Source organism: Amphiprion ocellaris, chromosome 8 (genome assembly GCF_022539595.1).
Source record: "Amphiprion ocellaris isolate individual 3 ecotype Okinawa chromosome 8, ASM2253959v1, whole genome shotgun sequence".
NCBI lineage: Eukaryota > Metazoa > Chordata > Actinopteri > Pomacentridae > Amphiprion > Amphiprion ocellaris.
In genome coordinates, this window is record NC_072773.1 from 13,352,059 (window position 1) to 13,423,496 (window position 71,438).

At 39.6% G+C, this 71,438-nt stretch overlaps 6 protein-coding genes across 9 annotated transcripts in view; 3 read left to right on the forward strand and 3 right to left on the reverse strand.

Annotated features, from left to right (window-relative positions):
- The window catches only part of e2f1 (E2F transcription factor 1), an 11,007-nt gene extending 8,546 nt beyond the window's left edge, over positions 1-2,461 (reverse strand). For both annotated transcript variants that reach the window (XM_023275110.3, XM_035950417.2), the window contains exon 1: positions 1,158-2,461. In XM_023275110.3, coding sequence (XP_023130878.2) covers positions 1,158-1,409 — 252 coding nt within the window. In that variant the 5' untranslated portion in view covers positions 1,410-2,461. The remainder of the gene's footprint in view (positions 1-1,157) is intronic.
- Positions 2,462-5,407: 2,946 nt separating this feature from the next.
- On the forward strand, positions 5,408-17,353 carry znf341 (zinc finger protein 341). Of its 2 annotated transcripts, none has more exons than XM_023275106.3 (16): positions 5,408-5,465; positions 6,486-6,596; positions 7,540-7,730; positions 8,037-8,186; positions 9,501-9,824; positions 9,925-10,108; positions 10,420-10,513; positions 10,604-10,694; positions 10,801-10,981; positions 12,356-12,606; positions 12,816-13,024; positions 13,548-13,644; positions 13,772-13,904; positions 14,965-15,076; positions 15,278-15,348; positions 16,463-17,353. In XM_023275106.3, exons 1-16 carry the CDS (start codon positions 5,435-5,437, stop codon positions 17,026-17,028), a joined length of 2,796 nt encoding a protein of 931 aa, XP_023130874.2. In that variant the 5' UTR covers positions 5,408-5,434; the 3' UTR covers positions 17,029-17,353. The 2 variants fall into 2 exon arrangements, with proteins under 2 accessions (XP_023130874.2, XP_023130875.2); XM_023275107.3 differs by having other exon boundaries at positions 10,423-10,513.
- A 130-nt stretch (positions 17,354-17,483) lies between these two features.
- Positions 17,484-24,494, reverse strand: LOC118470644 (uncharacterized). The gene is made up of 3 exons (XM_055013179.1): positions 19,395-24,494; positions 19,115-19,248; positions 17,484-18,786 (listed from the first exon to the last, which is right to left on the reverse strand). The coding sequence occupies exon 1, from the start codon at positions 21,224-21,226 to the stop codon at positions 19,958-19,960; it is 1,269 nt and encodes a 422-aa protein (XP_054869154.1). The 5' UTR covers positions 21,227-24,494; the 3' UTR covers positions 17,484-18,786; positions 19,115-19,248; positions 19,395-19,957.
- A 1,772-nt stretch (positions 24,495-26,266) lies between these two features.
- LOC111571771 (mitochondrial carrier homolog 1-like) lies at positions 26,267-39,297 on the forward strand. Its single transcript, XM_023275101.3, has 12 exons — positions 26,267-26,681; positions 28,227-28,311; positions 28,394-28,500; positions 29,357-29,416; positions 30,245-30,302; positions 31,398-31,449; positions 35,106-35,165; positions 35,270-35,363; positions 36,642-36,689; positions 36,766-36,833; positions 37,265-37,340; positions 37,576-39,297. The coding sequence occupies exons 1-12, from the start codon at positions 26,529-26,531 to the stop codon at positions 37,648-37,650; spliced, it is 936 nt and encodes a 311-aa protein (XP_023130869.2). The 5' UTR covers positions 26,267-26,528; the 3' UTR covers positions 37,651-39,297.
- Positions 39,298-41,418: 2,121 nt separating this feature from the next.
- On the forward strand, positions 41,419-59,242 carry phc2a (polyhomeotic homolog 2a (Drosophila)). 2 transcript variants are annotated; one of them, XM_023275103.3, is made up of 7 exons: positions 41,419-41,624; positions 45,595-45,757; positions 48,631-48,709; positions 52,679-52,790; positions 55,001-55,127; positions 55,796-56,030; positions 58,166-59,242. In XM_023275103.3, exons 2-7 carry the CDS (start codon positions 45,620-45,622, stop codon positions 58,318-58,320), a joined length of 846 nt encoding a protein of 281 aa, XP_023130871.1. In that variant the 5' UTR covers positions 41,419-41,624; positions 45,595-45,619; the 3' UTR covers positions 58,321-59,242. The 2 variants fall into 2 exon arrangements, with proteins under 2 accessions (XP_023130871.1, XP_035806318.1); XM_035950425.2 differs by having other exon boundaries at positions 55,752-56,030; positions 58,166-58,304.
- A 4,965-nt stretch (positions 59,243-64,207) lies between these two features.
- kiaa2013 (KIAA2013 ortholog) overlaps positions 64,208-71,438 on the reverse strand; it is an 8,998-nt gene continuing 1,767 nt past the window's right edge. Inside the window, exons 2-3 of the mRNA XM_023275117.3 lie at positions 69,515-70,368; positions 64,208-67,345 (exon numbers count right to left, since the gene is read on the reverse strand). Coding sequence (XP_023130885.2) covers positions 67,295-67,345; positions 69,515-70,368 — 905 coding nt within the window. The 3' untranslated portion in view covers positions 64,208-67,294. The remainder of the gene's footprint in view (positions 67,346-69,514; positions 70,369-71,438) is intronic.

A 71,438-nucleotide genomic window follows, 5' to 3' on the forward strand; every position in this document is an offset into this window, starting at 1 on the left:
AGAAAAATATGTAAATCAGAACAGCTTTACTGGGAACTCAGCTGTATTAAAATACAGCATATGTGAGCACAGAGAGCATCAGAGAAGCAAACGGACGTAAAAACTAAGTCTAGGCTGCACATGTAAACATAGTTACCCACCCAGTTCTCGTTTTTCGGTCTGAAACTTTTCTCTTAAAGTTTCCAACATCTCTGAATGTGTCTCGGCGTTACAATTTCCAACTGATCAAAGTTAACGATAACATTACCCACACTAGTGACACAATATACTAACACTACAGATTGTCCTATTGTTGTGGTGACACTGCCATCAAAAGTTAAATAATCCACTGTGTCTTCAGCTCCTCAAGATGCTGGAAGTGCATGAAGACTCTTGTGTTGAGTCTTGTGGCCATCAACAGAACATTTGGTTGGTCATTTTAAAGTTAGCAGAAGCAGCTCAAGAAAGTAATTAAACCTGGCGAACTGAGGTGTAGAGGCTCAGCGAGGGAGGACACAGGATAAAACAAATCGCTGTTAGCTTGATGACTACTGACTCTTATGCTAAAAGAGTGGAGATTTTCTTTGTGTTTTGTGTAACTTTTCGATCCACATGGACATACCAAAAACCGAAAAAAGTGTCACTGTGGCCTGAGATTAGCAGTATTCGCCCAGCTGTATGTACTGACCAGGACACCCTCAGCATTAGAACAGTAGCTGGTAAGTAATATGAGTCCCCCAGTCATGACATATGGTTTGAGACATGAAGAGAACAATTTAGTTGTGCAATTATTTATTCTGTTCACTTCTAAGGCTGTGCCAGGCATCTAAGCATTTTACCATATTTACTACAACTCATTTTATAAGAAACGTAAATAAAAACTAAATGAAAATATCTGCAAATCACATAAATCCTTTCGTTTATTTAAAATTACAAATACATGTGTGCAGTTTGAGAAATGGCAGAAGTAGGTGTCTTCATATTCTCATGGCTCATATTTTACATCTGGTGTTTTGAAGACAAACAAAACACTAAAATCCACCATATGGCACTTTTAAAGCAACAGGTAGATAGACTTAGAGATGCTCTCTTCCTGTCAAACGAGAACTCCTCAGTTAACTACTTCCCCTTTCATCACTTTCTCCACCCTTCCCTACACCTCCCCCCCTTCTCCTCACCGGAGGTCTTCCCAGTGCAGGTCGTCTCTTGTCCTGGTTCCCCACATCTGCGGGGCCCTGCGGCGTGGCAAACAGCAGGATTTCCCCTGTGCTGGTCGGGGCTGCTGCTGGGTGGAGTCCCTCATTGCTGGGGCTGGTGATGATCACTATCTGGTGGTCCTCGCCCAGGTTGATCCCCCCAGAGTTTAATAAAGTCTCAAAGTCTGCCAACAGATCCTCCGATGTCTGCCCTGTTATCAGAGCCTCTGACATTGCAATGTGTCAAAGGGAGCCCCTTCTCTGGAATCTGGGCTGCTGAAGGGTCACAAACTATAGTTTGACAGAGTATCAGCACCTACTCACATGTGCTGTACGACAATTAAATCTCCTGAAGGTCCTTTGTGTGCGTCGGAACATTTCTCAAGAATGTTCATAAACAAATCAAACTGGTGCTAACAATATAACTAAGTGAAGACAGTGGCAGGCGACATCAGATTTGGACCAAGAGTGAAACAGTAAGACAGGATGTTTTGCCAGACAGGAAATTTGGCAAATGAAGTAACGCAGCTAAATGCATAGTAACTGTGTGTCTTAAGGCCGAGCCGCTGATGTGCTGTGAGTCGAAAACTGGCTCTGGAAATAATAAACTGTGGACGACAGCGAGCTAGCAAGTGATCAAGCTAATATTGTGTTGTCATCTGTCCTGTCAGTGCAGCGCTGCCGAGGCCTGGACACCCTGCCATGGACAGCTACCAGCCTGCTAACCAGCTAGCTCACCAGCCAACAACAAACAAGTTCATAAACAACCCCGAACGGCCGGTACGGGCAATCCGCGGCCGTAAAACTAAACTATCCCTCCTTCTAGCTAAGACGAGGCTAAGTTAAGAGGCTATCAAAACTTTATAGCAGCTTACAGAAGTGAACGATCAACATAAATTCTCCAAAACAGAAAAGGCATCGCCACAACTCGAAAACATCGTTAACAATGCGTTTATAGAAGCCAGCATTAGTCCAGCAGAGAACACGGCGGTACGGTTGAATATTAAAATATGTGGCAGATTAGCATGCTAGCTAAGTTATTAGCCGCTCGGTCCCCTCGTTTTGTTGAGGCACGCAGGAAGCTCTCGGACAAAAATGGAAATATAAGCTAATAAAACCACAAAATACATGAGTATAGTTTAAAACAGCAGCTGCTGGTCCTCCGGGTGCTTACTTCTTTGGGGTAGTCCATTTAGAAAAGCGACATCCCGACCCCTTTATCAGTCCTTATTGTTGTTATTGTCCCAGCTGATCTACATCTAAACAAGCCTCTGACGGTTTTCGCGCGAAATCTTTTTTGCCGCGAAACCGGCACGTGCGTCAACCCCAGGATCACCATTGGTGGAAAAGCTACGCGTTCAGCGGGACAAGACTGACTCGCTCTGATTGGTGCCCATAGCTGTCTGTCTGCTTCTTCTTCCTCCTATTTGACGGTCGGCAAACATCAGATTGGTGCGTTACTGCCACCACCTGGTTGGAGTGTGAATCAGCCTGTCCAGTATTCACAATCCGCAATCTCCTGCCCATATTGATTCTATTTTATTGTTTTTTATTTGATCTCATTACTTCCTCACTGTATTGTATATACCTTGTCTCTTTTCCATATGTTGGAATTCTTAATATAGTTTTGTTTTATATGTACATTCGATTTTCTTATTTATTGTCGTTAATTTAGCTTGTTATCAATACACCATCCAGTGGCAGCTACTTATATTTTCGTCATGCCTCCATGTATGACGACAATAAAACTATTCTATTCTATTCTATTCTATTCTATTCTATTCTATTCTATTCTATTCTATTCTATTCTATTCTATTCTATTTAATTAGTTTAAGATGCTGACATATAATTTGATAACTCATTTCATGAGTTCTTCGTAAAAATTCTATATCATTCATTCATTCATTCAATCTTTATTCAAACTTGGAGAACATTGAGATACGCACTTCTCTATTATATAGAAGCCAATGTAGGCAAGTCATAAAATACAACACTAATAAGCTCACAAATAGGACACCTGGATAACAGTACAATATTAAAAGACAGTACACAGTACCAAAAAAAATACATAAATCAGAATATTTAAGTTTTTTTTTTAATGAAACAACTAAAACAAGAGCAGCTGGAGGCAAAATGCAATGAAATTAGAGGCCTGAATTGTCCAGAGGAGGAGTTGAACTTTAGACTGTTCTGCAGGTTCTACAATTCTACAGTTTCTTTTAGCATACGCTTTTACCCAAAGCGACGAACATCTGAGAGTAAAATACAACACAAGTAATGATCTAGTCAGGCGAACATAGCCTGGATAAGAGCCATAAAACAAGTTCAAGTGTGACAATAGGACTGTGGTGCTTACAGGTAGTGCCGGAGGTAATAGGAATTTATTTGATTTATTTATTTGTTTTTATTTTTTTATAGTCTGTCAGGTTCAAATGTGTTCAGTGAAGAGCTGGGTATTATCAGCATAGCAATGGTATGAGAAACCATGGGAGTACATTACTGCACCGAGTGAAGTTGCATATATTGAGAAGAGGAGGGGACCAAGCACTGACCGTTGAGGAACCCCAGTGGATAGGCTGTGCAGTTTGGACCCTTCTCCCTTCCAAGATACTCTGAAGTATCTTCCTGAGAGGTAGGACATGAACCAGTGGAGGGCTGATCCTGAGATGCCAAGCTCAGTGAGTGCGGCGAGGAGGATTTGGTGGTTAACTGTGTCAAAAGCAGCTGGCAGGTGTAACAGCAAAAGAGCTGAAGACTTTCCCGTAGCTCTAGCAGAACTCAGTGATTCTGCTACCGATAGGAGTACAGTCTCGGTGGAGTGACCCTGTTTAAAACCAGACTGATTCTGGTCATACAGGTTGTTTACAGAGGAAAGCAGAGACTTGGATGAAGACAGTTTGCTCAAATATTTTAGACAGGAAAGGCAGGAACAAAACTGGTCTGTAGTTTTTGACCTGGGCTGGGTCGAGTGTAGGTTTTTTGAGTATTAGAGTGACTTGAGCTTGCTTAAATGCAGCGGGGAACACACGCATAGCAGGTGGTTATTCCAGGTTGGTGTGCAAAGTTAGTCAAACTGGACTTTCCAAGCTCAGTAAAAAGAGCCAGCAACTGCAACAGTGAGAGCCGTATTATAAAACCCAGTGTCTATCACACCTTACAGAGATGGAGGCAATCCAACCTTAACGTACAGCTCAGAGAGGTGAGTATTGTATTTATCACTAGCAATAAACATTAATGCAGAATGGTAAACAGTATATAAAATATCACCATAGTCCAACAGTGACAGAAAAGTTGCCTCAACAGTGCAACGGAAACCATGGAAGACTAAATGCAACTCTTGTTTATTTAACTGGACACCTTGATACATCTGTGCAGACATAGACATTACTGTGGTTAACTGTTAGTGTATACCTGAACAATGTGAGTAATCCTTGTCTTTCACTTCTAATAGTGTGAAATTGGCCATAGTTCCAGGACATAGCCAAGATTGTGCTGCTGTTGTTTAATTGAGCTACTTTTAGTTCAGGTTTAATCTGGGACACCCTCCATCCAAAACTGTTGGTTCTCAGATATTGCAGTACTGCACTAGAGCCTGTTTCAAAATGTACCAGTACTGAACAGTTTTTAACACTCTGAAAGATGTGTCTGTGTTGATCCATACGCCACATAATTCTAGTCTAACGTCGACCACCACTTCTGTCTGGGCTTCATGTCAGAGTGCCGATTCATCGATTGCAAGGTGCATTTATGTTCCACTGAAAAAACACACTACTATCGCTTTCACTGTGTTCGTTTACTTAAAAGGAACGGATTTTTAAATATATATATATATATATATATATATATATATATATATATATATATATATATATATATATATATATATATATATATATATATATATATATATATATTCATGAGGTGCAGGTTAATTTCCCATTTTAACAACTGTGGGGGCTTGGCTCTACTAAAAGCATAAATGTGTTAGTTTACTTTTCTACTTGAGTTAATTAACAAAGACCTTATTCGTCACGCTTTGAGGCTTCACACAAACAAACAAGCTGTATTTCCATCGTGCTGTATTTCCCCCAGTCTGTTGTGAACAATAATTAGCGAGCGTTTTACTAAAAAACTAGTGGCTTAAAGTATTTTCGTCGCATTTTCTTGACTTCATAAGGATTTACAGTCTATGGGATTTACCTTCCAAGTACCAGACCAAAGTAATCTAACGCCGAGCGCTGAGCAGGAGCGATACAAGATGGCGCAGGCAATATTTGAAGTGCTTGAAGGTAGGAATATTTTTTCAGTAACTACGTATCTACAAACACAATAACACGTTAATGGATATTTTAAATAATGCGATATTGCAGGCTCATTCGGAAACGCAGATAATCCACTGCAAGTCCATGTGAAGGCGTCTGTTTTTCTGGAACAATCAAAATACCTCATACAAGTTGGACTATGTATGGATGTAAACAAACTGATTGATTACTGTCAGAATCTTATGGGATGATTATTATGAGAATGGTTTTCACTGAATTCAGACGGTAAAATTATGCGCTATTCAGAATAAATTTGACATTACTGCTACAGGCATTTTTAATGGAGACCTTCTGTGTTATGCTATAATATACCTACAAGGGCTAACAGTGTGTTTGCTGGGAAACAAACATGAATAGTTCACCATTATTATTACATCTGTAGGTTCACTGTAAATAGACTCTACAGAACAGATGAATCGTGACACTATGTAGACACAATGAGCTAAGGATTTCTGCACATGACAACAAAGGCAATTGAATCCTTTAAATCTGCTAAAATAATAAAATACCGAAGAAAAGCTTCATGTAAAAAGTTGGGAGGCACAGAACCTTGCTGTTTAACATGTAAAGGGTTTTGTTAGCTCAATGTCTCTAGAGATCTTGTGACATTTAAATGTAAAATGGCTTGAAAGAAATAGATGAAACCAAATGTGAACATTCAGGAGCTGATAAGAAGAGAGTCAGATTACAATTGCACATTAGCTGCCTTCCCAAAGGAAGATTTTGTGACACGTGGTGCAGTTCTGGAGCTGTATATATGAAAAAGCAGGGCTTCTACATTTTAGTTGCCCTTGAGGTTGACTCTGTTGTATTTCCTGTGTTGTTTACAATAAACCCGCTAGTGTCCTGAAGATGACTGACTCTGATCATTCTCCATTCAAATGTATTAGCACAGTTCAGTGAATGTGGCGGGTAGAAAATACTTCATAGCAATATTTACAGCATGTAACACTGTGTCTGCACCCTCATCTTCTTCCTCCACTTCAGGCATGGACAACCAAACTGTGTTGGCGGTTCAGTCTCTGCTGGACGGCCAAGGAGGAGTTCCTGATCCAAACAACCAAAACGTCTCTGGAACACCCACTATCCAGTCAATGGGTATGTAACAGCAAATACAGCGTGTAACAGCTGCAAGGTGGTGTTATTCTCTCGGTTTACTCCTGGAAATCATGTATGGCAAGAGGAATTTGGATGTTAGCTTCATCACAGTGGACGAGATCCTGATGTTATTTTTAGGCCAAGATTGTATACCAGAGAAATCTTGTAAAATCTTGTCTCAAGATCAGTAAATGTCAGCTTAAACAACAGGCACACTTGTTCAGAATATGGCATTTAGTCTCAGAAACAGGGCCCCTGTTGTCTTTTTTTTAACTCATACTTCAATTTCTTCAATCCCTGAAATAATCAAAAGTTGGCCACAAATGTCATGGTTATTGGTGTGTGCACGTTGATATGTGAAATGCATCATCACATTCTGCATGCCAAAATGCTTTTTGACCTAACAGGAGCGGGGGATTAGCACAGCAATAGCAAAAGAAAAATTCAATATGGAATGACAACTATGGTTTATTAATTGGCAATACAATGCAATATGTGAATCATACATCACCTGTCCATCCGTTAGCTATACACCACTTAATCCTTGTTAGGGTCAGGTGGGGCTGGAGTCTATCCCAGCTGACTGAGGGTGAAGGAAGGGGACACCCTGGACAGGTCACCAGTCTATCACAGAGCTACACATAGAGACAAACAATCACACTCACATTCACACCTACAGACAATTTAGAGTTACCAATTAACCTCAGCATGTTTTTGGACTGTGGAAGGAAGCCGGAGTACCCGGAGAAAACCCACGCATGCACAGGGAGAACATGCAAACTTAGAAAGATCCCAGGCCCAGGTCAGGAAATGAACCAGGGATCTTCTGGTTGCTAGGTGTCAGTGCTACCCACCAAGCCATTTTGCAGCCCGTCATACAGCATATCATCAACATTGTTTTTACTGTATTTGTCTCAAACCTCCATCTCTGTCCTCTCTGCAGACGATGAAGACGTGTTCCTCTGTGGGAAGTGTAAGAAACAGTTTAACTCTCTGCCAGCCTTCATGACCCACAAGAGGGAGCAGTGCCAGTCGAACACCCCCTCCCTGTCCACAGTGTCCTTGGCGTCCACCAATGCCTACACAGCCGTCCCACCAATCAGCTCCGTACCACAGACTCCTGCCAACAGACAGGTGAGGACAGAGAGGGTTATTACCTATTTCAAAACTGATTAAATGATGAATCACTTAGATCTTATTTTGTTGCTTTGTCTGTAAACACATAGAATTAGAAAGAGGAAAACACATGAGGGATGCAGTAATAGTAAACAGGATTTTAGAAGTCTTGTTTTAAAATTTTTAAATAAAGAGGACAGCAATAAGACCAGGACGATAAGAATGCATGTGAATTTCTTTCAGGAGATATGTTTAGCTGTTGCTGTTTGGAAAGATACACAGATGCACTTCACGTTTGTGTGTTTCTACTCACTTTTACATCAGGTATCCACTTACATCACAGTCCCTCCATCCCCTTTGACGCACACCCTGGTCCAAGGCAATGTGCTGGTCAGTGACGACGTTCTAATGTCGGCTATCTCAGCCTTCACTTCTATTGACCAGCCCATGGCCACCATGCAGACACCTATACAGGTAACACAACGTGGGGGTGACATTACACAGTAGGTTTCTTCTGTCACTTCTGTTAAACAGAACAGACTGCTTAACTTCTGTTAAGCCAGGGGTGTCCAAACTTTTTTCACCAAGGGCCACGTAGGGAAATATACACAAGCAGCCGGGCCACTCACTTGAGGTGAGGTACATATTACCTCACCTGGTTTATTTAAGTAAACTAAATCAGTCAGCATAAAACACTGCTTTTCATGAATGGGATTTCTATTATTTTTAGAATAAAAAAGGTTGGAGACTGCTTAACAGTTAAACAGTCTCCACCCTCAGGCCGAAGAGGAACTTTGATACCTGACTGAAAACACAAACTTCTCTACAAATGTGTAGCAAGAAAAGCCCTCAGAGAACGCAGTACTCCTCCAAGGCTGCTCAGTTGTGGTATCATTTCAAAAAATTGTGGCAGGAATCACGGCACTATAGAAAGTGGCAATTTAATATAGATGTACCGTCAAACATAATGACCTTGCATTGAGCACAGGCGTGTGTTATGCATGAGTACGTTATGTACGGATACCGAATCACATGACCTAAATATGTAGCGGGCGGCGGACTTGGGAACACCCCCACAATTGAATCAATTGTTCCTTGTATAATGTTGGACGGATAAGTCCCCAGCGGTCAATTTGTAGGACCGCATTCATGTGATCGTCAGCAGGTAGCTGACATAGCATTCACTTGTTGTCATAGTTACAGTGACGCCATGCCGCTATCTCGCAATGATATGAAAATCTTTAACAAATCCGTGGATCCAGACTATAAGCCGCATCACTGCCAAAATCTAATCAGTTGGTCCTTGTGTCATTTCTGACCTTCCCTGAAAATTTCATCGAAATCTGTTAGTCCATTTTTGAGTAATGTTGCTCACAGACAGACAACTGTACGCCGATCGTCGCATAACTCCGTGGAGGCTCCGCCTCCTTGGCGAAGTAATAAATAACCTCAACAGTGAGCAACCAGATTCTCTCACTTACAAATTAAATTCGTAGCAGATTTCGTTCATGTACCATCTTTGCTTCATTTATATCCATTTTTTGGGGGGCACGATAGTCATAAGCATTCCCTCTGAAAAGTCTGCAAATGTACAGACTGACAGATAAGGTGCATAATAGTGTTGAAAAGTCTGCATCAGAGCCTTCATGCACTTGACTTGATGGTAGGACATCTCTGGGCCTCACACAGTTATCAAGAATGTCCCTCAAAGTCTGTAAGTCTATGAGTGAGGTAACTGGGATTGAGCCTTGCTGCATTAAAAACAAACCAAACTGCTTCTTATTGCAGAGCAACTTAAGCATGCACACAGCTGGTGTATCCTACCTTCAGCACCATCACCACCACCACCACCACCACCATCATCATCATCATCAACAGCAGCAGCAGCAGCAGCAGCAGCAGCAGCAGCAACAGCAGCAGTCCTCCCACCCATTGCCTTCCAGCCAGGCACCAGCACACCCCCTACCAGCTGGACAGCAGCCACTATCTTCACAGGTCCCAGCAAACCACAGCAACTCAGTGGTGCAGGTGTACAGCACACTGCCCCATATGGCCGGGGGTGGTGGTGCTGAGATCCACACCCTGGGTCTGCAACCTTTCCATCCTGTACAAGTGAGTGAAGCTTGCTGTTTGGTTCCCACCTTAGTGTAAAGTATGTTCAACATCTTTTAATTCCAAGACAAAGCACCAAGCCCATGTCTGTCTCCTTTAGGTGCCCAGTCAGTGTGTGGAGAGTCAGTCATTCACTACCCCTCCTGTCTACAGCCCCGGCAAACAAAGCACCAAAACAAAGACCTGCAGCGTCACCACCAACATGACAGAACTGGGTGACTTTGAAAAGGTCATCATTCCCAAAAGACCAAGGAACAGCAAAAAAAACTCAGATGGAGCCACAGGTATTTGAGGAACTGATTAAAGAAGATGGGTTTTTTTTCAAAATATCACCCATGAACTTCTTATATTTGACTAATTTCATACCATACTTTGAAAATTCTCTGAAACACTAAGGATCCACCGCATGTCTTCACACATACACACATTGAATTGAATTGAATACTTCTGTTAAATCCACTGCAAGTCAAAAGTACATAAAAATACTGTTGTTTTAAAATGTACATGCTACTTCTCATTGATTAATTAAACTGCACGGCCACAGATATGAAATGTGTGATGATGGTTCCAGGATAATTGTTCCTTCACTCCTCAGCAGAGCATCTGAAGGGAAAAGGCCCCAAACTAAAGTGTAATTTCTGTGACAAAATCTTCTCGAAAAACTTTGATCTTCAGCAGCACATTAGAAGGTGAGTGACTTCCCAGCATGTAGACTATATCCATATAAAAGTGTATATCTGTCCAGAAGAAAATGAATTGTAACCATTTTCGGGTTGCAGCCACACAGGAGAGAAGCCATTTCAGTGTATCGTCTGTGGCCGCGCCTTTGCCCAGAAGTCCAATGTGAAGAAACACATGCAGACACACAAGGTATAATGGATCACACATTTCTTTGAGGTCATTTTGAACCGTTAGGAAATTTCTTCAGTTTCCCATGAGTTGTGAGTACAGTAACAACAACTGTTTTGCTTTGAAGGTGTGGCCTATGAGTGTGGCCAGCACAGTGTCAAGACTACCAATCACAGTAAAGGTGGTGCCGGTGTCATCCACTGAGGAAGAAGGGGACGGGGAGCAGCAGCAAGTTCAACAGGATGAGGAGGGACCACAGCAGCAGAGCGATCAACAAGCAGAAGCAGAAGAAGAGTCGGCACAGACAGGTAACGTCTGTTAAATAATACATCATGAAAAATTTAACAATGATATTGTGACTATGCTGAGTTCCACAACTTTGAAGATAATTTTGACCTGCTGTCACCGCTTCTGAGCTTTACAGGATGGCCACACAGCTAGCTTTTGATGGACAATGATGAATTGGAGGGGAAAACATATGACCACTTCTGCCCCCCTGAACCCAAATCAGTTTCTGTGTGTACGGACAACTCAAAAATGTGTTTGCAGACTAAAGTAAAAAAATAAACCTGAATTACTTTGATTATTTATTTTACAAAAGTTGAAAAAACCTGCAATCAACATATACACAATTTCTCCAAGTGTCCACAGGTGTTACTATTCCTGGAAGGAACAGATAGAGGATTTACATGTTGTAGATATTTGACTACTTACTTGTTTTCTTTTTTTGTCATCTCTGCCCCCCAGCTGTAACAAATATGGTTTTTGAAATCAGCAACTGATTGATACTAATGTGGATTTACGTCCTCAGATTAATCTTCTAGTTATCATCAGTAGATAAGCTAGTTCATACTGTTGTGTGCTCACATTTTCCTGACATGTAGAGCAGTCTGACATCCAAAACAGGTTGCTTTTATATCAGACATTTGTAAAAATAACAAAATCACTCAGAGAGTACAGTACTCTGCCAAGGCTGCTCATTCCCCCATATGGCATTGTCAGAAATGCAGCCTTTTTTTTTTTTTTTTTTTTTTTTTTTTAGAAATGCACCATTTGTTTATTAGTTATTGATGATCAGAAATCACGACAACATACAATGCGGTCATTTAATATAAATGTACCCACAAACCAAATGAACTTGCAGTGAGCACAGGCGTGTGTTATGCATGTGTACATCATGTACAGATACCAAATCGCGTGACCTAAATATGTAGCAGGCAGCGGGAATTGATGAGACTTGGACACACTTCCAAAATTTAATCAATTGCTCTTTGTATCATTTCCGACAGATAAGTCCTGATCAGTCCGCAGCAGTGGATTTGTAGTAGGATCACAATCATGTGATCGTCAGCAGGCAGCTGACGTAGTGTTCCCTTGTTGTCATAGTTATAGCGACGCCATGCCGCTGTCTCACAATGATACAGAAATCTATAACAAATCCATGGATCCAGATTCTAAACCGCATCACTGCTAAAATCTACTCAATTTTCCTTGTGTCATTTCCGACCTTCCCTGAAAATTTCATCCAAGTCCATTTTTGAGTAATGTTGCTAACAGACAAACCAACGCCAATTGTCCCACAACTCTGCTGCATTCCTTGGTGTCGTAATAAAGGCAACTCATCCATCATCACATTTATAAATCCAGTCCTCACAGTATTTTTGTATCTTTCTTTACTGCAGCAGCACCAGGGGATTTGGAGGAGAGTGTGACTGAGGCTCAGGCTGATCTGGAGGGAAGCCAAGACGGAGACATGCAGAATGGCCATCCTCAGGTCCAAATGCAGGTGCAGTCCAACCAGAACCAACAGTGTCAAACTCAAACCAAGCAGATCGTTGTGATAGACAGCTCCTACCAATGCCAGTTTTGCGCCAGCAAGTTCAAGACGTACTTCCAGCTCAAGTCCCACCTGACCCAGCACAAAGGGGAGCAGGTGAGTCTAGCGAAAGGTAGAAATGATGCATCAGTGGTGCATGTCTGAAGAGCATATAGAAAACAGATGGGAGGCATAAATTCAAATGCACATGCTAAGGTATGCATTAAAAAAGAGCAAAGTAAATTATAAATTATTTGAAGTAAATGGAATAAAAGACAAGACATACAGAATCAGTGACTATTTATTGCACATCTCTTTGCATGCAGGTTTATAAGTGTGTGTTAAAGTCCTGCTCTCAGACCTTCCAGAAGTTGGATCAGTTTTTGGAACACATCCGGACGCACCAAGAGCAGCTGACCTACCGCTGCCACCTCTGCAGCAAAGTGTTCCCCTCACTGTTTGAACTGGGAGTCCACCAGTACTCCCACTGTTTCTGCCCACAGCAGAGCACACGCAAGGAAACAACGATCTATAGGTCAGCTTAACTTCTTTTGGGTGTTTTACACTACATGTTAACTGTAGGGAACACTGGCATTGCAAAGTTATCAGAGCTGACTTCAGTGTTTTTGATCTATAATCTAGAGAAAGGGAGTTTGGGAAGGTGGAGAAAGGCTGTGGCTGGTTAGACCTTGACTCAGTAGAGCACCAAATGTGTATTTTTCTGCAGCTTAAAATCATCCCAGACAAATGTTTGAGAAATGTTTGCTGAAAAATACAGTGCAGTCTTTTAGGATCTCCAGTAAAAATGAGTGAGAGCGGGGCTGAGTGCCCTAAATAGAGGTGAAATATGGATAGGCAGACACATATGGAAGTTTTGTTGACAATAGAAATATATATAAGAATTCTAGCAACTTCATCCATCAACTCACCACATTTTACATTCTTGCTTTTCTGCTGTGGCTGTGGTATGCCTTTGTGCTTTGGTCCTATTTTTGTGACTGTAGATGTTTTTCATTTAACTCTTATCCCTCCACCACATTTTTGGCCTTTTGCCTCAGGTGTGTGAAATGTCAGAGCAGATATTCTACCCAGGAAGCACTGGAGCAACATCTACTGACTGCCTCACACAGCTTTCCCTGCCCCCACTGTCAAAAGGTACATTCTACATCTGACATTCAACCCTCTCCCCACACTCAATTTCTTGGCCTCAAAATGTGCAGCTTTGTTGCTCAGGTTTGACATGTGTGGAATGTTTAATTTGCTCTCTTTCTGGCGTTCCCAGGTATTCCCGTGTGAAAGATATTTCAGACGCCACCTCCCCACTCATGGCGTTGGAGGGAGGTTCAAGTGCCAGATCTGCAAGAAGGCCTTTAAGACTGAGCACTACCTCAAACTGCACACACGTATTCACTCAGGTTCGAAAGACCCTCAGCTGAAAACATTCATAGAACTGTGCAGGATTTTCTCAGAAAGTTTTTAGAAAAAAAAGAAATCTCACTGGACTATCCCAGTTAGCAACAAGAAAAGCACTCAGAGAGCGCAGTAATCTGCCAAAGCTGCTCAGTTGTGTTGTTTCCGACGGATGAAATCTTTAATAAAAATTTACCTTGCGGTGAGTAAATGGGTGTGTTATGCATGTACAGATACTGAATTGCTTGACCTAAATATGTAGCAGGTGGCGGGAATTGATGGGACTCAAACACCCCCTCAATTTAATCAATTGTTCCTTGTATCATTTTCGACGGATAACTCCAGATAAGTCTGCAGATACAAAATCTTTAACGAATCCATGGATCCAGACTATAAGCCAAAATCTAATCACTTGGTACTTGTGTCATTTCTGACCTTCCCTGAAAATTTCATCCAAATCCGTTTCTCCGTTTTTGAGTAATGTAGCTAACAGACAGACAAACAGACAGATGTAAGCCAATCGTCACATAACTCCATTGATTGCGATCTTACTACAAATCCACTTATCATGACTTATCCCGTCAGAAATGATACAAGGAACAATTGATTAAATTGAAGGGGTGTTTGAGTCCTATCAATTCCTGTCGTCCGCTACATATTTAGGTCAAGCAATTCGGTATCCGTACATAACGTACACATGCATAACACACACCTGTGCTCAGCGCAAGGTCATTTTGTTTGTGGGTACATCTATATTAAATGGCCACATTCTATGTAGCCATGACTTCTGCCATGAAATTTGTCAAGATTTCAGCCATTGATGATGCAATGACTGAGCAGCCTTGGCGGAGTACTGCACTCTCTGAGTGCTTTTCTTGTGGTAATTCTGTGGCTAAGTCATTGCTGGATGTGTTGATATTTCTGTTGGTGACTGATTAAATTGTTTAGCCCGAGCAAACACTTAAATTTAGTTGTTTGTTTGTACATCATGTAATATACATAATTATTGTTTAGGGCATTCATCAAAGTAAAGGTGTTCGTTTGATAAAAAATTTCATTTTACAGGTGAAAAGCCTTACAAATGTTCCCTCTGTGAGGCGACATTCAACAGGAAAGACAAAGTGAAACGGCACATGCTCATCCACGAACCCTTTAAGAAATACAAGTGTCCCTTCAGGTGAGGCTCACCAATGAGATTGCTGTAGTCACTGAAATAGTTCCAATTTTATTTAATTCAAACTTCCTTCATCTTTTATTGTTTAACCGTTTTCAGCTTTTCCTACAACAGTTCTTTCTTTTTCTTTCAGCTTTTCCCATTCTTATATGGACATATATTTACATATTTAATTCTATGCTAACTTTTCTGTTTTCTTATCAGGACACATGTAGGCTGCACCAAAGAATTCAACAGACCAGACAAACTCAAGGCCCACATCCTGTCACATTCTGGTGAGCTAATTACATGAATAAAAAATGTTACTAAGCCAAAGGTAACAAAATATTACTCCCCACATGATTTATTTCATAATGTTCTGAGCCCACAGACAGTATGTATGGGGTTTTTGCTCCTGTCACATATTCACTCACTGTGGGCTATATTTTCACTGTCATATAAAGTCCTGCATCTATATAGAAACAGCTCAGCCAGCTAGAAGTCGAGACAACTCAAAAGTGTCCTTTGTGCAGTATGGGAGTTATAATACCATAAATCAGAAAACAGAAATAAGCAAAAGACCCATTTCTTTGATTAGTTATTTTCCAACAACTGAAAGTTTTGGAATCAATATGTACAACATTTTTCCAAGTGCCCATAGATTTAACCAATACTGGAAAAAGTGGTGATTGTACATATTAGCAATGTTTTACTACTTCTATTTTAAACTTGTTTCATACTTGTCTACTTGCCTATTTACTATGTGCAAACTGAGTCTGCAGTTCAGTGAAAAAGCCCCTGAATTTTTGTGACATGACCAATGACTAATGGAGCACAGACTTTTTTGGTTTTCACAGAATCTGGTTAGCACAAACTATATTATTTGAACATTTTTAATGAAATAGTAACAACATACCATGCATGATTAGTTCAAGGTCTGTCAGGAAGTTGAAATTCCGGTGATTCTTGCTGTTTTTACAGTTCCTGGCTCTGATAATTGGTGTAATTTTGGTGATTTAAAAAAAAATAAAACATGCCTTTTTAAACCCAAAGGCAGATTTTGTAATCCAGAGTGAAATAGTGAGTCTGTTCGACTACAATACAGGGTGTCCCTAAAGTCTGGACACATACAAAATCTCATTAAATATAGATTTTTTTTGCCTCCACGGATTAAATATGGCCATTATATTAAATATATATTTGAGTAATTATCAAATATGTATTAAATTCAATTCATTTAAAAATTATATATTAAATAAAATGTTGTTAAAAATTAAAATTTTCTTGAAAATATGTATTTTTGCCTATGTGTCCAGATTTAGGGATACCCTTAAGATATTGGTGGTGACCCAGGTGTGGAAATATTGCTTATTATCGTCTCTCTGTTTTATAACCTGTCCTCTCCTCTAGGTATCAAACCCTACAAGTGTCTGTTTTGTCAGAAGGTGTTCAGCCGCAGGGCTCACATGCTCGAGCATCAGCAGTCCCACACAGACAACTACCGCTTCAGGTGTTCCACCTGCAACAAGGGATTTACCAGACAGAGCTATTACAGAGATCACAAATGTCCCGCAGCAGGAGATGGAACAGGAACTGAACAAAGGACAGGAGAGACAGAGGGAAACGAGGTTACAGGAGTCCTGAGGGCTGAGGAGAAGGATGGAGAAGATGACGGGAGAAGAAGCAGGTTCATGAGAAAAGCAAAAAGGGCACGGATTGGGGGAGATAATGGAGAGGGGGATGACAGCTCAAACGGCAGCCAACAGCAAGTGGAAACACATGAGGAGGAGGAGGAAGAGGAGGAGGAGGAAGGGAGGGAGACTGACGAGGGTTGTCAGGCTGCACTATCTATTACTACAATTGAAGAGCAGATGGAAAGAGAAGAGGAGGAGGATGACAGGGTGGAACATGGCAACGAGGCCCTGGAACAGATTCGGAGCAATGACCAAAACTGTTTGCGGCAGCCATGTTTGTAGCCTTAGGAAGGTTTTCTGGATATGGACCAACTAAAAAAACTCAACTCAAAAAGAATCTGCAAATTTATTTTATTACTTGTTTTAAATTAAAACGTTATTTAAATTATTCACACTGCTTTTACTTATTTAACTAAGTGAAAACGATGTGGGAGAGATGTTACCTGTTGCATCTGTACTGTCCAGACTACCAGGAGACCATTTCCATGTTCTTGTGTACAAATTTTGTGCAAGTTCAGCAACAGTGATTCATTTAAGCTGATGTCAAAAGCAGTGACAGCATTTTTTCTAATTTTAATGCAGTAAAAATTAAATTATCATAAGTTTACTTATGTTTCAGAATGTCTTTGTGTCCATTTAAATGTACTTGCATTATACGTAAGGCTCCATACTCCAATACTCTACCTCTTGAGTATAATCAGTTTGATTCAGTTTCTGGTATGCAGATTTGTTGGTATGCTCATTTTACCTCAACCTGTTCTGTTTACCTTTACTCCAGACTGGAGTAAAGGTAAATAGTGGACTAATTATTATTACAGAATCTATGATTTAGTCATAAATCATGAGGTTGTGGACAATATTTACTCAAAAACATGTACCCAAATAAAATGAAAACATCATTACTAGGTAGAAAGACTCACAAATTTATAGTTAACTAAATATGTGGTGTTAATTACTACACCAGTACTGTTTATGTTGTTTTTGTAGTTGTGCTATTTGGGTTTACAGTGTAGTTGGCAAGCTAATTTCATGAAGTTATGTCAATTTGATTTTAATTTTCAATCAATTGATGCAGAGATTTTAGCTTAAATTACACACAATATTCACCTGGTGGAATGACCAAAATTATTAGATGAATCCCTCGCATCAAAATATCATCGAAATGTTAGCTTTAAGTTTAGACAAAACTGATAGTATTAAAAACATCCCTCAGAAATAATTTCAGTTGTGAATGACTTTCATGGACTTGTGCAACAATAATGAATAACCCTGCAGAATGTTTGCAGCCATTTTTATAAAATGTCCACCCTGCTCATAACCATCAAGTAGCAAATGTGTATTTACCATAGCAACATATTAAAGTCCATGGGATTATTTAGAATCCAAAATGAAGCAGATAGAGCAGAGAGTAACAGGAGGAAACCATCAGTACTTTAAAATTATCCAATTTTTGTAGCCCTGGAACCGATTTCAGCTCAGTCCACAGAGGTCAGAAGCTGCTGCACCTGTTAAACTTCTGGACTTCACTTAAAAACAACATTCAAGAGGTGACATGTAGTTGTGGGTGATGTGTCTCTGATTTGGATGTATTTTACTTCATATTTTCTATTTGTGATTTGAGTTGCTATATTATTTTCATTTTATTATGTCATTATCTAGTGTGTTTGAAGAAGGAGTCACAGGTGTTTATGAGAAACCAGTGGTTTGAAAACAGATTTTTTTGAGACTAACATGATTTTCTAATCATAGAATAAGCTTCTTTAAAATCTAACATTACAGAAAGGGTCTATAATGTCAAACTTCTAAACAAACAGATACAGGTCTTTTTTTGTGACTTTTTATGTAAGACTCTCATTACTGTTTGATCATATCAAGCATTTAGTAGCATTATGGAGGAAAAAAACTTCCCATTGCTGGGAAGTTGAAAAAAAAACTCCATTTGGAATGAGGGTACAGAGGAGGGAGAGAACATGAACTCTTTGCAGGTCAGTGAAGCCAGTAACAGCAGATCTAAACATGTAGCTCCAGATCCAGAGAAACCTGCAGAGAGGACCAGACGCAAAGTTAGTGACATACAATGGTGGCATCTAACTGTATGGAGAGGAGATGAGGAGAGGGAAGGTGCTCAGTGCATCATGGGAAGTCCCCCAGCACCCTGGGTTGGTGTATTTACATTTGGAGAAAAAAACAACAGAGTCTAACAATGTAGTAAATGCAGTGTTGAGGCTGTCATTCACAGCATCTGCATCTATAGTAAAGACATCCACTGAAATGACTTTATCTGTAAACACATTTCATTTGAGGAGTTTACCTTTGGTAATATATTAACATAAAGTATCTAATGAGCCAGTTCACTCCATGGACTCACCTTGTATTAGTTGAGTGGTCTCATGTCTCATGCACTGGTCCTGGACATGTTTCCCATCATCTTTCCTTCGAAATGACTAATATTTCTCCTCAATGTTCCATCCTTGTTGAAATCATTTGGTGTCCAGGAAGCAGCTATTTAAAGAAACACATGTAGATTGATTTTTCCATTGATTCTGACAGAACTACATTTTCTCACTGAGTGATATGCAGTTTGCTAAATCCCTATGTAAACATGTAGCATCTGTAGGGTGATTCTTTCAAAGGTACATGTAAATTACCAGTGCATTCTGCTCCTGACAAAGTTGCCCTGTTGTCACATTGCAGGCTGGTTGTCATCTCTAGGATCATCTCTGATGGGCTTGGTTCCTTGTCTTCATCCATACATACATACATACATCCATACATACATACATCCATACATCCATCCATACATCCATTCATCCATCCATCCATTATCTGCACTCGGCTTGATCCTCTGTAGAGTCACGCTGGGGCTGGAGCCTATCCCAGTCGACTCAGGGCGAAGGCAGAGACACCCTGGATAGCTCGCCAGTCCATTACAAGGCCACAAAAATATGCAGTCAAATTGAATTGATTCAAATACAGTTGGAATAGATCGACCAGACATAATAACAACAGATTCATTCAAATAAAATTTGATGCTATCACATCCAACAAAAATCCCAGTGTACAAACGAACTATATACAATGAATAAAGACGGGCAACGCCGAAGGGGGAAAAGGAGGAGCAACATGAGGAGGAGTGGGAGGATGAGGCGAGAGGAGAGATTTTTTTTTTTAATTTTTTATTTTTATCCCTTATTAATCCCACGAGGGGAAATTATGATTTTCGCATCTCTCCCCAATTGGGAGAGTCAGAGCGACGGGTCAGCCGTGGTACAGCACCCCTGGAGCAGGAAGGGTTGAGGGCCTTGCTCAAGGGCCCAACAGTGGCCACATCGGGGCTTGAACCTCTGACCTTCTGATCAGTAGTCCAGAGACTTAACTGTTGTGCCACCACTGCCCCCAACCACCACTCCCCCAAATGGATGGGGGTTGGGTCGCGGGCAACATTGGAGAAGGGAAAGGAGGAGCAACATGAGGAGGAGCAGGATGATGGGTGGCGACCAATGATGGAGGGGGGAAAGGAGGAGCAACATGAGGACCGGGAGGAAGAGGATGAGGAGAGAGGAGAGATATGGGTTGGGTGGCGAGCAATGTTGGAGGGGGGAAAGGAGGAGCAACATGAGGAGGAGCAGGAGGATGGGTGACGAGCAACGCTGCAGGGGGGAAAGGAGGAGCAACATGAGGACCGGGAGGAAGAGGATGAGGAGAGATACGGTTTGGGTGGCGGGCAATGCTGGAAGTGGGAAAGGAGGAGCAACATGAGGAGGAGCGGGAGGTAGAGGAGAAAGGAGACATGGGGGTTGGGTTGTGGGCAATGTTGGAGGGGAAAAAGAGGAGCAACATGAGGATCGGGAGAAAGAGGATGAGGAGAGATGGGGGTTGGTTGGCGGGCAACATTACAGGGAGAAATGGAGGAGCAACATGAGGAGAAGCGGGATGATGGGTGGCGAGCAACGTTGGGGGGGGGAAGGAGGAGCAACATGAGGAGTCGGAGGAAGAGGATGAGGATGAGGAGAGGACAGATGGGGGTTGGGTTGTGGGCAATGTTGGAGGGGAAAAGGAGGAGCAACCTGAGGAGGTGCGAAAGGAGGAGGATGAGGAGAGATGGGGGTTGGTTGGCGGGCAACGTTGGAGGGGGGAAAGGAGGAGCAACCTGAGGACCGGGAGGAAGAGGATGAGGAGAGATGGAGGTTAGGTGGTGGGCAATGTTGGAGGGGGGAAAGGAGGAGCAACATGAGGAGGAGCAGGAGGATGAGGAGAGAGGAGAGATGGCAGTTGGGAGGCGGGCAACGCTGGAGGGGGGATAGGAGGAGCAACATTTGGACCGGGAGGATGAGGATGAGGATGAGGAGGGAGGAGAGATGTGGGTTGGGTGGCGGGCAACGTTGGAGGGGGGAAAGGAGGAGTAATATAAATAAATAAATAAATACAATGAAAATAGTGTAATTTTGAGGTAAAATGATGTCAACGAACAAATTACCATTCATAAAAATACAGATTTTTGATGTGGATTTTATTTACCAGTTATTTAAAGTTTTTTTTAATTTAACCATTATTGTGCCAGTGTATACACTTACATTTAGAAATGCTGAGCTTTAATGATATAATAACAGTAATTATTCAAAAAGTTACAACTGTTCAAAACGCTAATTTCTCACAGTGCCCCCGCCTCAACCACTGTAATACTAAATACACAGAACAGATTCAGATCCAGTCACATGCAGCAGTGATGCATCTACACAGAAACACGTTAATAAAATCATTTCACTGGTGTCTCCACCAGCAACCCAAATAACTACATCGTATTAAAATGAACTTTAAATGTGACATTTTAAAAAGAGGGTCTGAGCACCTTCAAATAATTATATTTTAGCAAATTTACAGTGTAATTTTACAGTTACACACTATAAAAGAACAATTTATTATTAGTAAAAATACAGATTTGTGACAGACATTATTTACACTTTTTCCCTACAGTCAAAGTCTAAACAGACACATGAATTTACTACTTATTCTTTGTAAATTACTAAAAACTGTCAAATCTGCATTTTAATAGTATACCATTTGTATCCTTAATATGCATCATTTTTTCTTTCAAATACCAACAAATGTCTACAAAGCAACAATTGTTTTTGTTCTTGAAATTTAAATATCCTGTAAAACTTATTTACTTACTTACTTACTTATTCAAAGCTTTTGCCTGAATCATTCAACATGAAAATTTATACTTTTTTAGTAATTATGTTATTTACCAAAATACAGACAATCTGTAAATTGTTCAAAAAAATGCAGCTAGAAAAAGTTCATGTCTCATAGTGCTTCTGCCTCAACCAGTAAATACTAAATACACAGAACAGATTCAGATCCAGTCACATGCAGCAGTGATGCGTCCACACAGAAACACACGTTAATAAAATCATTTCACTGGTGTCTCACCATCAAACCAAATAACCACATCGTATTTAAATGAATTTTTAATGTGACAGTTTGCAAAGAGGGTCTGAACACTTTCACTGATTTCTTCATCTTCCATGATACTGTGTGTACTGTGTTTACAAGATGCTGCCACAGCCTCCATCACCGCTAGAAAATACTCATCCAGCCAACCAGCTGCAGCGCACAACACCGCGTGCGTAATTACGCAAACTGAACCTCGGGCACCTTGACCAAGTCATGCGGAACCAGCAACAGAACGTCTCCAAAATAAGCACACAAACGTGGGCGCTTCTGTGACAGTCTCTTGTCATTGTCCAGGTTAGAAACTGGAAATCATTCAGTCACTCTCACATTTCGGTACGAAAACAGAAAAACAGCTTCACTCGGAGAGAAAACACATTTCAGAGTGATCAACTAACAACGTGAAGTTTAAGGCTCCTAAATGATGACAAATGACAGATCCAACACTACAGCTGTTTGCCCGCTGACAGTCAGACACTGACTTCAGGTCAGTTCAGACACAGGATCAGCTCTGAACTGAAAAGGACCTGATGCTCCGACAACAGTTTCAACCTGGTCAACTCAGCTGCTTTGTTTACACCTGCACGTTCTGACGTCATGACGTCCACCCCAACGCTTCTACTAATACTTCCATCATCTCCATGGTTACCAGAAATACACATTTCAGTTATTTTATTAAAAAAAAAAAAAAAAAAAAAAATTGGCCCGGCCGCCATCTTTATCTAAAATCTTTAACCCTAAAATATACAGAAATTATTTAATATGTTTTAAACCTTAAAATACACTAAAAAATGATCTAAAACAGAAACAATCCTGCATAAAAATACAAATGTTTGATGTGGACAGTATTCAGAGTTTTCTGTAAACAAAGTAATTTTACAGCTACACACTATAAAAGAACAGTTTATTATTAGTAAAAAATACAGATTTGTGACAGACATTATTTACATTTTTCCCTACTGTCGAAGTCTAAACAGATATCCTACCGGATTTTATTTTTTTTAAATTTTATTCATATTTTATTTATTCTTTGTAAATTACTAAAAACTGTAAAATCTGCACTTTAATAGTATGCATTTGTATCCTTAATATGCATCATTTTTCTTTCAAATACCAGCAAATATCTAAAAAGCAACAATTGTTTTTGTTCTTGAAATTTAAATGTCGTGCATAAAAGCTGTAATACTTTCATCATCTCCATGGTTACCAAAAATACACATTTCTGTTATTTTGTGAAAAATGGCCCAGTCGCCATCTTTATCTAAAACTTTTAACCCTAAAATATACAGAAATCATTTAACATGTCTTAAACCTTAAAATACATAAAAAATTATCTGAAACACAAACAATCCTGTATAAAAATACAGCTGTCTGATGTGGACAGTATTCAGAGTTTTTGCCAATCATATTACTGGTCTCAGCACAAACAAACCAATTAACCACATCACATGAAAATAAAATTTACATCAGAAAGTTAGGAAAGAGCTTCTGAGGACCTTCAGGGGTCAGAACAGATCATATTTTCAACATTTTATGAAAAATAGTCCAGTCGTTGCCATTTTCCCCAAAACTTTCAACGTCAAATGTGGACAAAATGTACACTACTGTTCAAAAGTTTGGGCTCACTTAGAAATGTCAGCAACACTGTGTTTTTACAGACAGGCCCTCGAAATTCTGTTACTTAACAAACATTAAATTCAACAAACTATTCTCATTTTTTGCACTGAAACCGCTTTCAAAATGTTCACAGAGATCGGAGGATTAGTGAGACGCTGGAAAAGCATGAAATGAATTTTCTTACCTGAACGCAAACTGCAGGTGTTCTGTCCAAAGGTGCTTTCTCCGGTGAGTTCTTCTTCTTCTTCTCTTGGTCTTGGCGATCCAGTGAGGTCTGTCTTCAGGAAGATTGCTTTCGAGATGCTTTCAGTTCAATTTGCAAGAGGTCTAGACAAAGTCCAGGTGCAAAAATGGCCGATCGAAGGTCTGCGGACCTTTTATATGCGTTCGGAGCGTTTCCATGGTTTTAAAGATGCACGCACGCGCCTGGGCGTGAGGAATTTTGATCTGAAGTTCACCTTGTAGCTCTCTGATGGAGCTCAGGATTCATCCAGAAAAGTTTTAATACAAATACTTCCACCCTGTAAACCTTCAGTCTGTGTGGAACAGCTGACATGGTGTGTGCAAGCCCACAGAATATTATTTATCGTCTGATCCCAATCAAGTGACCGCTGCTGCCCCACGTGCAAATGCGCGTAAAGACGCACTGACGGTTTCTGCTGCTGTGATGCTGCAGGTGTTTATTCAAGTCAGAGGAAACAATGTGACACTCGGCAGCAATATACAAACATATATATATATATATATATATATATATATATATATATATATATATATATATATATATATATATATATATATATATATATATATGGCAGAATCATGTGATGATTGGCATTGGCTTGTCTGTCTGTCGGTTAGCAACATTATTCCGAAATGGAATGAGGGATTTGGATAAAACCAACCAGCAGGCGTTATCAAATTGACGCAAATACTGCTGAAATAAGTATGTTAAATAAGTAAATATCATTTGTATTTGTCAGCCAATCCTAAACATGAGTTGTTCTTATTAGCTGTCAATCACAATATGTGATTTGATATGTCTAGCAGAAAGGGGAAAAGATTTAAACTGAAATAAAGTCAACCTTATACATTTTGAAGAAACTAAATGCTAGATATGTTAAAAATGTTTCTTAAATTTAGCAACAAATTAGATTAAGACTTTAAGACTCGACAATGTCTGTCTTATGCACTGTTTTGGGAAATCTGCATTTGTGTGATCTATGCTTATGTTCAGCCTGCCACAATGATTACATTATCAATTCATCTAGAACAGAGTCAGAGTCCAGATAATTTTATTTATTGTCTTAGATTTGTGGTTTTATTTTTGATGCTCTGTATTTGAGACATTTCTTACAATAATTCTATAATTCCAATATTTGGATATTCTTAAGAATTAAGGATCTACTTATCATCTTAAAATTAAAAGACTAACTACATCAGATAATATTTTGTCCAGAAAGGTAATTATTGCGACAGGTGCACCTCTTACTCAGATATATTTTACTAAAGCAATATTCATAGCAGCTGGACCAGAGATAGTCTGATTTACCTTTCGCTGTCTGAGCTCTGCATGCCTTTATTCCTTTCTCTGAAGTCTTCCTCCTCCATCTCATCTCTGGGATGCTCTTCCTCCTCTCTTCTTTTAGGCTGGGAAAAGCTGCTGGTGGTTCCCTTCCTCTTCATTGTTTACTGTCTCCTACAAGAATCACACTGACTGAACTATGTTTTTTCCTTTGATAATTTTCATTATTAACTGATACAATCTGATGTGTACAATTTAAACCTTTAAAGAGATACTTAACATGTAAACGTTTTTTCGGCTGTAAACTAAGTGATATGACTGTACTATGATGAAACACATCAGTGTTGGTGTTATTATGACCTTGACACCAAAATTATAAAAACCAGCATTAAACAAGCAGGATGTAGTTTTCAAACAGTGCATGAAAACCTGGTGTGACTGGGGGTTTGGTTACACTTTAATGTCATGTACAGTCTTAGTGAATGTGTGATTTCTTTTGACTTACAGTCTGTTGTCAGAACCACAGGTTGTAATTATCAAAAAAAGAGAAAAACTTCCACAGACGATCCCCCACCATCTTTCTGTGGCTGTTCTCTAACATTAGCTAGCTACAGAAGTAAAAATTAGCAAGGCCCAGGCTCACTGGAAATAGTGGCTCGTCTCGCAAGCAAAGACTTTATGTGAATTTAGACACTATTAGCATTTACTACATTGTGAACAGTTATATTAGCATGTAGTCTAACCCAGTCTAACTAGTGTCTTACTGCCACACCGAAGTCCAGCTGTCAACCACATGAGTGAGGTCTAAGATCAGCCCCCTCAGGGGGGTCGTGTCACCTCCTATCTGTAGCAGCATTGACTGTACAGGACGTGACGTCTACATGGTGCATTCGAAGGCACTCGGACATCGGACTTTCACTCGATATTCGTCTTTCTTGGACTTTCGGTCTTTACGGCTGGCCACAACCTTTCACATAGATATTTTTGAATTAGATCGTTCAGAACTGGGGTGGCAGCCGGGGTGGCAAGGCATCTTCTAGGGGTGGCAGTTGCCACCTTATGCCACCCCAGTAGATCCGCCCCTGCGCTGAGAGTATTAAACTGAAGGTTTCCAGCGGAACATGTTTAGCTAGTGGCGGGCTTGACGCTGCGTGGGATGTACCGTGTCTGTCCTCTGTGATTACAGATGGAAGTACCAGAGAACCTGTCCGGTCAGGCTACCGGTGTGGAGCAGAATGCTACACCGACCCCCGTGGACGTGGACGCCGCGATGCTGCTGCTGGGAGCCGGGGTTACAGTCAGCACACACCCGCTGCTGTACGTCAAGCTGCTAATAAAGGTAGCTCATAGCTTGGTCGGTCAGCACGCTGCTGTTGTGTTGTTTTGGAAGTCCTTGAAATGCCACTTCTTGTTTAAATGTTTTCAGTGAAATCCTGGCGAGTACATCCATGGTCGTTATTGAGACCTACAGGTTCGGTGCATTGCGTTGTTGTTTCCCCGTCCATCTGAAATGTCTTTAGACCACAACCTGAACCCAGTCCTACCGATGTACCGCCTGCTAAAAGTAAACGGTTATTTCTTCCACCACGCCTAACTTAAGCTTATATTGATTAACAAATTAAACATAAAGGCAAGTTTCCATCAGAAGTTGTATTTTATTACACGTTTAGGCTATAATTGTTCACTGACAGTTAACTCTGATACACGTTTTCTCAGTTTCCTGTGTTGTCTCTGCATCTCTGAACTACCAGTCTACTCTGTACATTTTCCAGATCTTTGGTCTAATTTATGCTGCTAAAACTCCTCTGATCCAGTGGGGCATGGACACAGGACCTCTAGGGATGTCCTGTGGTACCAGGATGGTTGCAGTGGAATAAGTGGCGGGACCTACCTAGATCAGGCTTATCCTGGCACATTTCAGACGCTCAGTAAGATTTGGATCCGGGGAGTGTGGAACCCAGGTGAACACCTTAGCTCTGTCATGTTCCCCAGGCCACTCTTGAGCATTTTCCGGGTGCATTGTCCTGCTGAGGGTGGCAGCTGTCATCAAGGACTGGTGTTGCCATGGTTGGGTGGGGGGGTTGCTTGACCTGCAGTGTTTAGGTGGTACGTGTCAAACAGGACTCAAGGTTTCCCAGCAGAACGTTCCATTATAACAAGGTGATCGATGTTATTCACTTCACCTGTCAGTGGTCATAATGTTGTGGCTGATCGGTGTAGTTGCTAACTTGCCAGCGCGACATCTGGAGATCTATCTAGACAAGAGAGCAAACAGCTAGTTTATGTGACGACCCAAACTAGACTCCATTGTTGACCACGTTTCCAGTGCACTTTGTCCATTGTTGTCCCTGTCTTACTCCATCATTTGCGACTGTCTTGACATTGTTGATTGAAGGCAGGTGGACTCTAGGCACTCCAGTCTTATGCACTTGGAGCAGCTTTTTTTAGAGACGTCTCCTCATTTGTCTACATTCATCCGTAACTCAATGCTGATCTTGTTGTCTTTGTTCCTGCTGGTGAGAAACACCCCCACTGCATGAGGATGCCACCACCACATGAGCTGGTCATCCTTTCAGCTGGTTCTGTTACCCCAACTCTAAGTGAAGTCGCTAAGAGGACATGGCCATTTTTAAATTAAGATTAAATGAACAATGCAATAAAATGTACCTGATGTGAAGGTGTCTGAATCCTGTCTGAATAATATTCAACCAGCACAGACTGACCTCTGTTACTTGCTTGTATCTTAAAGTACTGATTTCCTGTACTTTTTTATGTTGTGTGAGTTTTGAGGTAACATTTAAATGCAAAAAATGGTCAAGATCCAAGAGGGTTAATGTGGTCAGGAAGAGAGGTTGTGTGTAATCTGAGTCTTTGTGGTTTCCAGGTGGGACATGAACCTCTCCCACCAACTGTGGGCAGAACTATGTTTGGAAGAAGAGTTTTTTATCTACCTGGCTTCTTCTCCTATGGTGAGTACAATGATATCAGTGAATGTCTTTTAACTGGACAGACATTGTAGGAGCAGCTGACTGGAAGTGAATTTGCTTTCAGCACAGCACATTGTGAAAGTGGATGGAGTAATGGGACTGTTCCGCGGCCTCTCACCTCGTATCGTGTCCAGCGCCATCTCCACTGTGGTCAGGAGCAAAGTTAGGCAGGTAAGGCACAGGGGCTTAGAATAAAATATCATTACTTTGACAAGTTAGTTGTGAATATGAAAACTGATGCCAAAATGTTTTTTTAAACATCAACAAATTTTGCTGTATTGTATGGAGGAAAGCTGTATTTTGTTTTTAAATTTTTTATCAGTGATGTTTTAACTTCATTTTTGTCCTGAATTTAAAGTTTTATATCTTTTGAGCATTTTAAGGCCACACCTGTTGCCATCTTTGTTGTGTACAGCTACCATTAAAGCAGATATCAACCCATCTGATGAGGTTGCTAGAAAAGGCTGTTTACTGGTTTGATACACACAGTATCCATGTAGCTCTGCTCTGCAGTAATGGTTTAGAGTGAGGTTAACGTTACATTAGCATCCCACATTAACTTCTAAATTATTTAGTTGTAAGATCCTGACTAAATCTAAGTGGATTGTGGATGCATTTCTTCTGTACTTCTGTTTCTTACGAGAACAGCATACTGGCAAAGATAATTTTGCTGAAATTAAGATTTTTTTTTTGTTCTTTTTAATAGTGCTATAAATCACATGGCTAAATTTGCTCCTAAACATGAAATATTTTGGGTGACAAATTGTTTCACTAATGAGGACCTTATAGTAATACATAAATAAGACTATTAAAACAGCACATTTGTGCAGTAATTCAGCTTTCACGTTATCTTTACATCTTTATTTGTTGATGATCTTGTCTTCAAATGCTACTTTTAAATTTTTTTTTTTGGTCTCAATTTAAAAAAAAAACAGGCCATTAGTGAATATTTTTAATCAGAGTTCTTACATTCTCATTACAGTGAAAAGTCTTGAAAAGGCTGAAATTTGAATTCTTCATTCTGCAGATAGAGTTTCTGTCCAAGAGAGATGAACCGCAGACTTCACTCCAGAAAGTTGTCAAAGAGGTGAGAGGTCAGCTGCTCTTGAAGAACAAGAAAACTGTGAAATCTTTCACCAACTTCTTTAATTTGGCACATAACAGATTATGTGAAAATGTTGTCTGTTTATCTCCTTATACTGTGCCCATAAGGGGGCACAGCTACACTTTTGTACAGGAATCACTAAATATTGCCTTATACTAGCTAAGGCTGGGCTAGTGGATGATGGCAACATCAACTAGAAAAGCACTCAGAGAGCGCAGTACTCCGCCAAGGTTGTTCATCCCCCATATGGCATTGTCAGAAATGTAGCATTTGTTTTTTTTAGAAATGCAGCATTTGTTTATTTATTAGTTATTGATGATCAGAAAACACGGCAACATAGAATGTGGCCATTTCATATAGATGTACCCACAAACAAAATGACGTTGCGCTGAGCACAGACTTGTGTTATACATGTGTACGTTATGTACGGATACTGAATCGCGTCACCTAAATATGTAGCGGGTGGCGAGAATTATGAGGTGACAGCCATGTCCAGACAAACGGAGGACATTCTTCATCACTGTAGCTATCTACAGCGATGTTTCTGATATGTTAGCCAGGCTTTGTGGCAAAATACTGGCTGGTCAGCACAATACTGGTACAATAGCCCAATGCTAATACCAAAAGAAACTTGGTATTACGTCAGCACTAGTTTTCAAAACTGTATAAAAATACTGTGTTACTTCAGGCTCAATTATCAAAAGGAAAATGATATATTCACTGGACTGATAGTGTACTTTTGTATTTATTGCTTTATTCTGGTACAAACATTGATGCCAGGTGGTGTCTTTAACTGGTTTTCTCTCTTAGACGTCACATGAGATGATCATCCAGAGCCTGTCAAGAATAGCCACCCATCCTTTTCATGGTATGTTCTCAAAAAGGCTGTTAACGTTTTTTCAACTATAGAGCTGTAATTTGAGTGTTCTAGGAGGCTTCTCCTATTTTATCATTACAGTAACAATTTGCTGGGCCACAAATGGGATTTTGTATACATATTTTCTCTGTCTACTATGCTTTCACTCCTGCCAGTTGAGGCAGATGCATACATTTAATTTATATATGTATTTATTCAGTAGCAGTAATCCTAATTACTGAAGTGGTCAAGCATATAATGGTAGGTTCCCTGCTATTATATGCAGTTAATATTTAGTATTTAATGTATATACATACACTACCAGTCAAACATTTGAACACACCTTCTCATTTAATGGTTTTTCTTTATTTTCATGACTATTTACATTGTAGATTCTCACTGAAGACATCAGATCTATGAATGAACACATATGGAATTATGTAGTAAACAAACAAGTGCGAAATAAGTCAAAAGTTAAAAAAATAAAAATAAATTCAGTAACAGTAATCCTTATTAATGAATAAATGTAGTTTTAAAAAGACAGGTTTCCTGCTGGTAGTAAATAACTTTACATGTATATCGATTCTAGATATCAGTTATCGTACTTTCTCAATTACTAATAATCAATATCAACACTGGCCCTAAAAAAAACATACTGGTTGATCCCTACTTCTTTCTATTATACTGTAAGGTCTTGACCTCACTACATAAATGCTTTGACATGACATACGTTAACATTTCACATTATATACATAAAACAGAACTGAATTGAATCAGTGTTATAACAAAAACCCCAAAACATCAACCAGTTACTTTTATTACTGATTGGTTGTGAAAACCAAAGACAATCAATTTAGTGACATAAAACAGAGAAAAGCATAAAATTCTGATGTTGAAGAAACTGAAGCCATTAAACAATTTTAAATCATTGTGAAATGATTAGATCATCCAGTCCTTTTGTGGTACCCCCAGTATGTGCCATATTATCAGTCCTGTCAAAGCTGGTATTACAAGAGACATAAACTGTCTCAGTGGACTGCAACATCAGTAGAACCAAAAGATACAATGGTTGTTTGTCTGATGACCTGTTTTGTTTTCCTTTGACAGTTATGTCAGTGCGCTGTATGGCCCAGTTTGTAGGCAGAGAGGTCAAGTATGGGTAAGGCTGTGCACGGTGCTGCAGACATGCAACAATATTTCTTTGAAAGTTTTTTTCAAATGTTACCTGTCTCATCAACATTACACAGTTATGACTACATAAGAAAGAATCAGAGTTAAATATATGAAAAAACATCCTTGGCTCATATTTAGTTTAAAACTTTACGCTTTCAGAGATCGCTATATCTGTTGTGGGTATTCCGCAATAAAAAGCCACCATGTTCCCCCAGTTGAACACTTTAACTGTGAAGCATCAGCATGTTTTGCTAGCATTAACAGCAAGCTAATACGTCTGTGATGTGGCTGTAGTAAGCCAGACAACAGTCATGAGATACTTACTATTACTGTTACTCTTAAGGTAATAGATGCATCTGTATTCTGTTATCGCATGTACATAAGTCCTGCATTGGAATAGTGGACTTCATCACTATTAATTAAAAGCTAGTATACTAAAAATGACAGAATGCAAATATATGTAGTGGCTGTTACACTGATAGCGGTATCAAAATGTGTGTTGAATATTCCAACTAGCTAACCATGTAATTAAATATTCATGACAAAATTTTTAAAAAGTGTGTGGCTAAAATGACTAGCTAAAAGTATTGGCCAGTATTAGCCAATTTCAGATAAAGTGGCATATACAGTGCTGTGAAAAGTATTTGTCACACTTAAATGTTTCAGATCATCAAACTCATTTTAATATAAGACAATGATCCAATGTGAGTGTGCTTGGTTATCTGTCTCTGTGTCTTTCTCTGCAATAGACTGGTCATCTGTCTAGGATGTACCTTGCCTTTGTCCTAAAAGAACAAAATTAAACTAATCTAAATATTAGTTTAATGATCTCTAACATTTCAGTGAGAAATATGCAAAAATAGAAGATATCAAATGCCTTTCCACAACATGTATGTTGAATGATACGTGATGATATAGAAAATATTTTAAAAAAAAAAAACAAAAAACAGACTAATGCAAACAATTTTTTTCTGACATTCTTGATCACAGTGGATTGCTAAATGCATCTCTATGTTATAGATAGCTAGACAGTAACAGGGCTCTGTATAAACAAACGTTGATCAAGGTTACACCATAGAGAGTATGCTACCCTTTCATACTGTAAGCAGTCAGTTGAGCCATTATTGTAGACAACTTTTCATTAGGGGGTGGATATTTTTTCCACCAATGTCTCAGTAGTATCCATGTGGCTGCGGTAAGAAACATAACAAGCCATCCTCTTTCAGAGGAGAAGTCAAAATACTGACATCCAGTTGAGCATTAAATAGCTAGTTTTCCAGAAACTTTGAATTTTTAAACCAAATCTGCAGAATGTTTTTCGACCAGAGTGCTTGTATAATCAAGGCACCAATCTCTTCACATCTTCAGCAAAAATCTACTGGTATTAATTTCCGTTCAGCCACAACGTGAAAGACACCAGATTAATGCTGTGTAGGTTTGCCTCATGCTGCTGACCCAGCTCTGGCCCTTAAGGCATGGACTCCACAAACCTCTGAAGATGTCCTTTGGTATCAAGCACCAAGACCTCAGCAGCCCCTTCCTTTAACTCCTGAGGTGGAGATCCCCACTGCCATAGGGGAATGCTGCTACCATGGAGGGGTGTACATGTCAAAGTAACATCCATGTCCAGGACCCAAGGTTTTCAAGCTGAAGGTTGCTCAGAACAGTCACACTAACATTCCCACTGTAGATACTTTCAGTCGTGGACATGGATCTTTGTGTCCTGACACCTTTCCATCATAGCCAGCATTATGGTTTTCAGCTGTTTTATACTCCAGTACCTCCTCTGAGGGATTCCACCACACAGGGAAGCTTTTTCTTCACAAGCATCAATGACCCTGTCACTGTTTCACTGGGTATTCCCGTATAGTGGGAATACCCCATGGGACCTACCAATTTGGAGATTCTCTAGACCACTCCTCTAGTCATCACTGTGGCCATTGCTGTGTGTTTATGTTAAAAATCATTATGAAGCAATAAATCATTGTGAGATTTTATCAGCTCTCTGATATCAAAGTCCAGTATTTAGGCGCTGATATCATGCTGTCATTATTATCAATTATTATGAATTTAATATTGAGAAACTCAGCTAATCTGCTTCATCGTTGCATGTGCGGTTTGATCAAATATGATGTGTAGTTCCCATCCCCCTTGTAACATAAGCACAGAAACTCACTACTTTTGAGGTGCGTTGAAGTATGCAACATACAGTACCAGCTAAAAGTTTGAACACACCTTCTCATTCAATGGTTTTTATTTAACAATTTTATACATTGTAGATTAATACTGAAGACATCAAACTATGAAAGAACACATGGAATTATGCTGTAAACAAAGTGCAGAATACATTTTATATTAGATTCTTCAAATAGCCCCCTTTTGCTTTGATGGCAGCTTTGCACACTCTTGGCAGTCTCTGTCAGCTTCATGAGGTAGTCAGTAGTCAATTTGTGGAATCACTTGCCATCTTAATGTGTTTAAGAGCATCAATTGTGTTGTGCAGAGGTAGGGTTGGTAGACAATGGATAGTCCTATTTGACAAACTACCACAGTATGGCAAGAACCACTCAACTCATCATTACTTTAACACATGGAGGTTGTCTGTCTGGAAAATTTCAAGAACTTTGAATGTATCCTCAAGTGCAGTTGCAATAAACATCAGATGCTTTGATGAAGCTGGTTCCCACGAGGAAAGAAACACCAAGAGTCACCTCTGCTGCATAGGAAAAGTTGATTTGTCACCAGGCTCAGGAACCGCAAGTTAACGGTACCTCACCCGTGTCTTTGTGAGACCAGTGAAGGTGATTGGATGGTTTCTGCATGTGTGGTTCTCACCGTGATGCATGGAGGAGGAGGTGGGATGGTGTGGGAGTGCTTTGCTGGTGACACTGTTGGGGATTTGTTCAAAATTTTATTCAATTCAAATTCAAGTCAAACTGAACCCGCATGGCTACTGCAGAATCCTGCAGTGACATGCCATCCCATCTAGTTTGCATTTTGTTGGACCATCAATTATTTTTCAACAGGACAATGACCCCAAACACACCTCCAGGCTGTGTAAGGACTATTTGACCAAGAAGGAGAGTGATGGAGTGCTGCATCAGATGACCTGGCCTCCATAGTCACCTGACCTAAACCCAATCCAGATGGTTTGGGATGAGATGGACCACAGAGTGAAGACAAAACAGCCAACAAGCATCTCTGGGAACTCCTTCAAGACTGTTGGAAAACTATTTCAGGAGACTACTTCATGAAGCTCATTGAGAGAATGCCAAGAGTGTGCAAAGCAGTAATCAAAGGAAAAGAGGGCTACTTTGAAGAATTTAAAGTATAAAACATATTCTGATTTCTTTAACACTTTTTTGTTTACTACATAATTCCATATGTGTTCTTTCATAGTTTTGATGTCTTCAGTATTAATATACAATGTATAAAATAATGGCAATAAATAAAAACCATTGAATGAGAAGGTGTGTCCAAACTTTTGACTGGAACTGCACCTTCTCCAGCACAAGTACAAACACATCTCTCTTCATAAAACTAAAACTGCTCCTAGTTATTTAAAATGCCACGATTCAAAGCACATTTTCTGAGCCTTTATAGACGAACCTAATATGTTAATGGGGTTTGTCACATTTGCAGCGGTATGTTCAGCTGTATTGTCAAGATTTTTAAGGAGGAAGGAGTTGCTGGATTCTATGTGTAAGTCATGCTTTTAATTTCACTGTTGATTGGTACAATTCATTCTGCATATTAGCCTTAATCTTTGACCTACACCAGTCTGAGTCGTGTTTGTGTGTTTGCAGTGGACTCATACCGCATGTGCTGGGAGAGGTCCTCTTCCTGTGGTGTTGTAACCTCCTGGCCCACTTTATCAACACCTACACTGTAGATGAAAATGTAAGACCATCACATTTTTGTGGGAAACAAAGCAAGCCTGATGAAAAATGTCACTTTATAGTAGCACATTACGTTTTGTATGGAGAAAACCACGGTCTGTATGAATATGTACTGCAAATAGAAACAGAAAGTGCCGTACGTGAAGTGCCAAAGGTCTGTAATGGGATAACTTTGGGCTGGCCACATTCAGAACATGTATATTGTAAATAGTGTAGACTTCCTCCCAGAGGGTACTACCTCGAAAAGAGATGCTAGGACATCAACTGTAAGTGGGTAACTGGGTCATCATTAATAGCATTCCACAAAAAAGTTAACAAAATGAGACTACAAAGTATTTATATGGTTTTATATAGCGCCTGATTTGCTGAGAAAGCAGCTCGGTACTGATTCAGCTCCTGCACTGATCCTTGTTCTGCACTCCAAATGCACTCCTCAGGTAAAGGAGAGCTGTTTAATGTAGTTAAGAAGTGTCATTTTTTTTTTAAACGAGATTGTGAAGCTCATAAAGAACTAACGTTGTAATCTTAATCACAAAAATGTTTGCTTTTTATCCACAGTTCAATATTGGATCATAGTTGGGTCCCTATCTCTATTTCTAACTTCTTATCTACCTATATGTCTATTATGTAATGAAGATTTTGTTTCATTACATAACTGGTGGATCATGTAAAATGGCTTTTCTTTAGTTTCATGTAGTTGTGTTGAAAACTGCATGAATGCAAATACACTACTACTCACAGGTGCAAATGCTTCAGTAAATCTCACCCTGACTTTTATTTAATCTATTTCACAATGAAAAGCTTCTAGTAGCTTAAATAATTAGTTTTGCACCTGATAGGCTAATTATTTGAAACATGCAGGAAGCATGGAGCTGAATTGACAGTAACTTTAATTGTGTTTGGAAAAAAACCTGAAGAGTAAAAGCAGTTGAAAGTTATTTGCAAATGGAAATGCTTCTGCGGTTAAAAAGACACCAACATAGACACTGGATCTGTAGTAGTGAGTTGCCTTTATTTGTTTGTGCCGACCACCAGCTATATTTTCAATGAATTAGTATTTATTTGTCACGCTGCTGTATTTATTGAAGAGTTTGATCCAGGAAATAATTAAAAAGGTACAAAGTTGTTTCTCATCTGATCTCAGATTTGTCAAGACATCGTTCAAAGCTATGTTATTATTAGTTCTTTTAAGTCCATTAGTTGTATTTCATTTGAGTATCAGGATACATGTAGACTAACAGAGGACGACTTTAACACTCTGCTTGTATTTATGTTGCAGTTCGGCCAGGCCTCAGCAGTAAGAAGCTACACTAAGTTTGTGATGGGTGTAAGTTCACTATTCAAACTATTATTTGAAACATTTCTGGTGTGTATTCAGAATAATGCAGTGTGGATTTCTCTAGATTGCAGTGAGTGTTCTCACATATCCTTTCATGCTGGTGGCTGATCTTATGGCCGTCAACAACTGTGGGTGAGTCGTTCAGCAAACTATGATCAGCATTTTCATATAGATGGACATTTTACTGCCACAAGTATGATTTAAAACATAAAGCTGGTTCATTCAGTCTGGCAACTGACACCAAGTAAAAAAAAAAAAAAAGTTCAACCAGCATTTAGATCTTCTTACGAACACAAAAAAGTCACATGAATTTCACATGTACACGTGGACACATGTGACCACGTGTACATGTGGTTTTCCATGTGTGGCATTTAAGGTTTGAAAACAGGTTAAAGTTGCACCTGAAATATGTGGAACACGCAAAATATGTACTTTAACATCGGAGACATGATTTTAGAAGACCTTCGTGGTTTATGACGATACTTCTAAAAATCTCCACCTGGAAATTTACTTGTATTTCTAAAATTAGGGCTTCAGTCTAATTGATTGTGCTGTGTTTTCAGTCTGGCTGCAGGTCTCCCTCCTTACTTTCCCATCTTTAAGTCCTGGCTGCACTGCTGGAATCATCTGAGCCACAAGGTACACTTACTATGTCACTGTTCATTCTGTGTAACACCTTTGGAGCAAATGTAGTGACAAAAGGTGTAATTAGTATCTTTTCAGTGCTGTTATATCCATTTCAGTTTTGAGGGGAAGATATTTGTGCTGTCTTAGTCAGGAAGAGGGTCCAAAGGAAGTAGTTATTCTGGCTTCCACCCCCAGTAATCTCACGTTATTCATAAGCATTTATAGTTGCTTAATCCCCTCCTGTCAGGGTCACCTCTTCAGAGGATCCAGCTTCTTTTTCCGACGGGTGCCAGTGACCTCACCAGCTTACATCGAGGACTGATGTCTTAATCATCATCACCTTCTGGGAGTTCTTCCTCCTCCTGCTCAGAAAATTTTCCAAAGACATCACCTTTTCCTTCCCCGTGAGCCTGTCATCCTCTGCTGCTGTCATTCAGACATCCAGATGTAGCAGGAGCAGCAGCACAGCACATGGAGTGCCAAAAGAGTTTCAGCTCACTTCAGTTTGCTGAGGATGGATCTGTTTCTTTTCAGAATTCGGGGATCAATTCAGCTGTTTGAATCAGTGCAGAAACTATGGTGCAATACTTTGTTCTTGACTGCAGTGAACCAGTATGCACTACAATTCTGATTTCATCTCCACAGCAGCAGCTGAAGCATGTCACTGCAGTAAAACAGACAAATCTAATGGCCATGACATATATTCATATCAACCTCATGTCCAATTTCATCGTTTTTCTTGTGAATTCTGCTTACTATTGTTGGCTGTTATAAATACAAGTCAATAGTTTTAGTCTTAACATATCAGTCCTTATTCTTAACATTATTTGATTCAGTTCCATTTTATTTGTATCGTGCCAATTCACAACTGACATCATTTCAGGGCTTTTTGCAATATTATATTCCAAGAAGAAAACCAACATATCCAATGATTTCCTTTGAACAGTACATATTGTCAGTGGGAAGAAAAAGAACTTCGAAAACTAAACCAGGCCATTTTTCAATATTTGTCTTAAACGTAGTTCATCAACATTAATTAAAACACATTGGATGGTATCAAATGTGTTTAAAATTCATGTTAATTAAATTTTATTTGGGTTAATCAGCTTGTTCCACTTAGTATTAGATATTTGACAGGTTCACATTATAATTAGATGAATCCTCACTGTAGAAACTTTGTAATGATATGATGATGAAAGTCTTCCAACTCTGTCACTGCGTCATGCTCCATGTATGATTATGGCACTACAGATATTTGATCAAATGCAGAGGTAGGGCTATCACAATCGGCAGATATGAACCAATAAAATGCAACACACTAAAATTAAAAGACAAAGACAGTTGGAGCCTATCCTTGTTCCTGAAATGCTTCATCACTTTTTACAAAAGTTCCACTCTTACCATCAACTTTGAAATACTGACTTCGAGTCGCACTGCAACAGTAAACACACAGCAAACCTTAAAATTAACAAAACACAAGATATTTAATTTCATTGCCATACCTAACCCTTCTCTCTGTCTCGTATTACCAGTAATTTCCTCGTCATCCACACCAGAGAGTCTCCTTCAGTGAGTGTCCTTACTAATACATCATTAAAATGAAGCCACTACGGTGTTGAATCTGTTTGTCTGTCTACATGTCATTGTACCTTATGAAATGCATGGAAAATCTCACGGGTACAAGTTACAATCTTATATATGCTATGAACTGCTGAACATGATATTTAAGACTGTAGATGAACACAGTCGTTGGAGTTTTCTCCTAACCCAGAAGAGTGGTTTGAAGTCATACGCACATGCGTTGTTGGAAGATGTCTGTTACCTCTGAACTGAATGGCCACTCCTTAGACTGATCAATAAAGAGTGATGGTCATATTGTGACTCCAGTGAGATCTCACTTGTCAATCTGTCTTTGTGATGTGATTCATGCAAGTCGTCCATTTGTTGAAAATAAATTATTTGATACTCACTAGAGTTCTGTGCATGTTCTAAATCTATTCCATATATCTACTTCCATATATTTTAGATTAATAGATGATTCTCTGACATTTCGTGGACCAGTTGTAAGCCATGAATAAGACAAGATTTTGATCTACAAGTATCACTGCATGGTGTTTCTCCTCTAATGCACCATTATTTATGGTGAAGGAAATGATTTACATTAAAATTAGATGGTTTAAGTGTGGATTATCTGGCTTTGCAAAACTAATTTAGATCTCAATATAAATTCTAATGAGAGCAGAAACTTCTAAAAGACAAACAGTGCAGCTTTACATCAAAGTTGAAATCTGAATTTAAAAAGGAATTGAGTTTTAAATTGGCAAATTAGAATCAAACTAAATCGGGGGTGCTTGACCTGCAAACCCTTGCTAAAGCCATTTTCTCCAGTGTTTTTCAGTTCTTAATTTCAGGGGAAACAATTATGCCGAGAAGAAAACCAGCGCGGCTCTACTGAAGTGTGCGCAGACGGACACGGAAACTATAAACTGGCCTTATAAGACATCATACACTCTATGGCGGGCCTATTCAATTGGCGGCCCGCGGGCCACATCCGGCCCGCGGGCCCCTCACAACTGGCCCACCCCCCAATGACCCCTTTCCAACCATCTAAAGCAGCCCTATTCAACTAGCGGCCCGCGGGCCACATGCGTCCCGAAAGCAACCCTCGAGACGACAAATTCTTACAAAAATTCCAACATTATTGCGAACATTGAATGCAACACTTACCGTAACCTAGCAACTAACCCACAATGCATTGTGTTGAGGAGACGCGTTTGAAAAGTTAACATTAGCAGTTCTATACAGGTGAAAATAGCATCATGTCTTTTTCTATCCTGAAACGACAAATCGGCGAGGAAAACCGTCGGTTTAATCCTGCGTGGACTGACAAGTATTTATTTATTTACCACCAAGTCTGAACGCCAAACCAATGTGTTTACTCTGCAACAAGTGCGTTGCAGTGCTGAAAGATTATCATGTCCGAAGACACCACATTGAAAAAACATGCCGCGTTTCGGACAAACTTTCCCGAGGGATGTCATGAGAGAGCGGCTATAATTCAGAGTTTGACTGCATCTTACAACCGGAGCTGTACTACAATGAAGCGGACCTGCACAGCTCAGGAAAGGGCCACGAAAAAGAGGCTGTTCACAGACTCAGAAACTGTGAAGGACTGCATGTTGGCTGTCGTGGATGAAGTTTTAACGGACGATAAAGTTAAGACGAGTGTGACATCTGCTATCAAACAGGTCTGACACGTCAAACATTCTCGCCACAGATGTCTTCGAGACATGGTAAGTGCAACAAAGCAGCGTGCTGTAGCAGACACTAAAGGTAGTTTTATGTATTTATGTGACTATTTTATGTTCACTTATTATAAGTTTAATATTTAAGAAATACATTTTGTTTTGACAGTTATTTCACTTAGTTGCACTTTATTATGCACTTTGATGTCAGCTTTATTTCGTTTCAAAGGGATAGTAACTATCACTGTGCCTACTGTTTATTTATTTTTTTTTTTTGATTATATGCACTGAAGATGTGACTGTCTCAGATGAGACCAAATATGGACAGGGACACACTCTGTTTTTTATTATTTCAAAAGAAGAAAAATGTCTCAAGTTCTGAAAAGTTACTGTTAACCAAGTTACTTTTTAATGCACTTTCAGATGTAACCAAAACAAAAGATGGTGTTTCTAATCGGCACTTAGTTTTTATGTTCATATGCACCTTAACATGTGCTTATATTTACCTATCAAAATGTGTTGAAGTTGTGTGTTTGAAATGTAAAATTTAAAGAAGCAGTATTTCAGCACAGGTTTAGACTAAGTACTGCTCTTCTATTGTGTTTATGTCCTTTTGGATGTGGCAATACGTTTATAAACATCCAGTGTGTTTGTTATCTGATCTGTTTGTGTTTATTTTAAATGGTTAACTTTGCTCAGTGTCTGCTAAAAACATCCGGCCCAGCTCATGTTCTTAGTCTGAAAATCCGGCCCCAGTGAATTTTTAATTGAATAGCCCTGCTCTATGGTAAACATATAGGCTTTATTTTGAAGGTTCTTGCCGGAAGTGCGCCCTGAGGATTTCTCCGGCTTGACAACGAACACAAAACACGCACTGTCGTTGATGGCAGTGTCTGCAGCGTGAAGAATAGTGAAACATTGTGAGGATATGAATCAGCGGCTGACTTTGCGTGTGTTCGTGTAGCGGGCTGCCTCCACGGCTTCAGCTGCTAGCAGATTTGTCTTCGTTACAAGTGGCGGACTGGCTGCTCGCCGTTTTGGCGGAGGGAGTGTAAGTAAATGAAAGCGCTGTTTGGAGCCGTTGAACAAAGAGCTTCTCTTCCCTCTACCATTGTTACCGAGCAGAGCGCCTGTTTTTAACCGATTCAAAGGCGGTTCGGACTGTAAAAGTAAGCTAACTACTCTCGAGTCTCGTTTAGGCAGTGGAAATGTGTCCGTTAATGTTCAGTAGTTTCATTCGTTCATATGTGCGAACAGCAAATCTGTGTAAGGACTCGGTTAAACTGAGTCTACTGTCAGTTTACGCAACATTGATATTGGCAGATACTAATGTATTAACCATAACTTCTACTTAAATTTCTTCTGTGCGATTGAAACTAAAGCAAAGAAGTTTTAAAGGGTTTATTTTTGTCAACTTACCTATTCTTAATCGTCCGTAAGTTAGAATTATTTGCAAGCCAGCCACCTTGTCAATAAGGTAACAGTCATAATGTTGCCAGATGACGTTATTGTGTATGGTTATCTTTTATTTGGATTGTCGTAGTTTAATATTGAACCTCCAGCAGTTATCAAAAGTCCATGTTGATCTACAGCACTGCTCCTGTTTTGAACACCACAGACTCCATTCTGAAATGTGGCACTTAAGTGTTGGCTTAATTATCAACAAAAACAAAAAGGAGAATAATTGGAGACTGGATCATGACACATTTGGAGCCTCTCCTCATATTGGCACAGTTCAGATAGTTCAAGCACTTCATTCTTCTGTACACAACTAAGTCCAGAAAGATTGTTGAAAAAAATGAATTTCACCTTAAAATAATTGTGCTATCAAAAATGCTATTTTAATAGGCTGAGTTTTTGCAAAATTCAGAAGTGTTACTTAACCCTCTCTCACATATACACGTCTGGGTTCTGTTAGTCTGCCGGCAACTAAACGGCTGCAGTCTGAAGCACCCTGTTCACTTATCCATGAAAGTCACAATAACGGACAGACAAACAGCAGTACGCTGAGCTGTGTGACTTGTTTTAAGGAAGGATTTTTCCACATTTCAGCATCGATACTCATCAGAAAACATCACAGAGACTCTCTTAACACACATTTTTTGACTCACTTTGCTCTATAATTTAAAATTTATTAGACAACGAACGAAATGTCCATAATAATACAACCTTATTGTGATGAAAACAGACACTAACAGAACAAGACAAGCACTCAGAGTTCAGTACTCCTCCAAGGCTGCTCAGTTGTGTCATTTCCGATGGGTAAGTCCGCAACACTTGATTTGTAGTAGGATCACAATCGTGATCGTCAGCAGGCAGCTGACGTCGTGTTCACTTGTAGTCATAGTTACAGTGAAGCTGTGCCGCTATCTCACAATGATGTAGAAACCTTTAACAAATCTGTGGATCCAGACTATAAGCTGCATCACTGCCAAAATCTAATCACTTGTTTCTTGTGCCATTTCTGACCTTCCCTGAAAATGTCATCAAAATCTGTTAGTCCATTTTTGAGTAATGTTACTGACAGACAGACAAACAGACAACCAAACAAACCAACACCGATCGTCACATAACTCTGCCACGTTCCTTGGCGGAGTAATAATGACACTCACCAACAATGAATGTAATCTGAGTGTTTTCTGAGATGTTAAGAGGAGCTGAAGTGTTTCTTCCAGCTGTTTGGAACATCAGCCAGAGGTAGGATCCACAAGTGTCTCCAAAGAGAGAAAGAGTAACAGAGCAACAGTAGTAACTTCACTAATTAGGTTTAACTACAAATTATCTCAGCAAGGAGAAAGGGTCAGTTGAAATCTAACAGCAGATCACACGGTGAACATTTCTTCACCTTGGACAGGTGAGCTGTCACACAGAGTTTCAGTTTATCAGCTGCAGCTTAATATTTTGTCACATTGTCATGGTCCTCAGGTTGAGTCCTAATCTTTCAATTTCACTGTTTAAGAAATCAGAAATGAACTATGCTGTTAGTCATTTGAACACTTTTATCAGCTGATATCAGTTTGGATTTAGTCTGTTATTGCATTCTTATGTACCATGCATCATATGGTGAATAGGTTAGTCTTGCGTGAATGACAGCAACTGCGTTTACAGTGCGGTGCTCTCCATCACCGTAGGTGGTACGTCTGAATGCAGCCATGAGGAACATTTATGGATAAGTAACCTAGACTACCAGTCAGAAGTTTGGAAACACCTTCTCATTCAATGTTTTTTTTGTAATTTCTTGCTTTCTTTCTATGGTGTAGATACATACTGAAGACATTAAAACTATGAAGCAAGATATATGGAATTATGTAGCAAACAAACAATTTTGAAATAACTCTGAATATGTTATTTTTTAGATTTCTCAAAATACCCACCCTTTGCTTTGATTACTGCTTTGCATACCCTTGGCATTCTCTCCATGAGCTTCATGAGGTAGTCACCTGAAATGGTTTGGAATTAACAGGTGTGCCTTGTTAAGGTTAATTTGTGGAATTTCTTGCCTTCTTAATGGGGTTGGGACCATCAGTTGTGTTGTGCAGAAGTCTGGTTGGTACACAGTTGACAGTCCTATTTGACAACTGTTAGAATCCATATTATGCCAAGAACCAATCAGCTAAGTAAAGAGAAACAACAGTCCATCATTACTTGAAGAACTGAAGGTCAGTCTGTCCGGACAGTTGCAACAACTTTGAATGTATCCCCAAGTGCAGTCACAAAAACCATCAAGCGCTACAAACGAAACTGGCTCACATGAGGACCGCCCCAGGAAAGGAAGACCAAGAGTCACCTCTGCTGCTGAAGATAAGTTCGTCAGAGTCACCAGCCTAAGAAATCACAAGTTAACAGCAACTCAGATTAGAGCCCAGATAAATGCCACACAGAGTTCTAGTAGCAGACATATCTCTTCATCAACTGTTCAGGGGAGACTGCGCCTTTATAGCTGAATTGCTGCAATGAAACCACCACTGAGGATGAACAACAGGAAGAAGAGAATTGTTTGGGCCAAGAAACACATGGAATGGACATTAGAACAGTGGAAATCTGTGCTTTGGTCTGATGAGTCCAAATTTGAGATTTTTGCTTCCAACACCCATGTCTTTGTGAGACTATTGAGGGTGAGTGGATGGTCTCTACATCCATGGTTCCCACCTTGAAGCATGGAGGAGGAGGTGTGATGGTGTGGGGGTGCTTTGCCGGTGACACTTTTGGGGATTTGTTCAAAATTGAAGGCACACTGAGCCAGCATGGCTTCCACAGCATCCTGCAGTGACATGCCATCCCATCTAGTTTGCGTTTAGTTGGACCATCATTTATTTTTCAACAGGACAGTGACCCCAAACACACCTCCAGGCTGTGTAAGGGCTATTTGACCAGGAAGGAGAGTGATGGAGTGCCGCATCAGATGACCTGGCCTCCACAGTCACCTGACCTAAATCCAATCCAGATGGTTTGGGATGAGATGGACCACAAAGTGAAGGCAAAAGGGCCAACAGGTGCTCAGCATCTCTGGAAAGCTCCTTCAAGACTGTTGGAAAACCATTTCAGGAGACTATCTCATGAAGCTCATGGAGAGAATGCCAAGAGTGTGCAGAGCAGTAATCAATGCAAAAGGTGGCTACTTTGAAGAATCTAAAATATAAAACGTTTAGACTTATTTCACACTTTTTTGTTTACTACATAATTCCATATGTGTTCATTCATAGTTTTGATGTCTTCAGTGAGAATCTACAATGTAAATAGTTATGAAAATAAAGAAAAACCATAAAATGAGAAGGTGTGTCCCAACTTTTGACTGGGAGTGTATATGTGAAAGGGATTCAGTGACAGAAAGTGGCCACTTTAATGGATTAAACGACCCAGCAATGTTCTTTATTACATGTTGAAAAGGGCTATAAAGAGTCAAAATAACACTTGTCATATATTAAGAGCCATGTATTCTTTGTGTATTTAACAGCAGCTACAGGGGGCCAGGCCCACATTGCCAGTGCTTGTTGAGTATTTCATGCTGCTTGTGTTGACAGGTGAGGGGCGGCCTGTGCTCCAGTCATGACCTCCGGGAATGGGAACACTAACAGCAGCCAACCCAATGGAGAGAGCAAACCAGCCCAGGCCCTAGCCAAGTCCCACATCCTCACCCATCTGATCGAAGGCTTTGTTATCCAGGAGGGTGCTGAGCCTTTCCCTGTGAGTACTGGAGCAATGCATGTCTGTCTGTAAGGATACTAAGACATGTGCAATGCATAACCATTATATAACAGGGAGAGTAATCAAAGACACCCTATAAAGACAGGCGTCCCAACTAACCATACTGACTGATTCACTAGGAGCATAAGACTTAACATAAACCTAGTTTCTAGGCTGTCTCATTGGAAATCTGCTCATGTTTTTTAACTTGTTTGTGATGTCACTGTCCCTGCTGTAAGCTAAGGGAGTGCAGTGATATTATGCAAATAATAATAATATTGAAAAAAAATGTCCCTGTACTCATTCAGCTTAGATCAGAAAATACAGTGATGTTACTGCAAACAGATATGACAAAATGTTCAAGTGTTGCAAATCAGACCTAAGTTGTGGTGAACTCAAGTGTCTGTCATTTTAAGTAGAAAAAATATGCAATTGTGTGCTTCCCAGATTAAGATAAAGTCCCCTCTGCCCATTTCTGTTTGTTGCCATGCATCTAAATAACCATAAACATTAGCTAATTGGTGTTGTAGTGGCTCAAAAATGCAATTTTTATTGATATAATTTTCAGAATCAACACAGAGCTGCCCTGTTCTTGTTTTATTTATTCTTGTTCTACTCTAATGTAGTCAATAAATGCATAGAAGGTGGGGCAGAAGACTGAAGACTTAAGAAAACCTTTCTCCAAAGTAGTAACAATTGTAAAAGTAAATTTATAAAGATTATGCATGTCATGGTAGTGTTGAGTTTCCAATGACTCCTTCAGCTCTTAATTTTCTATAATGGAATGATTGAAACATGTATCTTTGTTACAAAATAACAATTATGCATTTTGATCCTTTCTTAGTTTTATTATAGGTCTTCTGGAAATCTGACAAAATCTGCTGGGTCAAAAATCTACATACAACAACTTGAATTATCAGTTTTGGTAAGGTAGACAGTTATGTACTCCGGTTTTCTCAAACTTCTTCTGACTGATTTCAATTGACTCAACCTCCTAACTTCTCTGAGCAAATTTAAATACGGCCTATTCGATACACTTGGTCATTCAACTCAGCCACACATGCTACAGTGAGAAAATCTTTGCACAGATTTGAAAAAGCAAGTCCTTGGTTTGAATAGGTCGGGAAAATCACGTGGAGCCATTTCAAAGCAGCTACAGATGCCAAAATCAACTGTGCCAACAACTGTTTGTAAGTATAAAGAGCATGGCACAGTTGTGTCACTGCCACGATCAGAAAGAAAACACAAACTATCACCTGCTGCTGAGAGACAGCTGGTCAGGAAGGTCAAAGATCAACCAAGAGTCACCAAAAAATGGGTTTGCAATGAAGTAGAAGCTGCTGGAACACAGGTGTCAATGTGCGTAGTCAGGAGTGTTTTACATCACCATCTGATGGGAGGCTGTGCATGAAGGAAGCCCTTGCTAAAGATGTGGTGCCTTAAGGCTCAACTGAAGTTTGCCACTGATCACATGGACAAAGATTAAAGTTCTGTGGTCAGAAGAAACAGAAATTCAGTTTTTTGGCCACAATGACCAGAAATAGGTTTGGAAAATAGGAAGTGAGGCCTTTAACCCCAAGAGCACCAAGCCTACAGTCAAGCATGGTGGTGGTGGTATTATGCTCAGGGGCTGATTTGCTGCTGGTAGAATTGGTGCTTTATTCAAACTAAATGGAATAAAGAAGAAGGAGAATGTATTAACATTATTTTCCACTTTCACTGAGTACATTTTTTTAAGTAACATCAATCCTGATCATAACTATTAATTCTTTTTCAGGATTTTGCTCCCTTAAATCTTTTGGGATTATCAATCTGGCATGTGTCAATGATGCATTATATTTTTTAAAGCAGTATGAGATGAAAGAATCTCATGTGTTGTGGACCTATAGTCCATGTAAAATGTCTACTACTAATGCTTTTTTTCTTCTGATTGGCCTATTACATTATGTTACACTTGGAAAATCAAAAATACAAGATCACTTCAAGCAAGATTTATTTTTCAAACCTGCATAACATTCACCCTTCTCAGAGGTATCTGAATATCTGAATCTTGCTTGTTGTCAGCATGCAGCAGAACCAGTTCCAAAGCATTTTTTCAGTTCAGTTTAATTCAGTTTTATTTACATAGCGCAAATTCACAACAATATGTCATCTCGTAGCACTTTACATAGTAAGGTGAAGACCTTACGAATTTTGAATCAAGAACCCAACAAATCCAGAGTTCCCGTTTGAATTCTCATTGAGCAAGCACTTGGTAGCACTGGGAAGGAGCCAATATCGCCTTCACCAAGAAGGACAAAAAAACTTCCGACTGAATCAGGGAGGGTGACCGTCTGCCTTGACCGGTTAGGGTGAGGATGGGATGGATTAACGGTTGGGGTGGGGATAGCAGGAACCATGAGGCCAGTGACTGAAGATCATGGACACACTTCCTAAACTACTGTTTATATACCAGCACAAGGAGAAATAGTTAAGGAACCAATAAGCACAATCAAATTCCTTTAGAATTATAAATTTGGAACTGCTTCTTGATGCCCAGGCTACTGAGGTGGAAACAGGTTATTGTACTAATGTAACTAATGTAACTAAATCATACAGAACTATGTAATTATTTTGCCACTGAAGCAGGTGGCTTTTGTCATCAAAATCTTTAGGCACCTTCACCATCACCACCCATTTCTCTTAATGTTGTTTGTCATTCTCCACTGTCATCTATTGATTAAAAACTCTCCATCCATACATCCAGTTTCCACACTTGACTATGTAATTCAAGAGTCAAAGCATGTTAGTGCATTTTTTAAGGTGCTCTGTGATGCATTGGGGTCATTTGCAGTGCAGTCAACTGTAACAATGATTTTTTTCTCTGTCTTTAGGTGGAGCGTCCATCTTTCTCAATAGAGAGCCTAAGAAGAAACACAGCAGATTCAAAGATGGACAGCATCTCACCAAAGGGTAAGGCATTTCAGATTCAAAGTTTTCAGACCCGTAGTGTAGCTCCATTGTTTCTTTCTAAGTGTAAGTGATGAAAACTGACATTTCCTTCTTGTACTTATGTAATGCTGTTGTTACAGGGCGGCAATTTTCCCCATAATCACGGCATTTTTCAGTATCAGATGGCTTCATAAAATTTACTTGCATAATAATGACATTTTCAGAGATGAGCCTGAAAGAAATCTTTGTCTACAAGTCATGTGTGGTATGAGCTGTGACGAGATGTATGCTTTATACACTCACTGGCCACTTTATTAGGTACACCTGTTCAATTGCTTGTTAACACAACCAGCTAATCAGCCAGTCACATGGCTGCAACTCATTGCATTTAGGTATGTAGACATGGTCAAGACAACTTACTGAAGTTCAAACCAAGCATCAGAATGGCTAAGAAAGGGGTTTTAAGTGACTTTGAACGTGGCATGGTTGTTGATGCCAGATGGGCTGGTCTGAGTATTTCAGAAACTGCTGATCTGCTGGGATTTCTACACACAACCATCTCCAGGGTTTACAGAGAATGATCCGAAGAAGAGAAAATATCCAGTGAGCGGCAGTTGTGTGAACGAAATTACCTTGTTGATGCGAGAGATCAGCAGAATGGGCAGACTGGTTTGAGATGATAGAAAGTTAACAGTAACTGAAGTAACCACTCGTTACAACCAAGAAATGCAGTATACCATATCTGAACGCACAACCCGTTCAGCCTTGAAGAAGATGGGCTACAGCAGCAGAAGACCACACCAGGTATCACTCATGTCAGCTAAGAACAGGAAACTGAGGCTACAATTGCCACAGGCTCACCAAAATTGGACAATAGAAGATTGGAAAAACGTTGCCTTATCTGATGAGTCTCGATTTCAGCTGCGACATCCAGATGGTAGGGTCAGAATTTGGCGTAAACAACATGAAAGCATGGATCTATCCTGCCTTGTATCAACGGTTCAGGGTGGTGGTGGTGGTGTCATGGTATGGGGGATATTTTCTTGGCACAATTTGGGCCCCGTAATACCAATTGAGCATGGTTTAAACTCCACAGCCTACCTGAGTATTGTTGCTAACCATGTCCATCCCTTTATGAACACAGTGAACCCATCCTCTGATGGCTACTTCCAGCAGGTTAATGAACCATGTCACAAAGCTCAAATCATCTCAAACTGCTTTCTTGAAGATGACGATGAGTTCACTGTACTCCAGTGACCTCCACAGTCACCAGATCTCAATCCAATAGAGCACCTTTGGGATGTGGTGGAACAAGAGATTGGCATCATGGATGTGCAGCTGACAAATCTGCAGCAACTGCGTGATGTAATCATGTCAATATGGACCAAAATCTCTGAGCAATGTTTCCAACACCTTGTTGAAAGTATGCCACGAAGAATCAAGGCCATTCTGAAGGCAAAACAGGGTTCAACTTTTTACTAGCAAGGCGTACCTAATAAAGTGCCAGTGAGTATATGTACAGCTTCAGAAGCAAGTCTGAAATACCTAGGCTTTCTTTGTATAAGGTGGCTCAACAAAACAAAAGACGGAAATCCGAGATAATCTGTATCTCCATGGTCGTTATTGACTTTCTTTATTGACTATGAGGAATATAAAGGGTATTATGGTAAATTGTGATGTTACTGCAAATGGTAACAAAGATGAATGCTGCTAAAAAAACAACTGTTAATGGTGTAAGTTAATATATTTATCTTACCATTCAGTGCACTCTCAATTCAGTGCTTATTTCTAACATTACACCTAGTGCTGTTAAACTTTATTCTTTTGAACACGATCTTGAGGAAGTGCATTTTGGTTTGACATTGTCCATTGTCAAGGACACGTGCAAATCTCTTGAGTTTTTGGCGAAATCAAAGTTAAATTAATTCTATTGATTTAATAGTCTCTGTGATAAATATCAATAGAATAATCCGTTTTCTAACTTGTGTTCTATAAGCTGCAAAATCAGCAGTGTAAAATGTTCTTGACAGTAAAATCAGTACGAAGCGTAAAAACATTAAATTATTTCGTACATCACCAACAGAAGACTTGAGGGTTCATGTGGCAACTATGTCAGGGTTTCCATGCGTCCTGGAAAACCTGGAAAATGAACACTTTTCCAGTCATGGAAAACATAGAAAATGAGAAAAAAGGTCAAATGTCCTGGATACTGTTAACTTATCCTGGAAAAATATTTATCCTCCCCCTGTCAATGCAAACGGGTTCTAAGTTATGCGCATGTATGTCTGTTGTCACCTTATCTTCTGGGCAACATTAAGGCATATAATATATATAATAATATATGTATAATAGCGCTTCTCTGCTTCTAACCTGCGCAGCACCCCACGTGACGCTACCAGCCAATCAAATGTGCACGTCCGCTTCGAGCAGTTCTGCAACCCAGTTCTTCCAGTTGACTTTGTCGCTACATTTAGTGACTTTTCAGACCCTGTTAAGGACTTATTGCCTAGAGACAAAACTAGTGATTAAGTTGAAAAGTGTCGCTAGTGTTGGTCCACGAGTGTGAGGGTTTTCTCTCCCGTGGGCGGCCACAGGCTCCTCTCTGTCCTCCGTGGAGTGACAGCAGAGGAGAGTTCTAGTGGGCGTGTCGGTTACTGAGTTGGCTGTGAGCTGCGAGATGCAACACATCTCTGACCAGGTGCATGGGTAGGTCCAGGTTCTGGTTCTGGCCCTGGCCGTGGTCTGGGTCGTCCACATCCTCTTCTTCCAACATGACCTCTTACTCCTCTGACATCCATTCTGAACAGCTAATTCTGCTTCCCAGCAGGTTTTATAGGGTACGGTTCATTGGCAAAAGTGTTTTCAGTTTTGACCTGTTGTGTCTTAATTGTGACAGCAGTGTTGGAACAGTGTCCCAATTCTGCTTCCTAGTGTTCACTTTTTGAAAAATGTGTGCTATGAGTGAAAAAGTGTGTTCAAATTAGCAAAAAACGTGTTCAGTCTTTTGCAAAAATAGTGCAAAATTTTTGAAAACTGTGCAAACCACGAATAGTGTTCAAAATTTTGACAACAGAGTCCTGTTTTTGAGAAATGTGTGCAGTCAACTGGTGGGTGTGTGCAGTGAATGGAATTTAGTGTCTTATCAATTGAGAAAAACTGTAAGAGGGAATTGTAGGAACAACAATCTGGTAAACTTGTGTTTTTTCTCTCTCTCTCTCTCTCTCTCTCTCCATATATATATATATATATATATATATATATATATATAAATAAATGTGTGTGTATATATATATATATATATATATATATATATATATATATATATATATATATATATACACACACATTTATTTTTTATATATTTTTATATATATTTTTTATATATATATATATATATATATATATATATATATACATATATATATATATATATATATATGTTTGTAAAGCAAATGACAGCATTAAATCGATGTGCTAGCTGTCAGTGAATCTTGTCTGTCTTGCTAAGCTAGCTCTGCAGTGCATGTCTTGCCATCAGTTACTTTTGGAGCTGTGGTCTGTAAGTCTCTGCTAAGTAAAGTGAGAGTGAATTAAAGCTATTTATTATGTTTACTGACAAACAGTGGGGGAATGTGTTTATCAACTGCATCTGCACAGAATCTATGAAAACTCTAAACCAGAATAAATCAATATATCAGGTGATTGAAGTTGTATTCATTCACAATGTTAATATATTGAAACATTGTGGTTCAAATAATGGAAATTCAATAAAATGGACGTGTTTGTCAAAGCAGGATGTCATTTGCTCGATGTACTCCGAATGAAAAATGCCTCGAACGGCTTATTTTTTTCTTCTGATTTTCTTCTGAGAACACCCTAGTATTCCCTATCTAATTTTCGTTTTGTATCTCGTCACTTTTTTCACTATTCAAAAATTTGCAAGTCAGTTCTGAGTGTCGTCAGCTTACTATGTGCCGTGTCTTTCCTCAGAGATAAAGTCGCAGCAGGAGCCCATGCTGACCTGTGAGCTGTGTGGCAGGGTTGATTTTGCCTACATCTTCAAAAGGTCCAAGAGGTTCTGTTCAACAGTGTGTGCTAAACGGTAATACAGTTTCCTTCATCTTTACAATTTGCGCTGTGGTAGAGCTTTAGTTATGTACTGATGTCTTGTCCTGATCAAGATTTTTGGCATTAATCTGAGTCCTTTAGTAATGGTTATGATCTCATACTTGCCTAATGATATTTACCTAAATGTTTATTACTCCGCCAAGGAATGCAGCGGAGTTATGTTACGATCGACGTTGGTTTGCCTGTCTGTCTGTTTGTCTGTCTGTTCGCAACATTAATCAAAAACGGACAAACGGATGTGGATGAAATTTTCAAGGAAGGTCAGAAATGACACAAGGACCAAGTGATGACATTTTGACAGTGTTGCAGCTTATAGTCTGGCTCCAAGGGTTTGTTAAAGACTTCTGTATCATTGCGAGATAGCAGCACGGCGTCACTGTAACTTATGACAACAACAGAACACTACGTCAGCTGCCTGCTGAGCATCACATGATTACGATCTTACTAAGAAATCGACCACTACAGATTTATCGAGACTTATCCATCGGAAATCATACAAGGAACAACTAATTAAATTGTGGGGTGTTTCCGAGTCCCATCAATTTCGCTACATATTTTGGTCATGCGATTCGGTATCTGTACATAATCTACACATGCATAACATGCGCTCAATGCAATGTGTGTTTTGCAATATTATCGGAAATGATGCAGCGACTGAGCCTTGGCGGAGTACTGCACTCAGTGCTTTTCTTGTTAATTATGTATTTGGCACATTAAGTAACAGCTATGGACAATTAAATTTGGCATACTTTATGTTTTGAAGCAACATTATTGAAGGCCCTCATTCAAAACTACAATCGGGTGACAAATGACTCTTCAACTGGGTTAGACTGTAGTGACTGTGAAGGTCATATCATATTAATCGTATCATTTTATTACAAAAATGCAACATGAGTTTTCTTTAGCCCCCTCGCAAATACAGGGCTCCTGCCATATTTGAAATGCTCTCTGGAAGTCCCTTTCTGCAAGTGCATTAAGCACAATCTGCATCATGGGATAGATATCTTCCAATGTGTCAAAACAGCGACACTTCAACTTGAATTTTATTCTGGAGAGGAGGAAGAGTGAAATCTATGGCGCATAGAGTATGGCCAGAAAACTTGTGATTTCAACATGCTGTGACTAGGCATTTGCTTTAAAATGTTACGGTAGATTAATGGTGCACTACCACATCAATATCAAACAAAACAACCATATGCTTGGCTGCGCTGTTGACCCCATGCACTTTAATAAAGGGTCTTAAAAGACTGCATGCTTTACCACTGAAGTCTAGTCTGTAAACCACAGCCAGAGAGGGTCAGGGTGAGTTTGACACAGAAGTTGGTGTTTACTCTAGGTGAAAGTTTGAGGTCCATGGTGGAGTTGCAAATGTGCAACTGCAAGACGTTAAACTGGACTTCCACACAGTTTCAAAGGTGACAAGAAAGCTGGTCGAGGTGTATCACTTCACAAAAACGCTACTTACAAGGGGATCATGGCCAAATCTGGTATGGTTTTTGTATTTTATAGGGACAGACTCTGAACTTCCAGATTATACCTCATACCTCTATAATCTGCTGCTCCTAACAAGTGACGGTCAGGGACAGCATGGGAAGCTGCCACCTGAATGTTTTGCAAATTGATTCAATTCAGTTGATTCAGGTTTAGTTATATAGTGTCAATTCACATCAGTCATCTTAGGACACTTTGCATTAGCCTCCTGCATGTCCATAATAATAAAAAAAAAACTTTCCTGCGATTAAAACAGATGCTAACCGCTTAAATTATTGAAACTCACCAATAATGAAATTTTTTTTCTCTACAAGATGTTAAGAAGAGCTGAAGTTTTCTTCCTTCCAGCTGTTTAGTACTACTTCCTCTGACTTTGTTTTATACCTACAACGTTAGACAGCAGGAGGATCCACAGGCATCTGCAAAGAGAGAATTGCATACATTTGCGCATATTGGAACAGCTGCATCTGTACCATAAATGTAACATTAAATTCTTATAATTCTAAATTATCCCACAGAAAGCATAAAGATCAGAGCTGGCCAGGGTCCGACTGCAAGTCACTCTGTTTGGCTTACTTCTTTCACACACAGAATTGCAAATATATAAGACACCCTTGCCTGTTGTACACACATGTAGATTATAGACAAATATGTGGATGAAGTATCAGCTAAACATGTTGACTCTTCTTGCAGCTACAATGTGGGATGCACAAAGAGAATGGGTCTTTTCCCAAACCGCAAAACCACCCTGGAGAACATGAAGAAACAAAGAGCACTGAACGGAAACCACAAAAACACCAATTTAGAGTCTAAAAAGAAGGTGAGCTTTGGACTTCTGTATGCATAATATTATTGTGTGCATGTATTCCTTATCTTCATAAAGTAAATGAAAGCTGACCTTCCTTTGTAACAGAAAACATGCACTGTTTGCATCAATACAGTTGTTTTCAAAAATATTGACGCAGAAATTGTGGCATGTGAAGAAGTTCGAGCACCATCAGAGTTTGATTAACAGTTGGGACTAAACTGACTCATTCAGCTGAACTCTAGTTGAAGTTTTTGAAATCTCTCACCTGAACATCATTGAAGATCTACGAGGAGATCTTAAACATGCTGTGTCTGCAAGGCAGCCTGAAAATATGAGAATTAGAAGTGACCTGCAGGAAGAATGGCTGAAATTTGTCAATCAAGAACAGAAAGACCCTAAGCTTAATGTGAAAAACTATAGACTTTCCTTGAACTTTTGCACATGCTGCATTACATGTTTTAGTTTTTTTCCTTTTTTTTTAAGTTCATGAAAGCAAGAGTAGCAATGACAGTAATGATTACATTACCATTTGAAGAAATGCTAATATCAAGTGTGTGTTTGTTGCCCTGTATATGTAAACTGGCATCTTTATGAGCGCGGCTGCTCTGATCTCATTTCTACATTACATCATGTCAGGCCACGATCATTAAAGTCACAATCCAGTTGCTCCCTCCATGCAGAAGCCTGCTACAGCTGCTCTGTCCACTGGTCACTCGGTCCACCCTGCACAGGGAGAGTCCAGTCAATGTTCAACCTTGTCTGGCTACAAAAGACCCCCAGCTCCCCTATCACCTGCCCCGCGGGTGCCTGCGACGCAAGGCTCTGAGCATCACCTGCTGCCCCCCAGTTTCCTGCCCGGTGACCCTGCCCAGTGGAACATAGAAGATGTCTACGAGTTCATCTCCTCTCTACCAGGTAGGATTCAACTGTCACATTTGTTCACATCTGGACGTTGTTCTCACTTTTGTTAGCGCCTTTACTTGTAAGCTATTATTAGCCACACTGGTTTGTTACTTTAAGCCGCATGCAAAAACGTTCCCATATTCTCATTTTAAATTTGTGTACTGTTTTCTGTGTACTAATCAAACATATAGATTGCTTTTCGGTAGGGTTGCAGCTATCGGTTATTTTAATAATCGAATATTCTATCGATTGTTCTGGCGATTAAGGGTTAGGACTCGGCGCTTGGCATGCGTGTTACAGCATCAAAAGCGGAAGTGAGCGCACTGTGCAGCAGAAATAACCGTCCTGGTGGAACCCAGGCAGACATCAGCGGTGCATTGTACATATAGAGTATAGTACAGATGTATTGTCATTCCATGACAATACAGGTCTGGAATGACCTGCTTCGTCTGCTGCCTCTACGATCCGACCCCAGAAAAGCGGAAGAAAATGGATGGATGGATAGATGGATGGATGGATGGACAGGTGTATTGTGCATCTATAGTATAGTACAAGTGTATTCAACTAAAGCTCAAAGCCATGGGAACCCCACATGTATTTTAGTAGGTGATGCAGAAATCTCATAAATATGTTTTTATGTTTGGTCCGTTTAAATTGCTGGTACTGCAGCTGATAGAACACAAATAAGAAAACTGATTAATTTATTAGTATTTATTACAGAGAATATTCTGTAAGTAACATTAGTTTCACTTTGATTTGGCCACAAATTAAAGTGATTTCCTTCATTATGAGACAGTGTCTGACCTGCATGCACTTGAATACAATATCCTGTTTGAATATATGAAGTTTGATAGTTTTATTGTGCAGCTGTCTGTTTGAAATAATGAGCTGCATTGATCAGTAAAATAAATACATTATGTACGGTGTTTAGGGAAATTTCCTTATTTTTGAAAGAAAAGCAGTTTTTTTTCCATGAAGATAACATTAAATGAATCAAAATGCAGTCTAGACATTGTTAATGTGGTAAATGACTATTCTAGCTGGAAACAGCTGATTTTTAATGGAATATCTCCATAGGGGTACAGAGGAACATTTCCAGCAACCATCACTCCTGTGTTCTAATGCTACATTGTGTTAGCTAATGGTGTTGAAAGGCTAATTGATGATTAGAAAACCCTTGTGCAATTATGTTAGCATATGAATAAAAGTGTGAGATTTCATGAAAAACATGAAATTGCCTGAGTGACCCCAAACTTTTGAATGGTAGTATAGATGTGATATGAGAAAACCTCCAGGAAAACACTAACAAAGTTAATATGTTGTCCGATTAAAATATCTTGTAAATATCAAGTCACTGTCAATCTTTACATCAGTACAAAACTGGAATATGCACATTAAAACAACTGTTCATCAGCATGCAGGCTGTACCAATATAAAAAAAACATGGGGAGATGTGAATGAATTGCGTGTCAGTGTGACTAATTTACAGAGTTGATGCTACCAGTTATAAGGTTAGTCTGGAGCCCATGAAAGCTATTGTTTTGTATTTGTTTCCTCTATATTTGCCTATTAATGTTTTCTGCATATTTATGTAGTTTTAAAGGGACATTGCTGCTTAGCTGTCTTATAGGCAAAATCACTTGATGCTGATAAGAATTCATGTACAGACTAGATGCAGTTCATCTCAAACAAGCAGACTGTCAGACTGATGCTGCACACAAATCTGCAGACAGACAATAATAATCAGTCAAAAATAAATCTAAAACAGCCTTTCAGTAAATGGGCCATTCTAATTGTGAGGTGAACAGAATATTTATTGCATAATTATTTTTATTTTGGTTAATTACTCTACCAGATTTATACTCCTTTAATTGAAGTGTCATGATCTTCAGTTCAGTGTTATTTTTCCACCTTCCGTTGTAGAAAGGACAAAAAAACTACTAAAATAATATTCTGCTCATATCAGCAATCTTGTCTGATGCTCTTTCTGTGTTTATGTCCTTGAACTCAACTGTTAATCAAATACCAACCATCCTACTCTATCTGCTGACAGATACATGTAGTTATTTCCCATGAGACAGTGGACGGATGGAGTTATTTTTCCAGAGCTGCCCCTAAAGCTGACCGCTGTTGGTCTGTGACTGCAGGTTGTCTGGAGATTGCTGAGGAGTTCCGTTCTCAGGAGATCGATGGACAGGCGCTGCTGCTGCTGAAGGAAGACCATCTTATGGGAACCATGAACATCAAACTGGGTCCTGCGCTCAAGATCTTTGCTCAGATCAACATGCTCAAAGACTCATAGACACTCACGCTCACACTTCCCTACAAGGCAGCTCTACTCTTAAAGGACAAACAGGATGTACTCAACACCCCACACACTGACAGACGCTGAGTTGAGTTCAGCTTCCAGGCCAGAATGGTTTGACGGACGTTTTGTCTTTGTCTGCATACACGAAGGACCTCAGCTGTTCAACTTGTTTTTTTACACTGTTAACTTCACTGCGCCACTACTTCAGGAAAACTTTTACCCAGTGTCACGGAGTAATGCTGCGTTAGGTAGGCTGTGTTGGGAAAAGGGTTTGATTAAGAATACATTCAGTTTTTATAGTTTGTTACTGTACTTTATAGACTTAAGGTCATAAGTTGATTGGTTTTTATATTTCTGACTGGAGGATGACTGTGAAGATTTCGCGTCTGTGCTTGCTGTTTCAGCCCAACATTCTGGTAAACATACTTGCTCATACCTGCTTAGGAGAGCAGCATCATCTCTGTATGACCTGAGTTAGTTAGTCCTGACCCAGGACCTTTGTACTGCCTATCACTGTCCTGCATTGCTCTCTCCTCACACTTTAGACTTTTCTATCACTGAGCGGGTCCAAATTTGTCACATAGGGAATATTGGAAAATAGGAAATCAAAAAGTGGAAAGATCCTGTCTTTCATCAAAGTCAGCACAAACTATGTAAAATTAGAAATTTGAAACAAAGAAAACAAACAATATAGGGAAGAGAAACTATAGGGAAAAGGACTATCATTTCATTTTCAGTATTACTGCAATATATCTTCTAGCCACCAGTGGCAGCACAGAGCTCACTGCTCTCCAGTTGAAGGGGGGAAAATAGATGTGTGTTATTTTTGATTTGCAGGTTTGTTGGGACAATTAGTGTTTTTATTCATTGTGAAAGTTAATTCTTGACCAGAGACATAAAATAGTTTTCCGCTTCATAGGTTTTTCTAGAGCTTTTTTTGTTACATGAGCTGGCAATGCAGGCTGATGATATTTACTGTGAGGAGCGTTGATGTCCAGAATGTATCTGTTAGCCTCAGGACCGAGGTATAATTCAGCTGTTACATGTTGTCAGAATTCAGAAGTGTCTTCTGAACAGCCACACTGGAAGTAAAACGAGGAAAAAGTCTGCCATCACAGAGTGGGATTGGGATGCGATAGTGTTTAAATATGAATGTTACAGGTAATAGTTACAGGTAATAATAAACAGGTGGGGCAGTGGTGGCGCAACGGTTAAGTCTCTGGACTACTGATCAGAAGGTCAGAGGTTCAAGCCCCGATGTGGCCACTGTTGGGCCCTTGAGCAAGGCCCTTAACTCTTCCTGCTCCAGGGGTGCTGTACTGTGGCTGACCCGTTGCTCTGACTCCCCCAATTGGGGAGATATGCGAAAATCAGAATTTGAAAGAATGGCAGTTCTGAAAATACTCTCTCCTTTAGTGTATCATCAGCTGGGAAGAACTCTATCCAATAACCCAAGGCCGTCTAATGACAGCGATATTGTAGTTTGCAGTAGGAGCTATTTATTGACCAACAACCTACTCCTTCACAGTGTGCAAACTGTATAGTTTCAAGTTGTTGGAAGGTGGACTTTCTCTTGTAGAGCACCTACATCTCTGTTTTGTGCTAAACCAGATTAAAGATATAGCCAGTCGCTTAATTGTTGTCAAAAAAAATTTAAGAACCACCGGCCTGATCATATAGTTGTGAACGCAAGCTTACATAGACATTTAAAGACTGAGAGGTGAAATAAGTGGAAGGCTCAAAACAGGAGAGCAGCTCCTCAAAACAAGACTCAGCCTCCAGCTTCACCTGAAGGAGAAGGGACACACCTTTGAGGACAGCAATGTTCACTTTTTGGACAGAGAGGGCAGATGGTTTGAGAGAGGAGTACAGGAATCCATCTATGTCAAATTGGAACAGCCATTTCTATACAGAGGAGGGGATCTGCGATACCACCTATCAAACACCTGTAACGCAGTGATGAGGTCTCCCCGGAAAGTTTCGCCATCCTAAACACCTTGAGTCCCTCTGACTGGACATTCACATCCTTTGCTGGGTAAACTGCAGCTCCATCACCACAATTGCTGTCATTGTTGTTGGACCACCTGGTTTCACAACAATTCATACCTGGAGGCACGTGAGTCCTGGTCGTTTACGGGACATCGGCCATGTGAGCTGGTCAACAATTCTGAAGTCTGAAACTCCTCATTAGTCAGAACTGAAGAAACCTCTTGGATGTGAAGTGAAACGCCTTAAAGGAACTTAAAGAGAAGTCCAGTTGATTTTGACTGAAGCTCATAGGTTTGTCACATTAAATAATCATGGTTTTTGGTTCTTTTATAAATTTATTATACTTCTTTTGGAAATTTGACAAAATCTTCTGGGTCAAAAATATACATAAAGCAATTTCAATAATCAATTTTGGAGATGTAGAAAGCTATTTTGATCAAATTTTCTCAGTACCATGGCTTCTTTGTGAGTAATTAGGATTGACTACAGCTGCTGACTTCTCTGGAGCCCATTTGATACATTCCTTAGATTCAGTCACAAACACTACAGTGGGAAAGTCTAAGGAGCTCTGCACAGATATGAAAAAGCAAATCACTGACTTAACAACTTAGGAAAGTTAATTGGATTGATTTGAATACAGCTAGAGATTGCAAAATCAACAGTGCAAACAATTGTAAGTATAAAGTTCACAGCACACTTGTGTTGTAAGAGAACGCAAACTATCATCTGCTACTAAAATGAAATTGGTCAGGATGATGAAGACGAGACCAAGAATCACCAAAAAGCAAGTCTGCAAAGAATTAGAAACTGAAGTGTCAGTGTTCACAGTCAAGCCTGTTTGACATCACCATGGGCTGAGAGGCTGCCATGCAAGAAGGAAGTCCTTCCTCTAGAAGCAGCACCTTAAGCCTCAACTAAAATTTGCTGCTGGTCACATGGAGAAAGAAAAGGCTTTCTGGGGGAAAGTCCTGTGATCAAAAGAAACAAAAAATGAGCTAAATGGCCAGAATGACCAGAAAACATGTTTGGAGTAGAGAAGGCGAGGCTCTTAACCCCAAGAGATTTTATAATGGGTAAGTAGGATTATCTCCACATTCTTCAGGAAAAGCTAAAATCATCAGCCAGAAGGTTTGGTCTTGTACACAGCTGTTCCAACAAGACAATAACCCCAAACACACATCAGTAGTGGTAAAAAGTGGATAAACTGCTAGATATATTGGATATAATGGCACTGACTACAAACACACGGACTCAGTAAGTGTTACTTAACAAAACAACAGTGTTTGTAGGCCATCGCTGATCAGATCTGTACATGTGTTGCAGTGTCTTTGTGCAAGGGCTGAACATGACAACATGAATAGATATAAAATGCAATGCGATTCCTTGTGATTCTATTGATTTGTGTCAGTTTTGTCTACTGAGTATCTGTTCTGTCAGCTTGGTTTGTTTTCTCCGACATGTTTCTGGTGCAAAACCACTTTAATGTAGACTTTAACTCACAGACTGAATGTCTTCATGAATTTTGTTCCACAGTAGTCAGGTTGAGTCTATACACACATGAAGCCACGACATCAAGTGCTTGAGGTGAAATATAACTCATGCTGGAAAAATGAGAAAGGCAGTTTGTATGTTCTTCCATTATATTTTTATCAACACAAAGCGGATCTGTGATCACGAAGAATTTTTTTCAGATACATATTTGTAAGCCACATCGTGCTGTCTGCTGGTCCCTTTACCATGGATGCCATAGTTGTTCATGGAACTTCTGTGTTTCTGCTGTTTATTCAGTCTGTTGTGCTGAGTCATTGAAGTAATGTCCCCACAGCAGTCACGTGTTGTCATGAGGATGTCATATACCAATCAGGTCATCTTCACAGGAGGAGTCCAGTGTATGAGTGATCTTTGGACGTTGAAAGGTAAAAGCTGTTAAAAGACCATTTTAATAGATGGAGCCTTTTGTCTTTGTGGGAGTGTTTTCAGGATGTGGCATTGATCATTGTCTACTACAAAACACTACACTGCAAAAAACCAACAACTGTTGTACCCAGTGCCCATTTTTATTCCTGCCTACACTACTGGTCAAAAGTTTTAGAACACCCCAATGAAAAGTCCAATGAAAAGCTAGAAATGGTACAAAGGTAAATGGTGAACTGCCAGAGGTTAAAAAAAGAGGCAAGATTACCAAAAACTGAAAAACAATGTACATTTCAGAATTAAATAAAAAGGTGTGTGTGCAATAGTTGGTTGCTGCAAAAATGACGAGGAAAAGGCAACTAACAATAGAAGAGAGACAGACCGTCATAACACTTAAAAATGTAGGTCTTTCCTATAGAGAACTTGTGAAGAAAGTCAAGGTGTCAGTGAGTACAGTTTTCTTCACCACCAAAAGGCACTCAGAAACTGGAGGAAACTCTAACAGGAAGAGGTCTGGAAGACCCAAAACCACAACAGAATCAGAAGACAAGTTTCTAAGAGTCAACAGCTTGGTGATAGGCAGCTCCCAGGACAGCAGCTACAAGCACAGCTTCATAAGAAACTCTCAGTTTCAACTGTGAAGAGAAGACTTGGAGTTGCAGGTTTGACAGGTGGAGTTGCAACAAAAAAGCCATTGCTAAGATGTCAGTATAAGAAAAAGAGGCTTGCCTGGGCCATGAAACACCACCAATGGACTACTATAGACTGGAAGAAGGTATTATGGACTGAGGAATCAAAATTTGATTTTGTTACGCCATCAAGTAGACGAAAAGATGGTTCCTCAGTGTGTGACATCAACTGTCAAACATGGAGGAGGAAGCATGATGGTCTGGGACTGCTTTACTGGATCCAGGGTCGGTGACTTGTACAGAGTGAGAGAAACCCTGAACCAAAACGACTACCACAGCATTCTGCAGCACCATGCAGTACCCTCTGGTATGTTCCTAGTTGGTCAGGGGTTCATCCTACAGCAAGATAATGACCCAAATCATAAGTCCAAGCTATGCCTGAACTACCTTAGGAAAACAGAACAAGATGGTAAGCTTGAAAGTATGGAGTAGCAGCACAGTCTCCAGACTTAAACCCCATGGAGCTGGTTTGGGATGACCTGGACAGAAGAGTGAAAGCAAAGCAACCTACAAGAACCACTAATTTATGGGAACTTCTGCTACAGAGTTGGGAAGAACTTTCTGAAGAATATTTGATTTCCATTGTGGAAAGAATGCTATGAGTGTGTTCAGCTGCTATATCTGCCAAAGGTGGCTACTTTGATGAATCAAAAGTTTAGAACCATTTTGGTTTCTACATTGATTTTTAATTTAAAATTCATTTATTTGTTTGTTTACTGAAGGAATTCAGTAAACAATTATACAATTGTAAGCTCTAAATTATACAATTATAAGCTCTAAATTGACTTGTTATTCCAGTTACTAAAGTTTCTGCCTTCGCAGCAGTGTTGACAGTATCCGTTTGATGGTTACTTTCAATTCTCTTTAAATTATGGTATGATAACAGAGGGAACCATAAAAGCACACACTGACTCAAAGAGCACCAGCAGGTACTGGGATGTCATAGCTAGCAGATACCTCTTGACAGATTGAGTAGATACAGAACAAAATTCACATTCTTTTTGTATTTATGTATTTATTTGCCAGGTTTGTGTCCAATATTCACTCCTAATTTTAAGTTGGTCTCAACCAACTCCTGAGAAAAATAGCTGTTTCTTAAGCTGCTAAATGTTCCACTTTATTCACCAGCTAGCAACATTTCAGGGCTGTAAATCTAGAAAATATGGAACAAATTGACAACATAAATTACATTTTTTTCTCTCAATTTATGACAAAAATCTGCTGTTTTGCTTCAATTGTACAAAGTCACAAAGCATACATTCCAATCTGATCATGCTATAGCCACGAGCTCAATAAATTAACTGTTTTAATTTTTTCATTAAGGCACACAACATAAGATTACAAAAAGAGATTCAATAAAAGTAAAAGAAAAAAAGAACAGTGGTAAACGCAGATTCGTTCTTAAATATTAATCAGAAAGAAATTATAAATCAATTACGTCACAATAATCTCCATCAACAAGAAAAGGTGTTTTCAAATATTATTTGTATCTTATTAATAAGTTATTTCTACCTTTGGAACAACCCGTAAGACTGTATATATGTAGACCAGCTGCGTTTCACAGTTGTCACATACACCATATATTTATTAAAATCACAGCAGGCAGAGGGATGTTTAGTAAAAGTAAACATATTTGCCATTGTTGGTGTTTTATAAGGGCCTTTGCACCTAATGAGAAGGGGTATATTTTAAAATACCCCAGTCAGTGACAATCAACACACTGCCACAGGCAAATATTCACTGTGACTGATGAGGACCACTGACTAGGATGTGTGTGTTTGAATCATGGTTGTATTAAAAGAGCTGAACACCACTGCTGTCTTGTAAGATTATTACAAAGCTCTTAACTCTCCTGTCTGAAAGGTAAATCACAAATTCAACAACAAAAAAAATCCAATTTCACTCAAAAAATGTTTTCTGCATCAATCACCATCATAAAAGACTGGACAGGATACTGCGTCCGACTGCAAACAAGCTGAATTGTTACTCCTTTTATTTTGAGGGTTTTTTTCCATAGATGTTTAGAATATTGATTTCTATTTGCAAGATGTTATCCTTATCAAAGACTATAAGCTAAGCGAGAGCTTGTGGGCTGCACAACGCAGAAGAAAACCCAGGAAAGCTTCAACTTTTTGGCTTGCGCAACATGACAGCAATTTGCACTGAAATAAGGTGGCTATCAGTTGTTCCTATTGTACACCTATGGCTTCAATTCACCAGAACAGGTTTACTAAAAGATAGAGTTTCTTACATTTTGAGTTATCTGGCTATCAAGTCTATCAGTTAGGATCTAAAAGTTTTACACGAACAAACTGACAAACAAGTTGTTTTTGGAGGTAGCACTAAAAGACGTCTGTAAAGCTACAGGACATCTGGGTATACATTGTCTCGAGAGACAGTGCACACAACTACAGCCACCCAGAAACTCTTTGCTTTGTCATTCTTAGATCTGTTTGTCTAATCTGGAGGTTGGTTTCCAACCTTCTTCTTCTTAGCGGCCTCTCTCTGGTCTAATTGCCAGGCAAGTACTGGTACTGCTATTGTGACCATCAAAACCAATGGCCACATACACAGTGATAATCTAAGTTGTAGTATAGTTTTCTTTTTAAAAACTTTAGTTGGAAGATTAATGAATAAAGCAATGGCAGGAAGAAAACTGACAGTAGATATATGGCTGATTGTGACAAATATTTAGAACATGTTATAGAATGTCAAGAACTAAAGTTTTAACAGGAAAAAACAGAACACACCACAGGAAAGGCTGGAGATGCAGTGATAAATGAAAGACAGTCTTCAATACACTCCTTTCACCTTCATCTAATCTTAACAGAACAACAATGCTGACTAAGGTTCCATTTATTACCCATCTGCATGCTGTGGCCAATGAGCACTGCGCTAAGAATATACTGTGGAGGAAAGACAGGGTTAGCTTTGGTACTACAATGACTGTTACCATGGTAACACTGCTTAGGGTTTGTCTGCTAACTTTATAACCATCAAAGTAGTCAAATGTTTATTAAATTCCAAAGACAGGATTAGAGGGTGCTACACACAAGAGTGTTCCTAAATTTCCAAAGCAACTGTCTCATTTAGCCACAAACTAAACATTGCCAGAATAATCAAGCTAACTCTAGTAGTATACAATCAGCCATAGCTTTAGACTACAGCCATGGATACAGTCTGGGCTGACTAAAGTGGAGGTAAGTCCTGAGAAAAACGAGGTTGAAGAAGATGACCGGCCTCCCTGAAGCCGGTTCTGCCAGTGGTTATTTTTCCTACCCACTGCTGCCGAGTGCTTGCTCAAGGGATTCCTAAAGAAACTTTGGATTTGTGGGGTTTCTCTGCATGAAGTGGGTAAGGTCTTACCCTTACTATGAAAAGTGCCTTGAAATAACATACACAACGGCTCAAAAGTTTTGGGTGACTCACACAATTTCATGTTTTCCATGAAAATTCACACTTTTATTCAGGCGTGAACATAATTGCACAAGGGTTTTCTAATCATCAATTAGCCTTTCAACACCATTAGCTAACACAATGTAGCATTAGAACACAGGAGTGATGGTTGCTGGAAATGTTCCTCTGTACCTCTATGTAGATATTCCATTAAAAGTCAGCTGCTTCCAGCTAGAATATTCATTTACCACATTAACAATGTCTAGACTGTATTTCTGATTCATTTAATGTTATCTTCACTGAAAAATGGTTTTCTTTCAACAATAAGGACATTTCTAAGTGACCCCAAACGTTTGAACAAAAGTGTATGTTGTGAACTGGCACTAAATAAATAAAACTGAATTGAGCTGAATTGAATTTGAACAACTGCAAAGTTAACCAGGCCTCCAGGGGCCCCAAAGGAAGATTCAGTTAGTTTGTTCGCTCCAGTAAATTAAAAAGATGGCGATAATGGGTCTTCCATTCTGTGGTTCTGGTGGGGACTGTGTCAATTTTTAGTTTTAAGACGAGTTGTTTATGTGTATATTTTGATCATAGTTTGTAAAGTTATGTTTCATCAAATTGCTTGAATTTTGCACTTTGTCACACATTTGGCCACTTTTACTGACCAGTCAATTATTCACCAAAATACCAGCAGATCAATCAATAATGACAAACATCTACAGCCCTGTCGTTGGGTTTTTAAAGTGGCATGGATGCGTACTTTTAATTTACATGCCTCTGCATCATCTCACCAGTAGATCTCTAGGCGGCATCACAACACAGCAGATGAAATTCTTTATGATCATAGTCAGGTAGCAAAAAAATGCATAGTTTGCAGTGACATAACATTCATTTCAGATTTAGCACCAGCACACCCCTGTCAATACCTTCTCCCTGGGTCAAGCGGACTCACTAGCACATAATGAACGTGTGCAGTATTAAGCAGCATCCAAGATGTCAGAGCAGTCATCCTCACATTTGCTGGCGACCTGGTGAAGTCAGAAGGGAAGATTAGAACGGCTGGAGAAGCTAGCTGCCACTACTCAACCCATCCACACTGGGAAATGGAAAAACACAGACCCGCTCAGGATGACAAATGTGAGACTAGGACAGCAGTTTTTGTCAGGTGAAGAGTAAAGAACCAAAGCCAACCCACAGATTTCTTGTTAATTTAATCGAGTGATTCAATATAAAACATCATTAACGGGAAAAAAAGGAGTAGCGAAAAAGATTGGCCAAGTGGGAACACAGTCTGTGCTGATCAGAGAACCCTTCAGTCCGCAGCTCCTCTAAGTGTCCAGCAGATCAACAGCTCTTTTTGTAAGGACATCTGTAAACAAGTAGCCGTTTTACAAGACAATAGACGCTGTGCACTTTTAGAACCACCCTACTACACTGACTTCTAAATGAGGCTTCAATCATCTGTTTTTTGTCATTTTGCTTTGGTTGTTCTGTGACTCTTATTTTTACGAGGAAGTAAATTATTTAATCCAACCGGAGTTTCATTTTGTTGTAGCTCTGGATGGGTCAAGAAACATGAAAACAGTAACAGTAGTAACAACCATGACTACTTCAATTACTGTTTGCCTTTGTTTTTATTCTGAATAAGTTTGGCTAAGCTAAGTAACAGTTTCTTGACTATCTAAACTGGACCTGTTTTTTATGAATATTGCTGTGTTTCCAGACTTCATAAATGACCTTGGTCTGTGCAATGTTATGAGTACTGATAATACCAGTGACCAGACCTACAAAAATCTGAAACTAAAGCTGTTAAATGTCTATTCATTTTTAGTGTACCAATGACTTCACTGCAAACCAGCAATGTCGGCCATCTTTTCTATGAAGGTGTTGCATTTTAGGTTGCTGAATTGAGTTATTCAGGAAGTCAGTGGTTTCCATTTTTTCTTTTACAATGAAGTAAAAATGAACTCGCATGACATTCATTTTTAAATTTTAGTTAAGTCATCAATCACAGTTACCATTAAAGCTGCTCTTATTTTGGCCGAGTTAAAGGTACGCTGTGGAGGTGTTTCTCAATAAAACTGTGTATATCTTTGAAGTCCAACAATCACGTTGAATCCACATTGTTCTGTACAACACAAGTCAATTTTAATATTCTAAGGTTTACATGTATAGCCAAGCTCATTTTAGCTTGCAGTCTCTTTTTTATCCTTGGCACAATGCTATGTTTGTGCATTACTGTGAAAAACCATAAACAAGGTTCTAATTCTTGTTCCTTTCCTTAGGAAACACCTTAGAGAGCTGCTTTTCGTAAACCTCCAAAGGGTAACTTTAAATGTTTATGTTGCAGGCTCAAAATGAAAAGAAAAACACACTTCTAAAAAAATAAGTTTTGAAAAGTAAAAGCAGAATTGATATCTATTGTAATGGATTATGAACCTTAAACAAGTAGCTATAAACGGATTTTTGCACTGCCATTAAATGAATCAAAACTAATGCCTTCCTTGTAAAATAAAACTCACATTTATAAATCTTCCTCACTAAAGCAAAGCAAAAATGACAGAAAAGAAATGCAATACTGTTCCTAAAACAACGTTAAGACAGACCAATGTGGATCCTGTTATAAAGTGGCACTGAGGTTTGCGTGAGCAAACTGGGGTAAAGTAATAACCTAATCTAATAGAAGATAACTTTTGTGCTTGTTTTAATCCATTGCAATCAACAATATTTAACATTCCACAACGGACATTAAGTGTAGCAGAACTGGTAGAATACTAAAGTGATGCCAAACGTCCAACAGTTCAAGGTCTCTGATCATAAAGGAAGGCTACTGTTCTACTAGTGCTTTTGACTGAGTTCTACATTTGTTTATTGCCTACAGTCTTCTCAAGGAGACAAATAAAAATCTTTCTTACAACTCCTTCAACACAAAATAAGAGCTGGAGAATCATCTTTTGTGAGAGAGAAAAAGGGAGGTGTGTAAGGCTATTTGCCAACCCACTCTGAACTATTACCACGTGAGATGGGGAGAACAAAGTGAGAAAGTGAAAGTCAAAACTGATAACTCATCCCACAGACAGAGCGTCAATAGATAGAGAGCGAGAGAGAGTCTCTGCCACCACACACGCACACTGAAGCAGATCAAATCAGTTGGCAGTTTTCAGTTTGCAGGGTTGTCTTATTACTGCTGTTTATACCTTGCTCCTGAAGAGGGGCTTAGCACCAGGGCCACAGTACTCGTTGTATATGAGCTTGAAGAGGAACAGATGAAACAGAGTTATGAGAGAGGCCACGCTGAACCAGAAAAGGAAGGGCAGGCCTGGATACCTGTTGGCCATGTGCTCCTCATGGGCCAGGATGGCCTTGAGGTGCAGGGTGTGACGGAGGTCCTGCAGGTGACGCAAGTCTGTGGAGATGTAAAGCAATGGTGTAATGGGCTGGGTCACCATGACAGGGAAGGTGTGACCTTTGATTTCTGATGTCAGCTCCACAGGCTCATTGAGGCAGCCTGCCTCGCAGGCGTAGAGCTTGACCGGCTTCTCCTGTTGCTTAACCGACACGTGAAGAAAAGGTTTTCCCTCCACATCAAGGAGGACCGCCAGGTTAATGAGGTCTTGATTGTAGTGGATCCCTCTCAGGGCGTAGCTGTTGTGCAGCACGTCTGGATCAGCCTGGAACTGAAGGTGGTTCTCTGTAAACTGAAGGCCTCCAAAGCTAAGCACCATGCCCTGCATGGCTCCGTGTGCCCCTGCTGCCACCAGTACCTTGCAACCTCTCTTCTGCAAAGTCAAAGTCCACAATGTGACCAGTTGCAGGATCTGAGCAGTACTGGTCACCCTCTCAGGCCACAGGTTTTCTGCATGCATGGTAGCATGGCCGCTAAAGCAGTGGTCAGCGTAATTGAGACTGGATTCAAGACGAGTACGCTCCTCACCATTCAGCCTTCGGTCCAGCAGAGGAGCCTTGGAGGAGGACAGAGTATAGTAGAGGGTGGTGTTTACTGTGCGGCTTGATGGTGTGTGTGAATCTGTGATCTTCCTCATTTCAACCCCTGGAGAAGAAGAGAAGCAGATGCACAACTTGATATTGTTATTATATGTAAGGATCAATTACTTTGACTAAGTTTATATTCCTGAGCTTAATAACCGCATCATCTTGGGACAATGCCCATTTACTTGCTTTTCCAATACTTTTTATAGTGATGACTTCAACGCTATGGCTTTTATTTTTGTACCTTTTTCAACTTCTACTTAAAAACAAGAACTTTGAGTTTATGTACTTCCAGTTTTACTACATTTCAGTTGTACTGTATGTATATTCAAAATGAGGTTAGTTTAGAACAATTAAAACAGAGGATAAAAATGTAGAGAGAGAGATATGGTGGAAGGAAAGAAAGTGTCAGTTGTTCAAAATTTTAACAAGATAAAGCAGGAAAAGAGTATGTTACTGATTCATCAGCAGTGCCACTGGGCTGCTGATGAATCAGAGGGACGAAAACTGTGCCGTGATAAATTACTACTCGGGTAATTGTGTTAAAGGCACAATCCGCATGCCAAATGCAAACAAAAAGGCAGCCATAAAAATCACATTCAAAGCATAAGACCGAGACTTAAAATAAAATAACACTTTCAAATACGACAACTAACGACAACCATACATAAATTATTAATGTAGCTTATTAAAGCTGTTTAGATGATGATTACATCAGCCACTGAGTAGGAAAACTAGGATATGAAGTTAAAACGCAAGTCTAAGTGACCACTTATTGTATGTGATGTGGCTTTAAGTCAAATAAGTTATTTTAACATCAGTAAATTTCAATGTTCTTCTGCATTTCAAAAAAGGACATAAAGATAGAACTACTACTTTGCCAATTTTGGCTTTTATATTTATTTATTTATTTAGAGTTTTATTTAAGCAAGATTCTTGTAAGGCTGGTGCATTTAGCCAGCATTTTACAATTGTAGTTTCTTTTGTTAAAAGAAGATGTGACCAAACAATTATTAAATCAGTCCGTAAACTTGTGGAGAAGCACTACTTATGTAGTTACGTGCTTATCCACAAAGTTCTGTATGCGCTCCAACAGGTATGTCTGGTTTTCCAGGTTTAGCACAGGACATA

Bases quoted from the DNA above. Each gene is read 5' to 3' on its own strand.
- znf341 (XM_023275106.3), top strand. From the start codon at position 5,435: ATGGCGCAGGCAATATTTGAAGTGCTTGAAG. The intron at 8,187-9,500 runs GTAACACAACGT...TTCTTATTGCAG, and splicing joins CCATGCAGACACCTATACAG to AGCAACTTAAGCATGCACAC. The intron at 12,607-12,815 runs GTGAGTCTAGCG...CTTTGCATGCAG, and splicing joins CCCAGCACAAAGGGGAGCAG to GTTTATAAGTGTGTGTTAAA.
- LOC118470644 (XM_055013179.1), bottom strand. From the start codon at position 21,226: ATGGTAATTTGTTCGTTGACATCATTTTACCTCAAAATTACACTATTT.
- LOC111571771 (XM_023275101.3), top strand. From the start codon at position 26,529: ATGGAAGTACCAGAGAACCTGTCCGGTCAGGCTACCGGTGTGGAGCAG. The intron at 31,450-35,105 runs GTAAGGCTGTGC...TCACATTTGCAG, and splicing joins GGCAGAGAGGTCAAGTATGG to CGGTATGTTCAGCTGTATTG. The intron at 35,364-36,641 runs GTAAGACCATCA...TTTATGTTGCAG, and splicing joins CCTACACTGTAGATGAAAAT to TTCGGCCAGGCCTCAGCAGT.
- phc2a (XM_023275103.3), top strand. From the start codon at position 45,620: ATGACCTCCGGGAATGGGAACACTAACAGCAGCCAACCCAATGGAGAG. The intron at 45,758-48,630 runs GTGAGTACTGGA...CTCTGTCTTTAG, and splicing joins AGGGTGCTGAGCCTTTCCCT to GTGGAGCGTCCATCTTTCTC. The intron at 56,031-58,165 runs GTAGGATTCAAC...CTGTGACTGCAG, and splicing joins GTTCATCTCCTCTCTACCAG to GTTGTCTGGAGATTGCTGAG.